At 40.6% G+C, this 61,155-nt stretch overlaps 2 protein-coding genes across 3 annotated transcripts; both read left to right on the top strand.

Moving 5' to 3' along the window:
• Positions 1–3,509: 3,509 nt before the first annotated feature.
• On the top strand, positions 3,510–23,226 carry UBXN2A (UBX domain protein 2A). Its single transcript, XM_075750517.1, has 7 exons — positions 3,510–3,647; positions 7,236–7,289; positions 8,697–8,832; positions 10,623–10,732; positions 12,336–12,476; positions 17,297–17,461; positions 20,256–23,226. Exons 2-7 carry the CDS (start codon positions 7,249–7,251, stop codon positions 20,542–20,544), a joined length of 882 nt encoding a protein of 293 aa, XP_075606632.1. The 5' UTR covers positions 3,510–3,647; positions 7,236–7,248; the 3' UTR covers positions 20,545–23,226.
• Positions 23,227–24,221: 995 nt separating this feature from the next.
• On the top strand, positions 24,222–59,847 carry MFSD2B (MFSD2 lysolipid transporter B, sphingolipid). 2 transcript variants are annotated; one of them, XM_075750516.1, is made up of 15 exons: positions 24,394–24,527; positions 27,147–28,828; positions 29,294–29,410; positions 33,295–33,419; positions 37,208–37,331; positions 39,367–39,445; positions 43,516–43,685; positions 45,778–45,868; positions 45,963–46,084; positions 48,402–48,485; positions 50,147–50,227; positions 54,021–54,130; positions 55,361–55,504; positions 57,093–57,269; positions 58,273–59,847. In XM_075750516.1, exons 2-15 carry the CDS (start codon positions 28,823–28,825, stop codon positions 58,328–58,330), a joined length of 1,488 nt encoding a protein of 495 aa, XP_075606631.1. In that variant the 5' UTR covers positions 24,394–24,527; positions 27,147–28,822; the 3' UTR covers positions 58,331–59,847. The 2 variants fall into 2 exon arrangements, with proteins under 2 accessions (XP_075606630.1, XP_075606631.1); XM_075750515.1 differs by lacking the exon at positions 27,147–28,828 and having other exon boundaries at positions 24,222–24,527.
• Positions 59,848–61,155: the final 1,308 nt, after the last annotated feature.

Genomic DNA, 61,155 nt, shown 5'->3' with positions numbered 1-61,155 from the left:
ATAGACACTGCCCTAAAATGCTTACAATAAAAATAAACATTTATTAACACATTTGTAGATAAGCTTTAGGTGCATACAAATATGTAATGGCTTGATTAAAGTCACATGGGAAGTCCATTGGAAACATTATTTGATCATAAATCTTCCTGGTCGTCACAGAAAACCTTAGCTTTAGAAGTACGTTTTCTTGTTACACATCCAAGAACGATTCACATAAACTACACTACACTATATCATCGTTGTCATTTAAAAGCGTCTTTGTTTTGAGAATTCACATCATATGTTATTTCCAAATGTGTGTTATCTGGTACAAACAGTTGCTCAGGCTGTCTTGAATTTTACATGGTTTTACACATTCTACGCTACTTTTAAAATTGAAGCTATATTCACTTTTCTTGTGGATTTATAGTCCAAGAGTCCAGCAGCATGTGTGGATACTCCTTTCATTGTATGGGGTAACACCCTCTTCATGAATGCTGATTCACCCAACATCTCCCATAAAACAATGACTCACTTTTCCATTGCAGAGCTGACTTTCCAGAAACATCGGTTCCTTAAGCTATTTCTCCCGTGTGGCAGCCTACAAGGTTTAACATTCCTGCAAGGAGCATGTGGGAAAAGGAGACTGTGCAGAGGAACGTGCGGTCTTTGTCAATGGAATTACCAAGTACAGAATAACCAGATGCTGTTCGGTTTATTTTACAGTCCCATTTCCCTCCCATTCTGTCCCAGCTCTGTGTGCATACACTTCAAAAAGGCTTCAGGCAACAACTGCTATCTCAAGTTAAGGTCAATCAATACAGCTGATGTGCTGATGTTTAATTATAGGTAGCTGATGGCTTCCTCTGGCACGGGTTAACCTTGTTAAATGCATGCTTTAAAAATATCCCTTCAAAATTAATTTTCTGCTTGTTTTTAGATACACTATATGTGCTGGTTCTTCTATGACCTTGACGGAATAGCTGGTGACAGCTGGAAACACTGCTTTACTTTGTCAACACTGAGATTCACTCCTACATTATAAAACAAGTTCAGGGGTTGTTACCATCTTCCACACCAGTGCATCTGATCGCTTTTGACAAAGGGGGCATGAGATGGTTGTATTCATCTCATGAATACCCTGTTAGAGTGTTTTTTTCAGTGAACTCAGTCTGGGCTGTTTGCTTCTATTCAATACACAGTAAGAAAAGGACCATTTGCGTCTGTTCATCTTGTGTACTATTTCTTGCCAGAGAATAAGCTGTACAAAATGCAGAGATTCTAAAAGGATTTTAGTGACGTCTTGATTGTAACAACACTCTGACTTGAAAATTTCCAGCTTTTAAGAAAAACTGATTTTTTACGTTATATTGGAGTTGAAGACACAGTAATATCTTCCTTAAGATTTTTCTTACTCCTATGCTTTGTCAATAGTTTCAGTCCTGAGGGAGAACACCTGTACTTAGAAGAGCTTTTAAGAAACCACTAAATTCACTAGGACACCGATTCCTATTGTAGGAGGTCAGCATGTCTCCAACTGTACTCTGATTTCCAGTAATAGACCTAATCTTCTAAATCAATATGTGATTGCAGTTGGGAAGCCTGCATCGTTACACCAGCTAAGTCCAATCTTCCCTCCTTCTGCACTTACCTTTTGGTCTATAAAATTTCTGCAGAAAAGGCCACCGAGCAAGGGTTGAGCATATTCCGAACTTCTGTGTTTAATGAAATTGAGCCAATGTACTTAAAATATTGAAAGAAAATACGAAACAGTCCAGCACTGCAGAACAACCTTCTGAAGTTTTACCTAGAGCTTTGTAAATTTCTTAAACTTTTCAACAAGGGTATGATATTCTTGTGAAAAGTTATGAGTGTGTATATAGATATAGATATATTTAAAAGAAACCCCTCAATAGAATCTATCCAAAAAATTCAGAGTTATTTAAAACATTAAACAAAATCAGGCAGAATAGAATCTCAGAAATCTGTCTTTTCAAATATAAGACTGCAGGTATTTTACACCAAAACGAAAGGCAGGTTTCTTACTATTTTCCCTGAAGATTCACAGGCAGGAGCTGTAATTAGATCTCATCCAGTTAAAACTTAACGATCAATCCAAACTGCCTTCAAAAGGTTTAGTGCATTGTGATGTACATTACAAAGAGGAAGAAATTGTAACTGTCAAGGGCCAGATTTTCCTTCTTTTATTCACCTGCACTGAACTCTGAGACTAAGCATCTTATTTCAATGTTTTTGAAGAACGTGATTTTAATTGTTACGATTAAGGGATTGCAGAAACAGGTCCCACATGAAGATGATGCTCAATGAAGTATTATTACCTTTGCTTTTAGAATTATCTTTGATCACACTTTTAAATTTGCAGTGGATTTCCCATTAATTAGTGTGAATTAGCTAGTTGTGGCTGTTCAATTTAGGTTAATTCTAAATGTTTTACAGTGCATCGCTAATTATTGAAAAAACCCAACAACCCTTATTAAAAAAGCATGCAGGTGCGAGCCGTGAATTGCAGGGAATCCCTGCTTTCACTCGGCTCTGCGTGTTTCCAGGCGCTGGCTGCTCTGCCGGGGTGTTTGCTTTGGATAGCTCCTAGCACCGCCACCCTGCAGAGCGTGACCTCCGCAAGGGCCCAACGCGGCGAAGTCACGGCTCCGCGTGAAGCAGGGAGATGCCGTCAAATGGTTCTTGCCTCCCCAAGGATCTCACCCCATTTTCTTCTTTCTAATGTACCCTGGGGAACACGGGGCTCTGCTTTCCAACCACTACGCCACTCTTTTGTCCTCGGTGCGAGGCCTCGGCAGAGCTCCTTTTCAAATATGTCAACACTCGCCCTTAATTAGTCCTTGCAGCATAATGAGGCATTCCTCATCTCCAAAGGGTTCAGTGTGCGGCTGTTCCTGCCATCTACGCGGGGTTGGAAACACAAAGAACAGGGGGCAGCTCCATGTTGGTGGTTCAAGAGCAGCCTGGCTGGGCTGGAGCGGAGGTGTGGGCACAGCTGTCTGGCCAAGACACTGGGCCCATTCTCCGCTATTGTGGACGGTCACTGAATACTGCTTTTTGTCCTTTGCCCGTGCACATACAGACATATAAACTCTATCTTTTGTTCTTCAGTCAGGAGGAGAAGTCCGGCTTTGCAGTAAAACGCGTTGGCTTGGCAGACACAGGTTTATCCGCCCCTCAAAGGGCGGCAGCAGCCCCCTCCGCAGTGACACAGCCGGGGCTGCGCGGCTGCACCCGCCCCCCCCGCCCTCAGAGGACGAGTCGCTGCGGTGCGAGGGGGACCCGGCGCGCTCGGGCGGGAAGCACAGGCCGTAATCCCCGCCAGCCCTGGCCTCTCCCGGCAGAGCAGGGCCGTGCAGCCTCTGAGGAAGATGAGTTTTCTCCCCCGCACGCGCGGGTGCGGATCCCCACGGAACCCCACTCGCAACACAGCTGCCCCCCCCGCGCTCCCCCCAACATGGCAGCCGAAGCCCCGCCCCGCTGCCGGGGGGGGCGGAGTTCTGCGCCCCGCCTCGTCCGGTCCGGGCGGGGGCAGCAGCTGTCCCGGCCGTTGGCGGCCGCGCGTGCGCAGCGGGGCGTGGGACACTGGCGAGTTGGCGCGGCGGGGAGGCCGGTACCGGGCTGCGCGCTGCCGGCGCTGCGGCCGGGTGAGTTGCTGTGGGGAGAGGCTGGGCCGGGGGACCCCGTTCCGCGGAGCTGGAGCTCCCTCGGTTCCGTCTGGGGCTTGAACTTTGCCTGCGGCTGTCCCTGAGGGTGTTTTGAGGGGGAGGGCGGGCTGAGCCTTCCCGCTGCCTCTGCCCCGCCGCTTCGCCCCGCTCCGCCCGCGGCCTTCGGTCCCGTCCCGCGTGCAGCGGGGCGTCAGCGTGAGGCGCCCCACGGCGCGGGCGGGGGGGGGTCGTTACCCGGCCCGGCCCCTTTCTCGGGTACCGTGGGCCGTTACTCCTCCGCGCTGCTGTCACGTTATTGTCTCATCGTCTCTAGAAATACCTCCCTGGCTACCCACGCGTCGAGGTGCTGGCGTGGGCTGCCGCTCAGGCAGGGCGTGTTTTGGGCAACGGTTTTGGCAGGAGGCGTGGAGCGCTCGGCGGGCAGAGCCCAGCTTGTGTGTCGGCCGTGCTGAGAAGTTCAGGAGCTGGCAGCCTGCGGGAGGGGGGCAGGCTTCTTTCCGAAATGCACAGCCCTTCTAGCCAGCTGGAGAGGAAACGCTCATGCTGTGATTTTTACCTGAGCATATCAGTCACGGTCAGGCCATTAGGTTTGATGCTCCTCTTGCTTTTAGTTTGCGCTTGCCGTTTCTCCGTAGCTGCTTGTTTCTTTGTCATGCAGTACGGTGCAGTTTTCAGTTATAATTCCCATGGGGTGTAGTGATAGACTGCATTCTCCTGTAAACAGTTTTCAACTTGAGAAGTTTACTTTCTGCCAAAGTTAGTAAGACAGGCTTTCGTGGGGGGAGAATATTTCTGCCCTTCAGAGCAAGGGAAGCATCAAAGGTAGTTTCTGTTTTGTTTTTCTTGCATTATAATAACTGGATGTGTGGGCTCGACAATGTTGAGCATAAAAACAATATCTGCTGGAACTAGTGTGTCTGTAGCTGTGTAGGTGAGAGCTGCTTGTTTCAAAGACCTGATGGTGAAGGGCCACGGGTCCCCATTGAGCTCGTCGCAGGGTTGGAGCCTTGAGGGATGGAGAGCTCTTGGGGTGGGAGAAGCTGATCTGTGCTGGAGGAGGCCAGGAGCATCCTGCCACAGCAGATTACAGATTCACAGACTGAATAGGGGCAGGGGTTGGAAGGGACCTCTGGAGATCATCTAGTCCAACCCCCCCTGCTAGAGCAGGATCACCTAGAGCAGGTTGCACAGGATGGCATCCAGGCGGGTTTTGATTATCTCCGGAGAAGGAGACTCCACAGCCTCTCTGGGCAGCCTGTCCCAGTGCTCGGTCACCCTCAAAGTGAAGAAGTTTTTCCTCATGTTGAGATGGAACTTCCTGTGTTCCAGTTTGTGCCTGTTGCCCCTTGTCCTGTCACTGGGCACCACTGAGGAGAGTCTGGCCCCATCCTCCTGACATGCACCCTTCAGATGTAGCTGTGATGGGCTGCTGGCAGCTTCGGCTTCTTCCTCTGTTTTAAATTTCATTTCCAGAGGTGGAAGTTCAGTTCCGTGGTAACTTTTTATCGCAGATACAAAAAATATCTACTAAAACTCTTAATATTTTAAGTGGCATCTAGGGATGTCTTGTCAGAATTTGACAGGAGAGGTTGTTTGTGCTAGTTGGGTTGGCTTGCTGAGCTAGTGCTTTCAGTGCAGTCTGATTGCTATCTCCTAATGACTTTTCAGTCATAATAAACATGAATATGCTGTATAGGCTGATCTCTTTACCTTGATATATTAACGCAAATATTTCTTCTAAGTGTAATTGCTCTTGTACTTTAGAAGGAACAGCAACTTTCACAGCTGACCAGTTTTGAATACTATTTGTGCACATTTGAGGCCAGCCTAATGTAGCAAAAGAATTAATTTGAAGAGCTGCTTCATTGTGTCTGTCTTTTTAACAGCTCTGATGACAAGTCACAGAGCATCAACAAAAGCAGATGGCTGGAGGTGGCTCTTGTTGCTTTGGGGAGTAGTCTCTTGAATAGTCAAAGATTAGAAGATAAGCACATTAACACAAAACACAAAAAATTACTTTATGCTAAACTGTTTTAAAACTTGATTTGGGAGAAGTTTGAAAAATCCTATTTTTTAAGCACTCTTAAATTCACTATATTTACGTGATACTGAAAGTTCATTTTTTCCAAGTACGAAGTTCCAAGTACAGCGATCAGATACGCTTATAAGGTCATGACATACCAGCACAGGCTTGCCTGACGTATATATAATGCTCTGACAGAACATTTTGGGGGGAGAAGACTGCACTGTGTCTTGTGTGACATGTCAAAGTATAACATTTTGAGCGAATGCATAACAGCATTGGTTAAACTGAAGGCTGCCTAAACTTTAAAACCTGTTACAGACATATTGACTGAATCTTTTTGGTTGTTATGGGGGGTTTTCTGAAGGCTTATGTACATTTCTACATAAGTGTCTCACGAGGATTTAACTTTCAGGGTGAAAGAATACCGATACCAACCTTCTGAGGAACATGAATTAGTACTGAATAACTGAATGGGGTTTTTTTGTTAGTGCTGCAATGGATGTTGTTTTCACTTAACCTCTCCATCTTGTTAAATTATATGTCAAGACCACTTAAAATTTGTTTTAGTCTTGCTGTGCGTACTGTTTTTTCAGGAGTATGATGGCTGTCACTGCTTAGTTTGACGCTCTCTAAAAGCCACGCACAGTATCATGACTTAGTCCCAAACCTGCCAGGAGCAGAATGTCATCTGTGTAACCTGTACCCAGCGGTCTTCAAGAATAATTCTTTAAACACAGTTGCATCTTAAAATTTCTGTTCTCCTGGGGATTTATCTAATTTTAGAGTGATTTTAAATTTTTAAGGGTGTTTTTGGGAGTCTCTGGCTTTTTGTGACTTTCTATAACTTTTTTTCAGAGGGCCTAGAAGTGAGTGTAATGAGTTCAGTATGACATTCTTAATTTATTTTGACCTGACAGACTAATCCTGCAGTATATTTAGTACTTGCAAATCAAGGATTTTCTTTCCAGCTAAATGATACACCAGAAATGATAATTCACAGTTTCTGGGATGCTGCACCAATATGTTGAGGTACGGTAGGAAGAGGAACCTGTATAAATCTTGCATCTTTCAATAATACACACTATTAAGGTGAAGGTCATTAGAATGCCTGCAGTGGCAGTGCAGTTTTTCTGCAACTGTCTCAGTGTTGTGAAAAATCAGGGGAGTTTAAATCATGTTGCTCAGAAAAGGAATGTGATTTTTTTTTTTCCTCACTTAGCATAAGTATGGGCACATATTTTCAATCCACATTATTGTGGAATTTGTTTTGTACACTTATGAAAAAATAATCTTCCTTTTGAATGTCTGAAACCCATGCATGGTTCGTGTGTCATTAAATTAGAAACTGCAGGAAAACAAAGAACCATCTGGAGACTTAGTGGGGGGGAGGTTGAGGTTTCTGGTTAAATGTACTATCAACACAGGAAAAACTATAGAGTGTTTCAGCTACTAAAGGAAGCAAAGTGTGCTGGGCATTTTGTCTAATACTTTTGTTGTGTGGTTTGTTTTTTTATTTTCAACCATCTTCTTTTCCTAATTAGGCAAAGCACCAGAATGAAAGACATGGACAATATCAAAACTGTGAAGAAAGAATGGTAAGTGCCAGTTCCCCTCTCCCCCTTTTCCCTTTCCTTTCCTTTCCGTGTGTCCTGTTGTGACTTTTCAAACTTTGTTAAATTTTAAGATTTTATTTTTTTATCTACCTGCTCCACATATACTGAAGTTTTCAAAAAATGTTGTTTTGCTAAAAGATTTTTCACATACCTGAATGTTTCTTAGATGCAAGAAACTGTGTAAATATTTTTGTTTAAAGGCAGCCTTACAAATTGCTAACTCACTCTGCACCTCTACGTTTGATATGGAGGTGTTTGGTTTTCCAGTTATGTTTCCAGGGTAAAGCATACTGAATACCTAGATTAACGCTTCAAGTTTCTTTTCTTCTAATAGAAAACTAAAATGAGGACAGCATACTTTCGAAATTTCTTCTTTAATATTGTTGAGGTTTTTTCTTTTGTTTAAAGATGTTAATCTGTAGAGATTCTTAGTGTTGCATAGATGTACTGCAAACAATTCCTTTTTATGCAAATGTACCTAATTACCATTCAAGTAAGCATTGCTGCTCTTGAATTCAATGCAGAGTTTTATGTAAAACTGGATGTTTTTTGAGAGCTGGGATTTTTTTTGGTCTGAATTGCTTAAAGTAGACTTTTCTGAATTTCCAGTAGGAATAACTCCTGCAATGTTTACCAAAAGCTGCATAATCCTCTTACTATACAAAGAACCTAAACTGAAAGATAATCATTCAGGTTGCATATTTCCACATTTTGATTGCTGTAAATCTAACAGAAACAGCTGTCACATGTGCAATGTTCTGTAAAAAGATGTGGTTGATGCACCTTTTTTTAATACTCTGGCAGTCTCCACAGTACTGAAGTCTTCTATTGTATTTCTTCAGTGTGCTCAAGTGGTGTTGAGTCACTTTTCTTGAGTTTCTCTAATGTACTTTCAAAGACAGTAATGGTGGTTCTGTGATGGTGCTGGGAATGGGGAGGTTCACGTCCAGGAGTAAATCCTAGGGCAGTGTTCTTGTATTTGTTTTTAAAACTTACGGCAAAGAAAGTCACCCAAGCCTGTATCATGGAAATGCATTAAGGAAGGCGTTTAACTGGAGCGCAGTTAAATATTTGATGGTCTGGAATAGAAGTATGAATCCTCTAACTTGCATTCCTTGTTCTGATACCAAGTTTAGAAGCTTCTGCATAGATGAAGTCACCTTTTCTATTGTTGTTGTTTAACTTATGCTTCTGAACTGCAAATAGTAGCAGTTAGAGGTTCGTAAGAAGTTTCTAGAAAAGGCAGAACGGAAAGCTGGTGTGACATTTTGTAACTACCAAGTAAGCTGGGTGCAGGGGAGCATGCCTTTTACACCTCTGCGTACTGAACTTCTAGGGTAACTGCTTGTCTTCTGAGGCATTGTTTTTACTTACGTCTTTTGTCTGCAGGATGTGTAAATCGGGAACCAATGATCAAGTTTTGAATGGTACAGAACAAAACTGTGACTACTTTGTAGATAACCTTTTTGAAGAAGCTCAGAAGGTTGGTGCTATATGTATGCCCCCAACTACAGTCAAGAACCAGGTAGGTCATGAAGAAAAAATACTTGTGTTTAACATAATAGCGCTTGAGGAGTACTCTGGAAAACAAATGCAAGAAGTCCAGCAGTCCTGTCCAGCACATCTGTAAATAAACGCACACAGAATTCAGACAGCAGTAGGAACAGTCTCCCATCTCTTTGTCAACCACGCTTATGCTCTTGTGCTTCTGGCTCTATTTTATAGTGGGTTCAGTGTTATTCTAGGACTTACGCTGGCATTGGCTAATGCACTTCTGCTCTACTAGTAAGGAGAGCAAGCTGATCGTAAGGTGCAAGGAATGACAACTACTCTTACATAAGAAGTTGTTTAAAGAGTTGCAGCCTTTCTATGCAGAGGCATAGCCCAAATTTTTTTCATTTGCTCTCTTTTGTATAGTTGTGGTAGGAGTGGCATGTTTAGTATGGGTTCGTCTCTTAGTGATTCTGTCCTTTTCATATTTTTCTGTTGCTCCCCAAAGAATGGGAAGGGTCTGGAGAAAAGGCCATGTAGAACAAAAATGTCAAGGAGAAATTTGGAGTGGGCATTGCTGGAAATTACATTCGTGGATCCCTAACTGAGCCTGAGAGAAAAGGAGTGTCAGGACCAGTACCTTAAATTGCAGTTCTGAAATAGTGTTTCATGGCAGTATTTCTGTTAACGTCTAAATGGGAAGTTGGTGTGGAATAATTAGTCCATGTTTAACTTGCATACTTGTTCACTGTAACCTTCCCATGGTGAGAACTCCTTCCACTGGTGCCTTGACACACAAGGATTTTAAGGGAATCTAATCTTGCTGAGTAATATGTACCTTTCTGACAGATTACCCAAGCAAGAGTGGGAATTTTATTCAGCAGTTTGCACTGCTGTGCTGCTGTGTATTTATGTAGCAATCATCTAAAAACTCAAACTGTGGAAAAAAAGAGAAAATTGTTAAGGACTCTGAAGCCTAGTTCAAACTAATTTCCAGCTGAGATGAATTGTGCATTTGTACGTGCTTCATATACCTCACGTGGCCAAGTATATCTGTCGAGACGACATTATTTCAGGGATCGAACTTGGATGACCAAATGCTTCCTTAAATGGCATGATGCATAAATATGACAATGCAATCCCAAATATATCCATGTTAGAGTTGGAGAAATTTCAGTGAACAGTGTGAAGGCTACAGGTTGAAGTAGTGGATGTTCTTTGGCAAAGTTAATAAATTACTGATCATTTGGGGTTTTTTTCATTCCCCTAACACCAAGGTTTTGAATATACCCAGGAATTCCAGAGTAATATAAATGTACGACTGTCTGAAAGTAAATTTTCTGATACTTGCTGCATTTCCTGAGTGAAAGGCTTCTGCGTGCATTATCTTGATGCCTTACTGTCAGAAAATCCTCCTGAATGATCAGAACAAGGCTTTGGTCTAATAAATCCCCAGCTGGACTATTGTGGTAGTTGGTGTTCCAACACCAGGCATGTGTGATCTCAAATTGGCTCTTCAAGAGAGCTGTAGCTGGCTGGGATCTTCCAGCTCTTTTTTTTTTTTTTTTTTTCTCCTGTTGAATTGAAGGAGTGTTCTTGACCTTGGAAAGCAAAATGATTGGGCGAAGGTTTATTTCTAACCCTGACTGACGCAAGATACTTAGAAATGTCACTTACCCCTTGCAGTTGCTCTGCCTGTTGGCACAGGGCCTTCTCTCAGTATTTTTAGTCCATGCAGTGGATGATTTACAATCATAGGGTACTGTGGGTATACCAAGCTGGTTTTACATCAGCGTTATAATGAGAATTGTTCTTTCTTTATAGGTTGATGTAATCATTAAACTTTGGAAAAATGGGTTTACAGTAAATGATGGTGAACTTAGAAGCTACACTGATGTTGCAAACCAGCAGTTCTTGGACTCCATTAAAAAAGGGTGAGTGAGTTTTGTGTTCTTAATCAACCTGAGTTGATGTGCTTTGGATAGCACTTGGCTTATGTTCTAAATTTTTACATAGCTGCTTGACTTTATTGCACTGCTGTGTTCCTGTAGGAGTGTAGCCCACTGCCTGTCTCAGTTCCTGCAGTGCTAATGGCTGTTTTAACATCAACAGGTTTAATATAGCTTTCAATTGCAGTAGTCGTACAGTTGCTGATCAAACAGATAAAAGCAAGTGTTGGTGGGGGGGCACGGCAGGTGCAGAATGAAATAAAGAATAAATCAGAGTGCCCAGTAAGAGCTACTGATCAAATGATACTCTGACTAATGAACTCAATGTGCAAGTGTTTGAGAGCATTTCTGGTTTTATGGTCTTTGTTTTTTATTGATGAAAAGCCTTAAATGGGCACAGTTGCTCATCACAACTTAGTTACAAACTCTCAGTCTTAAATTTCAGACATTTTTCATAGTACAAACTTGCTATTTCAATCATTTGTGTTATAGCAATCTTACTTTTATCCCCCTGTTAAAAATTAGCATGCTATCCTGATTTCTGCTAGTGTTTGTAGTGTTGCTTTAAAAAAGCAAATTGACCATACAGACCAATACAATTTTGAACCTTTAATTTGTAGTCTGTTTCCTCACCCCATGCAAATGGAGAGGAAACTCTAATGTTATGGACAATACAATTTAATAACTCCTTTTCAAGTATGTGAAATTACTAAGCCATTGTATAGCTTAGTAATTGTCTTTTCCATACTTTCCTAGCCCATCAAAAATACTAATTTTACACTATATTTCTCCTCTCTGTCACCTGTGTTAATTGTAATAGCAATTAACTGCAGTGTTTAAAGCCCTTTGCCTTCTTTGTGTGCATGCATCAAAAGTTTGCCACCCTTCTACCACTGTTTGTTTGTAAAGATGCTAATTACAAGATGGTTCCTGCGTAATCGTTGATGGTAGAGAAGTACTTAGTACAGCCCCTGTGCCAGCTGAGCCCCACCACCCGAAAATGTAGTATCTGCATCAGAGCTTATAGACAAAGGCATTGTTATGTTCTGCTTAATGCAAATAAAGCATTACCAAGGTGATGTTACTGCACTAAAGAGTGTAGCTATTAGTGATGATCTAATTTTTAAAAACTGAGATTTGTGTTTATTTGTAATTAAACACATTGTGTCTGAACTCAATTCTTTCTCTTTAAAAGCCAATTGTCCCTTTTTCTCCTTGTTTTACTATGGGGATAAAATAATTGAACCTTTATCAGCAATGTGTGGCAATACTGAACTTCCTACACATCGTTTGTGCTTTGGAGTCATAACTGCTGAGTAAATTTGAACATCATTCAATAAATTGCATGATGATGATGTCTTTTATTGTTCACTTTCTAGTTAATTTACAGTTCAGGAACTTGAAGTTGTTTGTATGTCATGCACTTAACATAATTCTTAGTAAATACTTGTGAAGTTTGTTTGGTTTTTTAAACATCATCCTTGAGAAGATAAACATAGAACAGGTACTAATCATTGATCTATTTTGTATACTGAAAGCAGTATAGTAGTTCTTTTTCTGACATGTTTTGGTTTTTTTTTCTCTGAAGGGAGCTGCCTTTTGAGCTACGAAAAGTTTTTGATAAGGAGGAGGTAGATGTGAAAGTGGAAGATAAAAAAGATAAGGTGTATTTGTCATCAAAAAAGCCAATGTTTCATCCCTTTTCTGGACATGGTTACAGATTAGGAAGGTGAGTAGTCTGACATGATCTGTGATTGAGTAGCTGAAGGGAACTATACCTATGGTAAAGGCTCTCATAATTCAGGTTGGAAGTGATCTCTGGAGTTCTCTAATCTGTGCTCCTGCTCAAAGCAGGGTCAGATGTGGGGACAGATGAGATTGCTCAGGCTTTTATCCAGTTGGGCCTTGAAATCCTGCAAGTGTGGAAGCCGCTCAGCCTGCTTCAGTGCTGGACTGTCCTCGTGGGAAAGAAAATTTTCCTTATATCCAGTCTGCTTGTCTCTTGTTTCAATTTATGTCCATCATGAAAAGTCTGTTAGGTGTCCCCGCCAACACCATCTCTTCCGCAGGCCGAACAAGCCCCTCTCCTCACAGGGTGAATGCTCCAGTCTGCGGCCATCTTGGTGGCCCTCTGTGGAACTTGCTCCATTTTATCGACATCTTTTATTTTGATTACCAAATCTGAATGCAGTATTTAGGTGTGTCTGAGTGCTGCATGGCAGATAATCGACTCCCACAATCTACTGTGTTCCTGTTAATACAGCCAGGATGCTGTTGGCTTTCTTTGTTCAAGGTCTCAATATTAGCAGAACTGTTTCCAGCTGAAAGGCTGTCACTCTTCTATGGTTTAATAGAAAAGAATCTCTTTTAAAGCTATACGTGCAATACTTTGTGTGAGAAGAGAGGAGTATGACAATCCTATAAAGTGAACTGAAGAGGAGGTTATTTTGCATTCTCTTAAAATTCTTCAGTATTTAACCATGCATTTATTGCAGTAAGACATTTTAGCCTGTTACAGTGATCCTCTTTCCTTTACTCCATGACTTTCTTGTGGTTGGAGAGTGTTAGCCACTAATGCCAATGCTAAAACTGGACTTGATTTACAACCAAACAACGCTGTATTTTGGTACACTGTTGTAGAGAGGCAGGCAGGCCAGGAGTTCATGTATTTGATCCTTGTGACTTTTGCTTACTCCAGCCAAATCAATCTGCTTCACGTATCCCTGTTGTGTAAGACTTACGTGCCCATAAAAGCAGAGTTCAGCCTTGGGAAAAGAACACACTCAGTGACCAGGAGCCTACAGGAAGCCTTCACAGGTGTGACTGCATAGCGACCTGCTGACTGGGCTGTGGTGAAACCTTAGGTGAACAGCTTGTTTCAATGAAGTGGAAAGGGCTTGCTGCTGAGGCCCAGTGCTTGTGCTGGGGGAAGGCATGACCTGGGTAGGAATGGATGAGGCAGGGGAAGAAGATAATGATGTGCGGAGTAAGAGACTGATAACTGTAAAGGATGAGTGGTTCCAGGCTGCCTCAGAGAAGCAAGTATTGTTTTATCAGTTTCATCTGTTTCTGTAGCACGGTCCATTCAGTTGCTACATGCTTGAGTAGATACGGTCAATAGGGAAAATCTTCCCTTGAGAGATGGATGAGATGCTGCAAGACTTGCTTTTGGTAGCACTGAAATCCTGAGCAAATGAGGGTCAAGAACTTAACCTTATTTTACCTACAAGTAGACCTATATAAAGCAAAAAGATCTTCAGTGTGCCGGGTTTCTGCTAGCCAGTGCTAAATGGTAGGTTGTTCAGTTGCTGCTTGTGCTCTGTCATGCCTACAGCAAGTAATGATCTTGCTTCCCAATAGGCGTTAGGTTCTGGAAGCATGCTACTCTGTGAATTTCGGTCTTGTACACTGAGACATCCTACTTGCTCAGCATTTTTTTTCTTTAAGGACTGGATAAAATGCTTTTTGTGGGTGGGTTTTTTTTTTCCTACTCTTGTCTGTTCAGTGAGTGCTGTGCTATCAGAACCTTTTCTTTGAAGACGAGTAAATATTTTTGCTGATGTTTGAAACATGAGCTGTAAGTGCTCTTACTCCATAAACTAGTGCTCACTTCATGATGTTAATAAATGTCCATATACTACTCTTTCAGCAGAAAAGCTTTGTGGTGGAATAGTAGTGCTGTCTGAGACCTGTAGCAAGTTTTAAGCTATAGATCTCTATTTCCACAGTTGCATTTGTGTGCTTAATCAGAAATGAGAGAGGCAAATTACTGAACAGTTTACTTCAGCTTATCACCTAGCTAAACTTCTGCTTATCAAATAACCATTTTTTTTAATAGTATATAGATTTTCTGCCAGTGTTCCCAGATGGATGGATGATGTGGCAGATGAACCATTATGAATCAGTCTGGCTCACTGAAACTTTTGTTGGCGGAAAAATGGAGGAACTAGAAGTGATATGTTTGATATAACTCAGATGAGCTTGATCCTCTCCCTTTTTGTTGTACAGGAGAAACAAATGAGACTTACGAGACTTTTCCAATATACCTTATGAACCTACATAACTAATGGGTATATTCTGTTTTATCTACCACTGTTCAGCTGCATTTAATAGTTTGGGACTATAACAAGATTTGCAACCGCACTTTTCTGTTAAGCTTATCAATGCATTTTAAAGACTGCCTCAGAAGCATGTTAATTAAACTATTGACTGAAATCCATCATAGCAAAGTGGGCTTGCTCTATAACCTCATTAGGGTAAAACATTGTGTGTCAAGCTTCTTAACCATTAGTCAGAGTAAGGCATGATACCTAACTCTTGGGCTTTCTTTTCAGAAAATTGACAGGAGGCTCTTACATCTCTTCGATCTTTAGTTTGCATCTTCTTTTGATAATCTTATAAAAGGAATAAGACTTTAAAAGGGGTGATAATGCTTTGATCTCAGGCTAATAAGAGTCTTAGATTCTTGGTTTGTGGCTTTAGTCAAAGCTCCCACCACTAGATGGCTTTATCTGTCAGTTCTACAGGAACAAAGTTATTACGTATAGAAATGCTTTAAACCTTGGTGAATATAAATCTTCTAACTTTCTCTTGCAGCTTAGCTTAACATGTTGGCTTTGGTTTCACACATGCTTGCTATTGAAAGAATCATCTCCAATGCCTACCACAAATTCTGAGATGTGACTGTGAGGGAAGTTGTTTTGAGAATGACACCAGAATCTGTATCCGTTTAAGACAGTTGTCTGAGCTACAGCTGTAACTGATGGACTAAAATGTAGTTCAGCCCAGGCTAAACCAGATGCCTGGCAGCTGCATGGTTGACTACATCTCCAGCCTCCACTGTACAGGAGACAGCTAGCTTGCACAGGAGCGCTTATACTTCAGCGTCTGAACCTGGAGCTGAACGTCACTGATCAAGTAGACAGTGAAAGGTGATCATGGCAGGACTGAAGTATGACGTGAATTTTTTTTTTTTACTCTGTTTCTGAGACTGTTTAACACTGTCTTGCTGGTGCTCAAGCTTTTTTTCCAGATCTGGAGAGCAATTAGGGTTTATTTTGTATTGAGTTTGAGCATGAACAGAAGCTGGGTGGGAGATAAGTAAATCAGTAGAGGCAGGTGGGTGATAGTAAGTCACCTGTACTTGGAGTACCATAATGTTTTACAGATGTCCCTCTTGGAATCTGCTGGTGCCAAGTTCTTGTGCCCCAGCTGATTTCTGTGTAATGCAAAACAGTCCTGTGCCTCATCTGTCTCCAGCTGCAGTGAACATCTCTTATCACTTGGGAATGAGATTCCTTGATTCTTATTCTTTTTGCAGAGTTTCAATGGAAGAAAGGCTGATAGCCTAGAAGTTAGGGCACTTAACTAGGCAGTGGGTGATAAGAGTTTTTGAAATACCTCAGACTGAGATGGGCTTGAGCCCAAGACTCTAACTTTATTAGCCTGAATATATTAAGTCATAAGCCATCTTTTTTTTAATAATAAATTGGCTGTGACTCTTCTGCTTTATGATTAAGCTAAAACAGGTGCAAGAACATAAGGATGCTAAGGACCATTATGGCATTTTTGGTTACGGACTTCTCTCTCAAGAAACAATAACTCATCAGTTTTCTGTGCAAAGAGAAAGCTTTTCCAGAAACCACCATGAAGTGTTCCTGTAGTCAGTGACCACAGCTGAGCTCAGAGAAGAAATGTAACTCCTTAAATCACTGCTATTGTTTTGCAAGCAAACATCTGGTTATACTCACATGAGGATGTGTCCATTGGATCAGGCCTTACGATGACTTAAACAGTACATGCTGAACAAGCTTAGTCCTGAAAGAAGCACTAAGCTCTAGACATTTCTTCAGAATAAAATTTTTTGCCAGAAATTTTATTTTTTTTCAGACCACACACTTGGACTGAGGTTTCTGTATTCTGTCAAGTCATTTTATGGATCTTTGCCCTTGTGGTAGGGTCAGCTGTTGAAAGTGCCTTAGAAAAAAACAAAATCCAAGTGCTGTGTGCATCAGCCTAGATTTTCACGTTAAGTCAATTTCTCTGATAGATGAGTAATGCTTCTAAGCTGAAATAAATGATTCTGGGGTCTAAATCAAGGCTAACAACGTTCAGTTAAATTAAATTACTGTAATCACATTACAGTTAAAATTAACATTGAGTATGCAAATTCAATACCCAAACCCCTTAAAGTTTCACCTGTGTGATTAGAGTACAAAAAACTGCACGAAGAATCTTCAGACTGTTTCATCTCTTGGGTATTCATATTTAATCCTTTGATATTTAAGTTCCCTTCTGTCTTGTAAAAATGTTTAACATAAGCAAACTGAAATTCTTTAGGATGTTGAAGTCTTCGAGAGAAAGTATTGACATACAGTTTAAAAAAAAAAAAAAGCTGACATTTATGTCAGTATTCCTGTATTTGTTAAAAAAGTCATCATCAGTGCACCCTGATGCAGGACAGAAAGCTCCAGAAGCAAAGGTCTGGAGGAAGGTTCAAGCTTACATGTGTACACAGAAGGTGTAACCTCGTATGGCTTTTCTTTTCAGTGCTACTCCAAGGATAATCTCTAAAGTAAGAGATGATCATCAAGAACCTGACAACAAAAGACACTTGCCTTTAGTACCATTAAATGATTTGGAGCCTATCACTAACATCCAGATCTGGTTAGCTGATGGGGAAAGGATAATTCAGAAATTCAATGTTTCTCACAGGTAAGATTTATTTTAGCACTGTCTTATGTATTTGCATTTGAACTATTTGTCCTATGCCTGTACGCATCATAAGTCTCTAATTTCTGTGAATAATCTACCTCCTCAGTTCACTTAACACTGGACTTCGGTTCAACTGTATCTAGAAATCCTCCTTTCAAATTTTGAGAAAATTTTTAGCTGACAAGAGAGGAGCGTAAGAGGAATGTGATGATAGTAGTCAGCACATAACTGAGCATAAATGAGAATCTAAGGAGACTGTAGGAGTTCTCTGTAGGTTAATGGAAGTTAAGGTGTATGTATTGCTCATTACTAGAGGAAACAGTTTTTAAGATGACAGATCTCTCACAAAATGACTACATCTGGAGCAAATTGCTTAGTAAAAAAACCTGCTAGCCATTGGGCATTGACAGCACCACAGCTGGGAGCTGGAGGATGTGACTTAACACTTGAGCCGGAGGAGCCTCTAGGGCGGGCCAGAGTCAGTGCGCTAGGCAGGGCAGGTTCATCACCTGCATGTCAACAGGACAGAACAGAATGCATCCAATGTGTTTAATTCTTACTTAGTAAAATTTCTGGTTCCGAAAGAGGCTTATAGATGGAGATAATGTCAGAAGGTGTCAGCACAGCATAATTATGCAGGAGCTTTGAGAAAGTAGGATTAACCATTTAAATGGTAGAACTACTGTCTTTAGAGACCTTTCTCAAATTTGTAATTTGAGAAATTACTCCAGGACTATACAGTCACATCGTATGGAAAGGATATGGTGCCTGTGCTTCTGTGAACCGATTGAAAGTCATCATAAATTTAACATGGCCCAGGCTGCTGTCAAGACAAACTGTGTATGTCTTTGGGGCTGGTCAGAAGAAAAGCTCAGCAGTTAAAGGTTAATGACTGTAACTTTTTCTTTAACTTGTACTAATTTATTACTGTTAGTGGCCTGAGGTATGAACTAAAACACTGCTGCGATGTACTGCTGAAGGGTCAATTGCTATTTTAATTATAAATACTTCATTGGAGGGCTTAATATCTTAATTATTCCAGGTTTTACACATTTAAGTGTATTTAAAAGCTTTTTGTCGTCATGGTAAATAGCAGTTTGAACAGCTGCTAAGTGCTTTTGGAGGAAAAAAAATAAAAGTCTGAGATAAGCAGAACAGCCTTACTGATGCAATGTTCTTTTTGAAGTAGTTTGCAATAAATATTCCCTAATAACATATCCTCTTGCCACAAGGCCAGCAGATTGTCTTTGGGTATGACCTAATGAGAAGTAGGGGGAACTCCTTTGAGAGTACATATCCTTAAGCATTATGGTTGCATGTATAGCACTCCGAAGCAGAAACCAGTCAACTATTTGTTAATTAAACTATAGGTAAATAACCTGTAGCATATATATTGCAGTGTCTGGGTAAACTGATTACTCTTACCCTTTTGCAGACAGAATGTGTATGTGCCACAGCGACTAATACTTTAGGTATGACTTGATTACTGATGAAAGATAGAAGTTACAAAGTGCAGGTAGCGTAATACTGCAGTATGGGGCATCAAGGAGTCATGAGAGATGCAACTAGCAGAGCAGTGCTGTAGGAATGCCACATGTAGCTATGTCTTGAATTGAGTTGTGTCCCTTCTTAAGCAGATGCTAAGTTAGTGTGACCCTGGAGCATCAGATATGGAGCCTGCAAAGGAACTTGTTCACCCTAAAGCAGATAGCTGGTGGCTAATTGCTCTTGGGACCCAATGAACTTTGATATAATACGTGTAGACACCTGTAAATGTGCAGCCAAAAATGTATTCCTGCTTGAGGTTTTCCAGGCTCTAGGCTTACAACATCAAGCACTGCCTCTTAATTGAGGCTTGTGTGCACAGGAATTAGATGCTGGCTGTATCTGTCCTAGTAAGTATGGCTAAGGCATGAAAATTTGGTTGTCTGTACTGCCAAACTGTTCAGATGGCTTTCTCCCAAGCCAGCGAGGACTTTCTCAAACAATATCTGGGCTCGGTTCAGATGTTAGCTCAGGTCACAGACCATTCCGAGGGAGCAGTAAACCCCACGGGCTACCCTGCAGATGGGGGAGAGGAAGGATGAGTTTAATAATTTGCTAGGAGCCAGAGTCTACCAGTTGGCTTCAGGATCACAGAATGGGCATTGACACTGTTTATTTTACTGGTATAGATATATCCCGTCATCTTCATTTTCTAATTAAATTGGTCAATCCTGATTCTTCCACAGCAAAACCTGTCTTGCTCACTTGTTACAAGGTTCTTCACACCTTAACAGGCAGCTTGAATCTGTAATGAATTCACTGCTGCACATGCTTTGGTAGGAGACTATGTTTAGACCTAGATAACTCATAAGCTATCCAGACAATTTTTGCAAAACCTTTTTCTTTATTATTATTGTGGTTCTGCTACATGTACCACACACTGGCGGCATCTTTATTCTAGCGCTTGGCTACAGAAACCTCAGGTAAGAGCTCCACCAGCTGGTTAAGAAATGGTAGGCTTGTGTAACCACCATCTGAGCCATGGTGAAGCATTTGAGTGCTCAGAATAAGATGCTCATCCTTTTTTCCCTTGGGACTCATCTCAGAGCATGCAAACCCTGATCCTTGCCTCCCAAGTGGATCAGGCACTTCAGGATACCACCCCATCTATATTCCTCCATTTTTGTGCCATCAGCTATTACATGAAGTGGGTGTCTCATTCTCTTCTTGTGGTGATTGTGTGTTGTGCATATGGTCTGTGTTGGGATTGGAATGTTCTAATACTGAGTTTTCTTTTTTTTCTTCTCAGAATAAGCCATGTCAGAGACTTCATAACAAAGTATCAAGGATCAGAGGGAAGTGTTCCCTTCATGCTGACTACTTCGCTGCCATTTCAGGAGCTGCGAGACGAGACACTCACATTAGAGGAAGCAAAATTGCAAAATGCTGTTGTTGTACAGAGACTTCAGAAAACAACTGAACCTTTCAGACTCTTAGTGATAAAAGCACCTGACAATGACTATAAAACTGCTGCTACACCTAATGGACAGCTCAACAATGAGCAAAAAATAGCTATCAAAAGTACAAGATCAAATTAGCTTTTAACTGGCCAAAAACTACATACAGGTGGAACTAGACAAAACCAAAAATGTAACCAGCAATATCTGGATGCACTCTCATCCTCATGTACTGTGCTCTTAGAGAGCAAAATTTGTGCTGTGCTATCATCTGCTATAATAGAAGTGTTTTCAACTAAATTGGGTGGTCAGAGCCTGGCTACATAACGTAGCAGAGGTACAACAGGCCATCCTTAGAATTTCCTTAGGTAGAATGCTTCTTAGTTCTTTAATGAGCATATTTAGGTGGAACAGTTTCTCTAAGACTTAATTACTACTGATAGCACCTTTTAAGGAAAAATAGTATTTATTTTTGCACTTTGGACTAAAGTGAAACTGAACTGATTGGTTTCACTCATTTCAGTGTAAGCTGCTGCAGTTTGCATTCTTCTCTCAGTAACTTTTAGGCAATGGATGCTGCAGGGAAGCTCATATTTGAACTCGTAACTAACTTCAGAATCTTCAATATCAGTATCTTCAGGATTTAACTTTTATCACAAGATTTGCAGTGTAATGTTCTATCAAGTCTTCACATGGTGGTAGGTGCATGTGTGAGAAGATAGAAATGAGGTAGTCTGGTGCATACTGCATATGAAGTGCCTCAAAGTAAGCTCTGAAGGAATTGTTATTGCCAGTTGTTGAAGTGGCTTCTGCCTCTCTTTTGCTGCTACGGGTGTCTTATAGATAGGGTGATGTTAAACTACCTAGCTTGTTAGGGTAGAGATCCACTTTTAGCCTTGTCATACACAAACTTCAGCTTTTCTGGAAATTACCATACAGGAATAGTGGCTTAGAGGGACACAGCTGGTTTTGTACTACATATCTGCCTCTCCCAAACTGGCCAGCTGATTGAGATGCTAATTGCATGTGGCCAAGTTTCAAAGATGTTGGAAACCCTTATTTGAAAACTGAGGTTTCTTCCCCCCCCCCCCGCCTCGTTTCCATCCAAATCTTTTATTTCACTATTTATGTACTGAAGGCATACAATTTGTAGCTGACTATTCCATGTATTGCTAAAGGAGAAATCAACATACAGACTAAATATTTTGTACTGTGTTTGCTAAGTAGCATGTGGGTTTGTGAACGGAACTAGAGTCTCTAAGTAAGACTTAATCCTGGGGCCTTCAATGAGTGCTGACTAGTTTGTGTTACCTGCGCAAATGGATGATTGATGGGGTTGTACTACTTCGGCATTGTTAAGCGAAAGATGGGTTTAGGATTTCCTGGTTTTGTTCTAAATAGAAAATTACTCAATTGGAGTGACTTGAATTCTGTCTAAAAGTCATGTTATTCAAACTAGGGATGCGCTTCGTTCCCAGGGATGTAAACCTGTTTAGCTTCATCTCTCCTGGTATGTTTGAGGGCAATGAAATGAAAGTCAACTGCACAAATATCTACTCAGTGTATTCAGAAAGCAAATCTCTGAAAACTATGCAGTTAACTGTTTTCAGTGCTATAAACTTGATGTGCTACTATGCCATTCAGGTTTATGTAGCAAATAATACAACTACATTTTCTCTGCTCTTGCACTGGCTCTTCCACTGGCTCTTCCACTATATGAAAAGCCTCTTGTAGTAGGAAGAACTGTGTAGACAAATCCACTTGTAAAATTGAAGAGACAAGTCACCTACAGGCACGGGTCCAACCCTCAGTTTGCAGAGCTTCCTGAACAGGGAATTCTATTAATCTGCTTTTGAATTTGTCTTAACATAAAACTAAGCCTTAGAAAACCATACCTTTGATTGTATGCTCAATTGTTCTTATCTAAAAGGTGCATCAAATGTCAGAGTAGCAGTATGCTATTCCTGCATTTGCAACATAGAAATACAAAGAAATAATTAGTGTAAAATTTGATTGAAATTGAAGGGGCGGGGGGGATCAAATTTTAAGGTAGGTAAATCCATTTTGCGTGTTATCAAAATACCATGTTTTTGGAAAGGAGCAGTAAGTACTTAGTATTTCAATGTCGATTCACGTCTGCTACCAGTATTTTAAGAGACTGGATAGCTTGATTCTGTCTGGCTATATGTTGTGCTTACTGAAATCAACTGTTTCTGGCTACAGCTTTGGTGTATTTGAGTGTGTATTTGCAGTTGAAAAGTGTCATGATCTTAATTACAAAATGAGAGCAAATCTTTTAAAAGTCAAGAGTGATGCTGATGGCATTAATCCCACACTAGAAAGTGCCTTTAAAAAAAGGCAATGAACTGTGATTGGATAACATATTTCCTAATTTGGAGAAAATCTCTGGAATGAATACAGGGCTCTCCTAAATCTAATTGGTTTCGGTCAATTTGTAAAGACTGATTAGCTACCTGTAGTGTCTGGACAGCCTAATCTCTTGCTCAGTGCCGTAGACAGCTATTGTGCATTGGTCAAACAACAGTAAAACTAGCTTGATCAATGCTTGAGTTTGTGAAACACACAAATACTATCAGTTACTCATTGTTTCTTCACAAACCCTCAGTGTTTTGAGTAAAGCCTGTGTATTAACATAATTTACAGCAAAATTGAGGTAGCCTAGAAAAGAACAAAGAAAGGAAGTGTTTTCAGTAGCACTCACCTTTGTGAAGAAATATGCAAATGCAGGTAACAGATTTAATGTGTTACGAGGATGTTGTGTGAACAGAAAATGAAGAACCTACATGTTGGATTTGGATGTTACATGCATACCTTGTATCTAGCTTGGTGTTTTAGAACAAATTATGTATTGAGGCTAAAGGGCTGAGCAGTCCACCTCTGTTTTGAAGCCCATCTGGCCTCAGCCTTTAGGGACCCCGTGGAGCCTAAAAGCTTCAGAGTTTTCAACAAAGCCTATGAAGACCACAGTTTCGGGTTTGCATTGAAGGCCTGGTTTTATGAATTTTAGTGCCTTGTTGTTTCAGAATTTTGCAATTTTTCAATAATTATTCTTGCTAAATGGGGTTGCGCAGGATTTGCATATCAGTACTTCACATAGTGGCTGTTCAATACCCACCAAGTGACCCTGTTGGCAGAACTCTCAAATTTGAATCAGTCGAGCCAGGAAGCCCCATGTGTGTAGATCAGTCATTGTCTTCCCAAGACGAGTGGATCACTGAGTCCTCGTGTGCTTGTTGGTTTGTTTAAACCCTCTTCTCTCAGGCTGTCTCGCTGTTGAAAACATTCATACTTCAAAATGCAGTTATTTTATTTCTCTCTGATGCGGAGCATGCTTGCAAGACCATTTTCCCATGGGCAGAGTGGTGGCGGTGAACTTGTACTGCTTAAATAATGGTGTTGGCTCCAGGGCCGTGGAGGGCGGCAGCAGCTCTCCCCCTCAGCGTGTTTCCTGCGTCAGGGGCAGCTTTTGTGTGATCCCATGTCCACTTGACAGGAGACAGGGTTGCTGGCACGTGGTTATAAATTCATATAAATCCGAAAACAGTGCATCTCTTCAAAAGGTTAGAGCTGGTATTTTTAGACTTTGAATGCAAACAGCCCCAGAAACCCTCACAGTCTTACATCCCATCATTAAGCACTTCACAGCGCTTAATGAGGTGAGGCGGGAGCAGCGGCCGTCGGGGACGGGCAGGGCGGGCGGTGTGGCGGCCGTTCTCGGGACGTTTCCAGTACACCACAGCTGGGTTTACCTCACGGACGGCTCCCGCGGCAGTCCCCGCAGGAGAGAGCGAGCCGGGAGCTGCCCCGCTCCTTCTCGGCAGTGGAAACGGCATGGAGGCACGGAGGGCGCGGGGGTGTTCAAGCCGCCCGCAGGCCGTGCAGCCCTCGCCCGAGGCGGGGAGAGGGCTCCTCTCGCGGGGAATACTCTCTCCCGAGCCTGTGGGGCAGCGATAGCGTGAGGGTGGGGGAGGATGCCACCCGCTCTCCCTCTCCTTCCCTCCGCCGCCCCGGGCGCGCAGGTGTTGGACGGGGCTGGGGGTGCTGTCCGCTTTGCCATGGCGGAGGCTGCAAAGGACGCCCCGGAGCGCTCGGCGGAGGAGGAGGTAAGGGGCTGGGGAGGGGGAAAGGCGGCCGTCGTGGGGCTGGAGGAGCCCTCGCCCACAGTCCCGGGCTGAGAGCGGGGTTGGGTGCCGGCGTGCGGAGTGGTCCCTCCCGCGCTGGATTTTTATTTATGGAAGGCGGGTTGGGGCAGCCTGAACTTGCCGCTGCCGTGTTTTGTGTGGTGCTTCTTGCGCGGCACAGCCTAAATCAGCGAGGTACCTGAAATACCTCTTAAACCCTTACCACCCCCCACGCACACTTCTCTCCCACCAAGCAGCTGCGCGCAACTCTAGTATTTTCCCTTTCTAGTATATATATTGCACTATACGATATTTACTGTCCACTACTTCGCTTTCTGCTCGCTCTTCCCTCCGGGGCTGTCTCCCATCAGGACAGGTGGGTATCGGTAGCAGGAGAGAGGTGGGGGGGGGGTGTCTCTCTCCTCATGAAGTTTCATCAGCTCCTAACTTCCAGATGAGCGTTGCAAGTGAGAGAGTACCTAAATGCTCTGTCTTTAGACTCGATGCTTGCCAAGATAGGAGTGGAGAGGCGGGTAAGAGGTGAGTGAGGACCCCCTCACTCCATGGGGGGGTTCAAGCTGTGGGGCTCATCGGATGCTGTGGGCACATACTGCTCTGGCTTGAAACTTTGTGTTCAGAAAGCATCTGAGTGAATTTATGGCAGAAGTCTGAAGATTTTAAACAGCAATATGCTCTCTTTGGCTCACAGAACTCCTTAGCTATTCGTTACTGGCAGCTGGAAGAATACCAGGGGAAATCACTGCTGTGTCCTGCCCTGTTCGTGTGCCCTTTGTAGGTGTCTGCACCCAAGCCCTGCTCCTGGTATTTCTTCCACTCAAGGGTGGGCTGATATTGCTAAGAAACCTGAAAATGGTCCTCAGTATGAGGGACCTGGGATGCCACCTGTGACTGTCACACTCATGCTTTTAAGAGGCAGTTGTATGGTCACTTACAGAACAGAAACATTACCAGTATTAATTCTATGTTGAGAGAAAAGCTGACTCAAAAGCTGCTCCTCATTAGCTACATTTTCATTGTTTCTTGGATAAACCCTGACTAGAGTTTATCTTTCAGTCACAGCTTTTGCTCTCTCATCTTACTGCTTTTAAATTACTTGTTTGTTCAGTTCTGGACTTGACTGATAAAGAATAGCTTAGGACAAAATGTGGCTGCTCCCTGCACCCATAATGTTCATGCAATATCTTCACACAGATGCAAAGAGTTGTTTTCAATGTGCTTAAATACTTTCTTTAGAAATAAGGTGATCTGTTATAAACATTGTATTCAATTTCTGTTCTGTTGGGGAAGGGAAAATTTACAGGCAATGAGAAGTATGGTTTTAACTTACAAGAGAATTAAAAATAAAAGAACTAGAGTGTATGAGATGCATTAATTTTCTCTAAAAATGTTTAAACTTACTCTTCTATTTAAGGAGCAAAATAAAATCTCTCAGCTATTATGCTCTCTTGGTTTATCTTGAAACACAGTTAACATTGCTATGATGAGGGCATGTATAAGTACAAAATTGTCAAGTTAATCTGAGAACAAAAAAAAAAAGATTATAACTTCATTTGCTCTTCCTTTCTCTTACCTCTCACCCTGTCCTCTTACATTCCTCCTAAAGCTTGTAGAAGCGGTTTGATGTTGACATTCAACTACACCACAGGGGTCTTGAAACAAAATTTTCATTGTAAATGCTTTGTATTTTGTTCCTTATTTGACCACTGCCTATACATTCAGATCTCTAGTGAATTTTTGGAGTACTTTAAGCTTGCTGACAGACTTACACAGGTGAAAAAGGTTCCACTGGATTTCAGAGAAATCAAGCAGCTTCTGTTGCTTGAGGTGGCAATGCAGCAAGGAAATTCAGCCTTAAAAGAAAAACGTTAGTTGCTCATAGTCAATGTACTGCCGTTGATCACGCACAAGTGTCATGTCATCCTTCTCAAGACAGTTTCTGGTGTCATTTATTGGCGATATCATGTACACCCAGCCAAGGCTGGGGACTTACTCCTTGCGATCCTGTAACAGGCAGCTGCCACGTGTATCTTTTCTACTCTTAGCCGTGAGCCCAGGAAGTTAGAAAGAAGGAAATGTTTCAGTGTTACTGGTGCAGAGACCAGTTCATTTTTACCACTGACTCATATGATACTGAGGTAGAAAACATAGTGGTTACCATATAATTTCAATACAGAGAGTCAAAACAGATTATGGGCTGCTTCTTTTGGAAAGAGACACCAGAATGTAGGGTCTGAATGATTATTTTTCAGCAGATAGAAACTCAGGGGCACTCAATGAAATTACCAGGCAGGTCTACAATGACCGCAGTGGCATTTCCTTTCACAGTAAGTGTCGTTCACATGTAGCTCTACTGTGGTGTATTATGACTTAAAGTATGAATGAGTTCCAAAGGAATTAGGCAAAATAAAGGGAGAACAGGTATTAAACAGTGATCAGGATGTAACTTCCATTTCTGGAAGTTCATGAGCTGCTGATTGCTTGCAGATTTGAGGTTGGCTGAACAGGACACCATTTTATGCTGTGTCTCTGACAGCTTGTTTTATTCTGAAAATAATGTTTATAAACAAAATTTAATCATAGGTGAAAACTTTACTGCTGTGACCAAAGTATTAACTTTGCTTCAAGGTGATTTGGAAGCGTGGTTCAGAAAGTAGTTGAAGAGCATCCTGGGTATGTGTGGAATTTTAAAAAAATATAAATGTATTAAGATGGTGAATCTTCTAACTATGAAGGTGATGTAAGGTGCCTACAGCCTGTAAGTTTAGATCTTGGTTGACTGTTTCCTGTACCACAACTTTAATACAACTAATTCTTAAGGACTTAACATTCTTTGTGTTATAAAAATATTTATGAATCATATATATTATATGGAGGCATTTGCCTTTTCTGTATTATCATGGCCCTAGCTATTGAAAGGACGAGGGGTGTAAGTCAAGTGAGCAAGATTCTATAGACCCCACGAGTCTAGTAAAGCTCACATTTAATAGGACTTAAGTATGAAAAATGGAGTGTTATTTTGTACAGCAAGGATGTATATATAGTCTGTTTGTTATGTTTAAAGTCTCTTATCAAATTAAATAGTATATTGTTCTGATGAAGTCTGTCTTGTGACTGTTTACCATTCTCTTTTTTTTCCTGGAAAGACGAAAATTGGCAATATTGAGTACCGGTGAGGCCTGCTGTGGCAATACCATTTTGCAGCTCATGTCCTGACACTGTTGACTTTACTTGGGCATGGTAATGGGATGACACCCCATCTTTCTCGGTGGAAGCACAAAAAGGAAAGAGTCCTGAGAGTCGCGCTTGCTTGTTCACACCCACTCAGATAAAACAGTTCATAGAAAAATGATTAGATGATGAAAGATTCTGTCTAGATGTCTGAAACTTACAAAACTCTGCTAGTTAGTAAAGATGATGGTACTTAGTACATTTAAATATGTTCAGAAATTAGGTAACGTATGAGAATATTATCACTGTGGTGGATCTCATTACCATCTCTCTATTTTTATATCCTGATCTAATGTGAGAATTAAGGGCTTGTGTATTCAGTTCAGAGAGAAGGCAGATCCAGGATTAATATTGCTGCTCCTCTTTTCTTTTTCCTACAGTTTCCTGGTTCCTGCTGACAGCAGTCTTTAAAGAAAGATTGAAAGTCTAAAAGTCTGAATTTGGATTGGATATGTTGTCCCTTTAAAAGGAATACGAGATTAATACAGAGTCATTTTTGTCATTTTGAATTTTATGGCAAGAAATTAAGTCTCAAGATTTTTTTTCATGGCTGTCCAGTATTCTGGAACTTCTACTACTGGAAAACACAGTGTTCTTCATTAGAATTTCTGTTAGACTCTGCGTTTTTTGTCTTTTAAATATTGTTATGAAACCTTATTTTCAGCTTTTATCTTACACTTACTTGGCAATTCTATTAGAGAATATTCTTGGATGCTTATAGTACTTTTCAAACATCAAAAGACAAATGAGAGAACAGTTTTGCAAAATTTTTGAAGCATGTCTCGAGTGACTTAGAGTCCTTCCTAAACAGGATTTGAGCCCCAAAATCACTTTGCCTATTACGCCAATTTTCACAAAACATATAGAAAAGTCAAGTCAAAAGGAAGATGTGCAAAGTCAAGTGATTTGCCAGGGTCACACCAGCATTTTGTGTCAAACTAAGGAAGGATCAGAGCACAAATGTTTGGGACCTATTCAGTCTGCATTTGACTGTGGAACTTTCCTGCTATGAATATTGTCCAATTACTATGAAAGTATATACCCATTATTATGGTCTGAAAGATAAATACAAGAAATTATTTTTTAAAAAAGTTTTCAACCTTTAAAAAAATCTGAATTAAACATTCAAAGACAAAACTAAGTTCAGAAAATAGTGTAACAGTATGTACATTTCTTTGATGCTTCTTTCTTGTTAGTAGACTTGTTCCTTTTTAATAGTTGGTGAGAAGCAGGTAGGTAAGCCTAGATTCCTTTGTAGGAACACTGTAATCTGTCTTTAGGGGCTGAATTAAGGAACAAACCCATTAAAAATCAAAGCAATGAGCATCCAAATGCCTGTTGATGATAGGGATTGAGGGCATATGAATTTGTTAGTGGAATACCTGTGAAGTGAATAACTGAATTTGGTGTTAACCTTAGATTTTAACCTCATGGCTTCTGTAGCTTTTAACTTGTGTACCTTGTTTTTCTCATCATTTCTTCTGCTTCATCTTGAACAGGAATACAGGCTCTCGATTTGCAGCAAATTATGCTATGCGATAGGAGGTGCCCCAAATCAAGTGGCAGGGAGTGCTGCTGCTTTCTTCCTACAGATTTACCTGCTAGATATAGCCCATGTAAGTAGCACAAGAAACCTTTACAGACTGTAGACTTACGTCAACTCTGATGTTGTCAACAATGTCCCTGGAATGATAAAAATGAAATAGCTAATAAAGCTTTTAAATTGTATTGTTATCATTGCCTCTAGCTTTTCAGCATCCTGGAAACTGCATAAACTTGTCTGGAAATAATTTTTTCTTTTTTTAACTAGTTTCCTTTCTGTCTTGAAGTGGCCATTGCTTGCTTTTACTTTGGGATTATTAGTAGAGCTTTAGGCACTGTAGAGCTCACATGCTTGCAGACACAAGGAAAAGCAGTTCTCTGTGTCAAGAGTCAGAGAGTGTGAGAGATGAGACATCTGAAACATTAATAGCACCATACTGAGGTTGTGAAGTTTTGTTCGTTTGGTTTAGTTAAAAATCACTGCAGTTGCAACCAGTAGTCAATGTAATTTTATTTGGTTTGTCTAGGATAATCTCTTTGCAAAGAAAGCTGAGTTATCCTTCCTGAAGGTTCTTTGCTTCCAGTCTGTGGCTTTCTGGTGCAGAAGCAGACCTGGTAAAACAAAGCGGTAGGAGTCATCCCATTCATTGGATTTTCAGCTGCTCCAGCTAGATTTCAGGACAGCGGAGAAACAAAGAAAATAAATCCATAAGCATTTTTTACTGTTTTGGATTGTCTTGTATATCTGCGTGGTAACTAGGTGGGACAGATAAAGTATTACAGGATAGAAAAAAGGATTTTAGGGAGATGAGGACAAATTGCAGGGACTGTGAGAACAGCTGTAGCTGAAATCATGAGTGGCTTTCAGCACTGATGATTATTTATTTGCTGGAAAGAACAGGAGGTTCTGGATCAGATGTTGTTATTTGTTTGCTGTTAAGATGTAGAAAGACAGGTTATCATGACTTGGGGAGTGGAGGTGTCCAAAAGATTTGGTTTATGGTTTTCCTTTAAAAGTCTGATACCAGAAACTGAAGCAGCAACACAGTAAGACTGGCATGTAAAATTGAGATCTTGAATGCCTTGTGGAGATCCAAGTCACAAGATCTAGAAGAGAGGCCAGTTTTGGACAGCAGAGTCAAAGATGGCAAGTGGATGGTGTGGAGTCTGAGTTGGAGGTGGAACGGGTAACTCAGAGATGCAGCAGGGAGATGGATGCGGCTCTGACGACAGCTGTTTCACGCTTACATCAAGGATGGCAATACAAACCATTGGAGATGATGAAGCATGAACTGAATGAGAAAGACACTAATGCAATTTTCCCAGGGTGCTTATAAATATGGCAATTTCCTCGCTCTCTGCTTATCACAGAAATTGAAAATTCTTGAAGCTAGGGACTGTTTATTTCTTTATGTGTTTGTGTACAGTGTCCAGAAAGCTACGGTCCCATTCTTGCATCTTTGGGCACTACCTAAATAAATGACATAATTATAATTATTTTGTTAACAAGCTCCTACTGAAACCCAATAATTTTGCTTAATGTTTGTAATGATATGCTTACTACTTCATTAAGGGGCTTAATTATTTGTTCCTTGATAGTTTAGTTTGTTCTCTGAAGTAATCCTGCAGGGACAGAATTTATTTCAAGGCCTGATAAACAGCTCTGAAATCCTGTGGGTTTTTCCCTATATTTTCAGGAGAAAGCATGTAATTTTATAGTCACTACCTGGATTTAATTCTTGCCCACTTAGAGGGCAGAACTGTTTTAGCTGAGAGATTGTGAAACTCGCTTTCTGTAATCTTTCAAGCATAATCAGGAGCCTTTCTAAGGAAATTACATTTGCATTCACTTTCTGTAGCTTACAGTTTTTTCCGTATGAATTCCATGTTCCACCTAAATTACCTGTACAAACTACAGACATATAAATGTAACTCCAAACCACACAGGATCCTTGAGTCAAATTGCTACAAAACACCAAAACCTCTGATAATAGGATCCTGATCTTTATTCCTTTTGAGATGGGTAAACTTAGCATATTTTATCTTGTATTTTATTAATACTGAGAAGTTTCTGGCATTGGTGCTGACATACAGATTTAGGGGCTAAGAAAATGCAGCCAGGGGATGTATAAGCCCATACTGATGATGAAGACAGGGTGACTATACAGACTCCACTTCTAGCATAAGAGAGGTTCTCATTTTCTTCAAGGCTTTCTTCCACCTCTTTTTGTCTAATATCCACTTCCTTTCTGTCTATTCAAGTTATCTGAACAAAATACCAATGAGAAACCCACACAATTTGAATGTTTCTGTCCCTGTCCTCCTCATAACTGCAATATTTCAACCCCTGTATCTTTCTGACTATTATTTTGTTCTTGTTTTGGCTGACCTGTCTCTTCAGAAGCAGTAGTGACTTCTGAGCAGTTCCAGTGCAGCCCCCATGGCAAGTCTGCCTCAAGGTTGGTGGGCTACTTGCCACACTGGCTGTGGGAAGGCACAAGTCCGCAAAGGTGGATGAGGTGAACGTCAGCAAACTGCTGTGGGACACAGCCCAGTGCTCATTCCAGCCTTGTCCTACATTGTAGCAATAGGATGCTTGGAGAGCCACCATCATTACCTGCTGGAGACTACTGTTCCCAATCCTTCCCTGTTTGTAAGCTTTCTAAGGTGGAGTATGTGTCTTGGAGCTAACGGTGTCAGGAAGATTGGCTGCCCTTGCAATTTCACCTAATTTGGGCTAAAATTTAACAGGTGCGATGACAAAAGTGCATAGCATCTGCCTTTAACTAAGGTCACCCAGGACATTCAGAGATTCTTGCTTCTTTCTTTCACCTCTGAGGGAATACCTACAGCAAATTCTGTGAGCAAGGGACCTGCACCCGCTGGAAGCTGTGCGCTGCTGCCGAGGAGGCGATAAGCTCTGCAGAAAAGTAGGGGATACCCGCTCAAGCTTGGTGCTTTATCAGCTGCATTTGCCAGGCTTCCTGCTGTGTTGGAGCACTGATAGCATGAAGCAGCATGTACGTGAAGGGGGTTGGTTTGTTGTCGCTGTTTAAGCTGCATAGGCTGTTTCAGCAGTCTCTCTCTCTTGATAATTGATTTGAGGAACATTCATGTTTATATAATTTTCAATGACTTTTCAGGCCTATAACTTCAGTGGCATGAACTAAGCACTTGCCTAACCACTCTGTATTACAAATTCCTAAACTCTCTACAGATATATGTGAAAAATAACTACGCTGCCTGGGATATAGTGTATTTCTATATAGATACTTGAGTATGGTCCTCCTGGATTAACTTCAAAGGTTTTTCTACTTGGCCTTTTTATTCTACTGTAGTCCATGAACATTTTTCAAGTGAGATTTGTTGGACATAGTGCTGGCAACTTTGATTTGAACAAATGTGCCTTGCACAGTTCAGGTGTCACAAGTTTAGTTCTGAGTGGATAAAGTCTGCTGTGCTACCTCTCCCACAGCCACATGCCACCAGTTGGCAGCCTTGGTAATCTCAGGAGATGAAAAAACATGGATGCATGTAAACAGCTCACTCTACTTTTTTCTAGATCAGGTCAAGATAAAGATATGGGGAAATGGGGCTGTGTGGAAAACAAAGTGAGTGGATAATTACAAAGGGACTCCATCAGGTTTTATGGCTAAAACAAGGACTTCAGTCTACTATTTGACTACCTGACTCATTTTCCTAGTTCTAAACACATCCATAATCTCTCCTTCCTTGCACTTTCCCCCTCTAATCTCTTCTTGCATGATGCCTCTCTCAAGGTCTCATTTTTTTACTACAGGTAACCAATAGTAATTTCTATGACAATTTACAAAACATGTCTGCTGCCATCATTGTTCTTTAAAACACTGAGGGTTTTTTTCTGGAAAGTTGCTTTATTCTGTTTCATTGTATTGTGAAACAATGGCTCTTGTTTACCGTATTGTGTCTGTACTTTCAGATTACTCCATTTCACGCCTCTTTGGTGCTGTTCATTGGCAAAGCCTCAGGTGCAGTTACTGATCCTATTGCTGGCTTTTTTATTAGCAAAAGTAGATGGACAAAAATTGGCCGTCTCATGCCTTGGTAAGCAGAAATGTGTACGTATATTTGCATATGCCTTTCAGTACCTAAAGGGGACCTACAAGAAACCTGGAGAGGGACTTTTTACAAGGGCATGTAGTGATAGGACAAGGGATAATGGCTTTAAACTAAAAGAGGGTAAATTTAGATTGGATATTAGGAAGAAATTCTTCCATGATGAGGGTGGTGAGGCAGTGGCACAGGTTGCCCAGAGAAGCTGTGGATGCCCCCTCCCTGGCAGTGTTCAAGGCCACGTTGGATGAGGCTTTGGGCAATGTGGTCTAGTGGAGGGTGTCCCTGCCCATGGCAGGGGGGTCGGAACTAGATGATCTTTAAGGTCCCTTGAACCCAAACTGTTCTATGAGATATATATATATATGAGTATTGTGTGTGTTGTGATTATACAGTCATCTGATTGAATTACACTAGTCTTTCTTTTCCTGTTTCCCAGACAACAGTGGTTGTATTCATTCTACATATATAAAATAAAAAAGAAAAATTGTCATCTGTTTCACTTGTTCACCCCTTGAAAACATGGAAGAGATTTTGTACCACTGGAAACACAAAAAAATAAAGCCAAGACACTGGGCTGTTAACAAAACTGGAAGCTCAGATCTAAAACTTTCTTGAATCATGGTTGAATTTTCACCTTTGTCTAGATTCCTTTAGTTTGGCTCCACTCCTCCACAAAGTTGGAACTTGTTTCTACTTATGTCCTAGTGTGCCTTCACTTCTCACATCACCCTTCCAGGAGCTCCATTAACTTTAATTCCCTAGGCCTTTCAATTCCATAAAGGATGTGTGTATACATGTGGAACAGATGTGACATCATGGCACTGAAGGGCTCAGTAACCAGCACCTCCCTGACATCGTTACGTTCTTCCTTACAGCAGTCATTCTGGTCCTGCTTCTCTTACCTCCCCACAATCAAAATACTTAATTTAAAAATCACCATGACTTTTATAATGGAATGAGATGCTGTAAGATTTTGATCAGCACTTCTAAAGGGACAGAGTGATGTTTCACTGTGACATACTTATCCCTTGTGGGCACTCTAGCTAGTAGACTTTTACATGTGCAGTCCACGTGCTGTAAGGAGGGGTTAGAAGAATGAATGTTACTCATATAGGAAGGAGATTGACAGGTGTGAAGCAAGAAAATTGGAAAGGAGTGGTCCATGTTAGAGGAACCCAAGCTCATCTATGCCATAGGACACTTATTTGCTGGGTCTTTTATATTTTGGAAGTCAAGGGAAGATCGAGCAGTTTATGAAATGGAGAGTCTTTCATCGCTGCTCTATCTCATGTATTATAAGGATGTATTGGAAGATATTTTGAATTAATTAAACACCCAAATATTAACAAAAATCTAGGAGTAAATATGGTATCCTGAGCAAAGAAAATGCATTTTCATGGAAAATAAGCCCAGTTTTTTAGCTAGTAGTTCTCTTGCTGTCATGTGGTTTTAGGGCTACAGAAACGTGCCCGTGGGCAGCTTATATCTGACAAAGACTAGAAGGCAAGTACACGTTGGAAGAAGGCTGAGATCAATTGCTCTTGGCCCCAGCAGGAACAGGGCCTTCAGGTCAAAGTTAAGCTTTTTGTCAGGAGCCCCATGGGAAAAGAGGATTTGGTTTGTGGCCAGGTAAATAGAGTCCTTTTTAATGAGCACTGAATTAACCAAGTAACAAAGTTATTGAAAAAGAAAATAATGAGATTTTAATACAAATGCCATTAGATGTATTCTGATGCCTTTTTTTTTTTTTTCAGTTCTCTGAAAATACTGTAAATACATGTGTTTAGTGTTAGCGTTAAATTGATGTTAGGATAACTCCCATTCTAACACAAGCATGAACTTATCATCCCTTTGCACTGCAAACCAACGACTGTACAACTTACACTGCATTTCTTACAGGAAAAGTGCTTATCTAACCCAGCCTTTAATATGCATTCATCAAATAGCTGCTTTTTTTCCAGAAGGATTTTGTCTGGTTTTTGGTAATGATAACTTTTTTCCACGGGAATTGTGTTCCTACACTTTGGAGGTCAGACCGTATTTATACAAAGCAAAAAAATGGGTCTTCCATTAGCTTAAAAATACTTTAGTGTTTTGGAATTATTCTGACTTCTTAAGTACCTAGAGTGAAGCAATGGAATTGGCTCAGTCATTAAAGCTTGTCAGCAAAGCAAGAACATTAGTAAAGAAGGTGAACATTTACTGGTCTCAATATAATAAGCAGTCATCAATCACTATTGATCTATTTTATGTGACGTGTTTAAAAAGGCATAAGCAGCCATTGACTTGAAATACACAAACCTGGTCAAATATTTTGTCAAAGGAGATAATAGTAGAAAATCAGATATTCAGCAAATTCAGCAAGGCTCTGAAAATTCACTGACCATTAATGAGGAAAGGAAAATGTGGAAAGAGGAGGGAAGAATACTAAGAGGGTTATTGCTGAAAAGTTGCACAAAAAATTAACTATGACAATATTTTACTGTGGTGACTCTATCTGGACATCAGCTCATGCTTTTGGAGAGGAAGGTAGATTCCCCGAGAAGTGTTAGGATTTGAGTTTTATTTGTATTTTCCATTGCTGATCAGCTGTGGATGAACTGTGGCCTGGGGACTGGAGGGACAGAGAATGCCAGAACCTGGCACTTTCCTTGTAAACGTTCAGCTCCCAGTGATGCTGTCCATACCAAAGAGCAGTGTGGGAAAGCCATTGTTTTACTGAACTATTTACCCACATTACTCTTTTGTATTCCAGGTTTTCAGTTCACGATTGCAAAATAATCAGCTGACCCCCAAATTCAGTAGTGCTGCTGTGAAGGGATTAATCTGTTTTCTCTTTTACATGTTTGGATATTTTTTGTTGGGATCTTGGTCATCTAATTACATTGTTTAATGTCTGATTGACAAGAATACGGGAGAGCCCTGATGCTGCTGCAGCTCAAACCTTTAGGAAATAATAGCATCTGACCACTGCTTCCATATCGTGGACTTTGACAAGTGTTTGCTTGAAATACTTTTTAGACTAAAGTAATTAATTACTGGTTAATGGCAATGTCTGGATTTAGGTTTCTGTGGCCCTTTTTTTTTTAAGCAACCTTCCTCATCACAGGATGATCCCTTTATGTTTGAAGTGATTAGGAGTTTTGCTGTTGTGTTAAATGGAGTGAGTTATGATATACCCAAACAGATACAGACTGTAGGAACTTTTGCAATGGGCTGTCCATTATCTTTTATGCTGTTTCAAACATTTTTAAATGTATCAACGTATTTGCACTTGCTTGAAGTAGCAATGAAGAGGCTAAGTTGAGAGGAAAATTGAAGGCATTAAAATTGGAAGAGGGAATCTTTGGTAATAAGTAGACTCATGTAAAAATTGCTGAAGTATGTGAAGACGTGACAATAGGGCTTAGTTTTCAATGGCTCTTTCTAATAAAGGTGTAGTCTGAGACATGTACTAAGGAATGGCAATATAGGTATGCTGTTACAGTGCATGTGCAAGGCAATTGTGTCTGTTCTGAGTGGGATATTAACTTCAGTGTAGCTCTCTTCCTTCAGATTTGCTGGATTTTTTCCATTTTGTGGAAGTACTTGTATGCATTTTATATTAATCTGTGCATTTAATGCACACTAACATTTAGTACTTAAAATCATGGCATTACTGTAATTAGAAAAAACTTACATGAAATAAATTGCATTATATTGATTATTAGCAGGAAAATTTAATGTGCTTTGCTATCATTACATTGAGATTGCTGATGTGTTAATCTTCTTTGCAGGATGCTGGCATGTACACCCTTCACAGTAGTGTCCTATTTTTTTATGTGGTACCTGCCTCCTTTTGTATCAGGAAGAGTCGCATGGTACCTGACTTTCTACTGCCTTTTCCAAGCACTGACCACAGTAAGTAGATTGCAAGTCATGATGTTCTCAGCAGTAACTTGCTTATTTTCTATATTAATGAATTCAGATTTAGTAAACTGAGATTTACCAATACTTTACATTTGATTTCAACTTCTAGTGAGTTTATGGGATAGGCAGATATCCTTTTATCAAACTCTCTGCTGGCTGATGGTTTCTGCCAATGCTTTCTCTGGCAAATGACCTGCTAATTCAGACAGATTATGTTGAGTCACTTTCATTGGCAGTGCCCTTCATACTCGATTCATTCTTGTGTAGATCCACAAAGACATTCAGATTTCTAATTGTAGTTAGGCATCTAACTTCTTGTAACTTCTATTTTCAGGAGCAGATTAGGAGACCAAGTAGGTTTACGGTTCTAGCTCTGGACTCTAGTTCTGGACTGAAGCTAGAAGGCAGTGAAAAGTCAGGGTACCAGAGCTGAAGTAGTACCAACAGTAGTTGTCATGATATTTATGCCTGGATGGAAGAGTTTGAGCATATTATTTTTTTAATACAGCCCAGAACTTGCAGTATTTATGCAGAAGCCATCTTTTCAGTGGATCCCAAAGAACTTCTCTGACACATTCCATACTGTGCATGTAGGGGTTGCATCACCCCATTTTGCCTTGTAGCCAAGGTATCTTCCATGCAAAGCGGTATCACACAGCAGATTAGGACTGGAAGTGAGACAGCTACATTGCAATTTGTCAGGGTGTACCCTGACTGATTGAATTTCACTGGATCATGTTTTGAAAAAGTGGTTCCCAGACATTTAAAATGCTTGCATTTCTTGTTTGACTTTGAGTTTTCTCCTGTTTACAGATCTGTTGGACCTGGGAATTCTGTATTCCTGCGTTAAGCTGGAATGTTTCCCTAGGTCTTTTGTTTGCTTTGGAGAAAGGTGGTCTAGAAGACATTCATAATGGCTGAAAATAATTTTCTTCCCCCTCTCTTTTGAAGGAAAAGCATAGGTTTGCCATGGCAGACCTTTGAAAATGTATACACTTGTCATGTTTGGTGGAGGCGAACAGAAATGCATTTTGTATGAATAGAGTAGGATGTGGATTGCAAGACTTAGTTTGCCTGGCTACGGATATCCGTGGTGGTGGAAACACCACAGGCAACTTGATTATTTAAGCAGATTCATGTCCCACTTGCACTTCACAATAGTCTGAGAGTTTGGCCCGTATGTTGTTCCAAGATTTTACAAGTGATTTTTATTTTATTTAACACTGTGAGGACAAGGTCCCACTCACATCATGACCATCCAAAAGGTTAAGCTTTTAATGTTCAGTAGTTATTTTCAATGAAGTACTGCTGGAGATAAGGCCTCTCCTGCCGTAAAAGTGGGGCTTATTTACCCTGTATTGCAATAAATATTACCAGTGCATTGTTTCCACCGAGATTTCACACCAAGGTATCAATGGCATGCTAGATACAGTGCTGCAAAAACAAACAAGCAACACTCCTCATCTACCTTTTTTTTGCAAGTACATGGACATAGCAATTGGGGGTTTCTAACTACTCTTAAATTAAGGAGTGTGTGGCAAAATGATGCTGAAGATAAAGTGGTTCTCACAATTATCTCCTGGAATTACATAGAGACCGATATTTGAAATATTTTGTGGATTTATACAGTCTTTTGGCTTGAATAAAGTAGAAAATTGTATTGTCTTTATTATGGCTTTGCTTCCTATCAGTTAGCTCAAGCTAGGAACATGATAGTCTATCACTGCAAAGAAAACTAGATGCTTTATAGCCTAGCTATGAAGGATGTTTTCCCAAGGAAGCTGAAGGAGCACAGCATTAAGGTAAAGTGTCTTGGTAATTTACTGATTATTATTTCTATTATGAAAAATATTTTTTTTCCTCTTATATGCTTTACAAATCAGAAAGAAAAGATAGATCTTTGTGCTAAAAAATACAATGTTCTAAGTAAGTGAATTCCGAGGTCACGTTAAACCATTTTCCCAGATATCAAAGGAATACAGCATTTACCCTGACATTTCCTAAGTGATGTTCTTTCTTTGCATAGTTATTCCAAGTACCATATTCTGCCCTCACCATGTTTCTCAGCACAGACCAGAAGGAGAGAGATTCTGCAACAGCATACCGTGAGTGTGATCTGGGCTTTCTCATGTGGATTAGGGCTGAGTTTTATTTAAAAATCATTCTCTATCTATAGGAAGTTCCTAATGGTTTGTGTCCCTAACTGGACTTTTATATGAGATTTTTAATATCTGATTAAAAATATTTTGTCTTGTAAATGCTTCAATTTTTCTAGCTAAATAGGAGACATTAATGTTATATTGTCTTAAATTGTCTGGTTAGCTATAAACTCTTTTCAGTTTATTGCTAGCCAGACGAAACAATAAAAATCGCCCTTACCCAAGCAAGGATAGAGAATAATGATTTCATTTAAAGGTGATTTGTAGGGGGAAAAACGAAGTGCTGATCTTTGTTAACATTCAATTAAAGAAAGCCTGAAAGTAATTTTGAGTATGTTCTGTTTTGGTTTGTGTGTTTGTTTTGGGTTTTTTTCTTAGTTTGGATTTCCTTAAGTTTGTGTGGTTTGTGTTATAAATCCAAATCTTCAAGTTATTTTCTCTGAAAAAAATTCTAGTACTCATAGAACCAAGACAGTTAACCTCAACAAAAAAGAAGAGTAATTTTTGGTGCATGTTCACACCAACTGAAATATCTCTTTTTATTTCATCTGTGTTTGTTTAATTCTAACATATACTAGGTAGCTTAAGGACAGATCTTGCTGTAATACAACTAGCACTCTGACTTATTAGTTAAAAGAATGAGGACTTCCAAACCATATCTCTGGATCTTCAACAATCAAAACCAGACAAATTTTTTTTCTTTGAAGCAAATCGATCAGACAAAAAAAAAAAAAGTCCAATGAAAATCTTTTCAAGATTTCCTGTATAGATCATAAATTGAATGTAAGAACAGTTTCTTCCCTTCCTACTCTCTTCATCTCTGTTCTCACGCCGCCTTTATTTTGTATCTGCTACCTCTCATGGCCACCAGCAGTAAGCAAGGTAAAGAGAAAAGTGCTCAAATGTCACATGAAAGACTTTTGTGTCTTAACTTGTCCTTCAGTGTTGCTTTAGAATAACTTGTAATTTTTTTAGTAGTTGCATCTGTTTTCTCTTCCCAGCAAGAGCTTTTTTCTTTTGCATTAGTCCTTCTAACCCTTCAGATACTTGCTTGAGTGTATGTTGAAAACTAGACCATAGAGGCACAACAAAATGGCCAGAAGTGCTAAAAAATACATGTCAGGAGTTCTAGATACAATATCCCCTGAGCAACCCAATCCCTTTCCGGCCACATGGAGCAGTTGTAATTTGCACTATCATCAACTATCTCAAGAGAAAGTCTGGGCTAGCAGTCATAGAACCAGGACTAAACAGCAGGATATTCCAGTTGTATTATAATCTTTGGCACGGACTGTATTCTGAGTCATCTGGCCTAAATTCTAACTAAATCCATGTACCTAGTGTTTTCTATTGTCTGGTTTTATGTCTTCAGAGGCTGCGATCCAAATAAATGTGCTTTCCTATCTGCTAGTGCCATGCAAGGCTTCACAGGCATGTGAAATTTGTGCTCATAAAAGCTGTTGAACTCCATGGCTGAGAGGTGTTATGCATTTATAGTGTCATTTTATTGTTCAGGAAAGGGTTTAACTTTTGAGTATGCAGCTATTCTCCTAAGCCAAGTTAGGGTGGTGGAATGAACCATAGTTTTGACTTTTCAAATGTCAGTATTTTTGTATATTTTAAAATTCTATTTGTTTGGAGCCAAGTTTTCTTGTCATGGTTATGATTATGTGAGAATCTCTCTTCTTTTTTCTTCTTTTTTTTTTCTTTTTCTTTTTCTTTTTTTTCTTTTTTTTTTTTATTTTGTAAAAGGCCTTACTCAAACACTTTTTTTCTTGCCTCTCTTTGGGTTACATAGAGAATTCTTCTCGTTGATAGACTTTCTTGGATGCAGTTAGTTGTTCAGGCATTTTTTCAACTGTTTAAAGAAAAACAGCTGTGTAATATGAAGTGTGCTTTTAAAAAAAGGTTGAGAACAGAGAATCCATTACCCTCTACTGGAGACAAGCAGAACTGCTTATTATAAATTTTGACCTGCTCCTTACTATGAATGCAAGGTAAATACTGGATCCCAAAGTTGCTTTAACATAAATCCTACTTATGTTCTGGGCAAAATATAACCTACTTCAAGGTACGATCTGCTTTTTAAAAGATCAGCTTTCTCAGCTAAAGTGGAAAGTAATAGATTATAAATTCTGAGCCCACAAGTACTTTGAAATATGCCTGTTTCTCAGCCATTGCTACTTCTTAGAAAATAAGGTTTCATAATGGTTGTATTTCTGCTGCTTATAATAATGCTTCTGAGTTTTATTCTATGCAAGTGCTTGTTCAAATGCAGATGTAGAGCCCTCGATAAAGGTTATAAATGTGTAGGTGGTGGTTTGAATGAAAGCTGTGACTCAGGTGGTAGCTCTGCAGGGCCCATCTGAGACTAGTTTGTGTCCACACACTTCAGGTCAAGTTGAGGCTAGGATTTCCACTATCTGCCAGCATTTTTGTGTGTATGGACTGAACTGTAACATTGCTAGGAAGATTGGATGTGAAGTTTGGGGAAGAAGCTTTTTTCTTGCCTCCCATTGGTTTAAATGAATGTTACATGAAGCCTCAAGTTTTCCATTCAGAAGCATTCTCTGTTTGGGAACATACTAGCAATGGTTTAAATGATCCAAGTTCCCTAGGGAGCCTCTCTTTCCTTTTCCTTACCTGATCTTCCATACTACCTGCAGCCCTCATTACTACACTAAACACCTCGTAGTCTGTGTGCATTGCCCTCCCGTTAAGTGGAGAAGTTCTTTTATTCCTTTACAAGGATACACAAAAAGGCATGTGTCCGAGGTCACCTAGGAAGCCTGTTATAGAGCAGGGAACTTGAATAAACCTGAATCTAGGAGCTTTTGAAATGCCTGTCACTTCCCAGGAGATTATGATAACCACCAGGACACAACCCGCTTTGGCAGTGGCCCTTCAAAATCCCCCATAGTGCTTCTGAGAAAGGAACATGAGACTCCTGGGGCCACTGAGAGAGAATAAATAGAAAAAAGAAAAAAAAAAACCACTGATGTTTAGGTCAATGAGAAGAGCATTCCCTCATAAACAGGGAGTCTTGGTCTCTGTTCCTAACTGGTTCACATGTTGAAGCCTATGGATCTTTATGCAAAATGCATATATAGTCTCTGGAGCTAGGACAGGAATTCAGTTTATCTCCCTGGGGATGCTGGGTATGGCCATATTGGGTGGAAACAGGAGTGGTAGGCTTGAAATCCCTCAGGGCGAGAAGGGTCAAGAACCCAGATTACTCACCACTTGCCTGCAATGGGGCTGTAACAACTAGCCACCTTGTTGACAGATTTTGAGTACATTAAGTATGAGCTGGATGCTTATGGTTAGATATTTGCTATCTCAAATGGAAACTTCAGTTGTTTTTTTAGATGATCCCTTGTTCTGATGGTACTTGGACTGTTAGTGATCTGAATCATTCTCTGAGGCTGAGGTAGCTAGTTCTGCCTGACTGTGGTCTTGGGCAGTTAAGAACAGCATCTGCTGTTTCCAAGAGCTTTGCAGCTGTATTATTTCCAACATAAGCCTGAGGTAAGTATAATTTTATTTTACAGTTGGAGAACCTAGAGGTCTGATAAGTGGCTTGAAAAATGTTTCACAAGTTACTGTTAAGTTTGAGATGAAAAGTCTGATGTTATGGCTCCTAGTCCTGCTTTGGAAAAATGGCATTCAGCATTTAAACTGTAGTTCCGCTCTGGTCCTCAAGATGAAAGGTTTCTATGTTATCCCCTTGCAGCTCTTAACCTCAGCTGTATCTGTCATGCAGTTTGTATAAAAGAGGCTTTTCCATGGAGACTTCTAAAAGCTGATCAGAAAATAGATGACAACTCTCTTTCCTTGAAACTGTTCTATTACTGACCTTGCACTTCTGCTGTTCTTGGTATTGCTTTTTCTGCTTGTTCCTTGTAAAAGAAAATGGTTTGATGATGTTTCTCTTCAGTGAGACAGATGGGCAAGCTTGCAGACAGTGGACGAATCGAGTTCTCATCCTCAGTGTACATTTGTTCTTCCTTCTTTAGGAATGACCATGGAAGTGCTTGGGACCTTGATTGGAGCTGCACTTCAGGGGCAGATTGTGGCCAGTGCTCATGTCTCTCATCACTGCACCGTGACTCCCCCAGTAAACACAACTGACTCCTGGCATGACACTCCCAGCTTTCCAGATCCCTCAGATCCCCTGTCTCATCAAGTAAGTGTCTATGGAAGCACGTATGGGGGTTTCTGTAATACTATATCGTATCATCCAGCTGGATGAGCATGAATATGACTTCTTTGAAATGAATAATGCTGGAGCTGAGACAACTGTCTTGTTGCAAACAAGACTTCCCGTCTGTGGTCTTTGCAACCACTTCTCAGTGTGACAGCAGAATTACACTGAGGAGCTTTGCTGAAGATGCCAAACTGTAAAGTAGCTAGGAAGTATATGTCCATCCTTTGTTTTCTCTGGGCCTGATTTACAGTTTAAATTGGAAGCTTAGGAAAAAAAGCTTACTGTACCCCACCAGGAATATTGCATCCAGTTCTGGGGTTCCCAGCACAAGACACACATGGAGCTGTTAGAACGGGTCCAGAGGAAGGCCACAAAAATGATCAGAGGGTTGGAGTGCCTCTCCTGTAAAGAGCAGCTGAAAGACTTGGATTTGTTCCACCTGGAGAAGGCTCCAAGGAGATCATACTGTGGCCTTTCAATATATAAAGGGGGCTTATAAGAAAGATTGAAAAAAACTTTTTACCAGGGTCTGCAGTGACAGGACAAGGGACAATGGTTTTCAAATGAAAGAGGGTAGATTTAGATAGATATTGGGAAGAAATTCTTCCCTATGAGGGTGGTGAGGCACTGGCACAGGTTGCCCAGAGAAGCTGTGGGTGCCCCCTCCCTGGCAGTGTTCAAGGCCAGGTTGGATGGGGCTTTGGGCACCCTGGTCTAGTGGAGGGTGTCCCTGCCCATGGCAGGGGGGTTGGAACTAGATGATCTTTAAGGTCCCTTTCAACCCAAACCATTCTATGATTTTATAGCTGATTAAAGCACTTTTGAAGCTGCTTGTTAGGTAACTTCTAGTGTATACTTTAAAAAGACACAGAACGTCATCCTGTCTTCCTTGTTATAGCTTCTAGGACAATGGCTTGATGTAGAAAACTACTGTGCTATTACAGCTCTGTGAATTGTCAAGACGAGTAGCTTGAAAAGTTGAGGAGCAAGCTGAATTTCATAGTACAGCAGATTCCCTGTGTGAATCTGCTTTATGCCATAATCACCAACTTGTACTTTCAAATCTCTTAAATGGCTTTTAAGGAAAAAAAATATATGATCTTAATTTATTTCCTTTCTGTCTAACCACATGTGCTTTCCTGTCCTTATGAGGTAGGACGGAGATGGAGAAAGAAGCTTCACAATGAGTTGACTGTCAAGCAGGTTTTTATTTTGAAAAAAGTAGCAAAGATATATAGTGTAATGTAGCCAGCGTTTGTAGGTAGAAGTAATATCTTTCATTAAACTAGCTACTGACACTGGGAAACAATGGAAAAGCTTTTAGACACACAACATTTTTCAGATCTGAAGAAGTTGCAATGTGACTAGAAACTTGTCTTTTTTTTTTTTTTCCCAACTATATGAGTTGATTTAATTAAAGATATTACCTTTCTAATTTCACTTCCTTATTTACAGGCAGCCATGTGTTCATTTTTTGTGTGGATTTCCTGTTTATTTGCTTTGGTCTCTGGTTTTTTCCTTCTTCTGTGTGTCACCTTCTCAGGTTTGTAGATTAGTATCCCTTGGTTGAGAACAGTCTGGATTATGGTGTCCAACTGTTTTCCACAGGTAAGGTTCTGTTCACTCCTTGTTCTTTCCTGCCCTTTTCCTATCTGGCGTGAAGATACAGATTGCAGTCTGTGTAGCTAGATCAACTGGATTTACTAAAAATCAGAATCACTCTATGGATGCTGCATGTTTTTGATAGATGACTCTGTATGTCTCTAGCTAGTCTCAACATAAGCAAATTTTTAAAACATTCAGGTTGCCAACACAGTAGCCCTTTTGTTCACAGCTTCTTTTTTTTGCAAGAGATATATACTTATGTGCCCTGGATTTATCCTAAAATAGGTATTGTTTATAAATGAACTGCAGAAGTGAACATTTTTCAGAGAGGTAAAAGACAGAGTTGGCTGTGTGTCAACAGGCATTTCTTCATTTGCAGATGACTCACCAGAAAGAGACTGAAATTTTCATAATGACTTGTCATTCTTCTATCACAATTTCAAATATGTTTTTTTTCTTTCCAAAGGCAAAAGTTTATATGATTGCAGCAGGGGTCATAGGAGGTGTGTATCTTCTTGGAATTGTCATTCTGTTTCTTGGAGTAAAGGAAAAAGATGGTAAGATGTACTTAAGTATGCCTAGATTTAATAATCATTATTTCACATTCATCTCTGAAAAAGATTGTTATTTTATGTATTCTGCTCCTCTTAGATCCTTATGCCTTAAATTCAGACAGAGCAATTCCTTTTTGTAAGGGGCTTGGACTCACCATGAAGCATGGTCCATATGTGAAGTTTACAGCTTCATTTCTTCTCATCTCGACAGCAGTTCAGGTAACTTCAGACTCTCTAAGTCTGTGCATTGGCCTCATTCCAGTCCCAGCATGGGAGAGTCTGCGGCAGCTAAAATGCAAATAACCTTTGACTGGTGACTGGAGGTGGTGATCTAGGGGGTGGTGCCTTCCCCTAAAAATCAGTAGGGAACCAGAGCCCTTTTTTGGTGCCTGGGGTCTGGTGTGGCTGGAGATGATTCTGTCAAATGAGAAGCAAAACCAAAGCCCTGACCATTTAAAGATGGCTCTTTTTTTTTCCCCCCCTATAAAAAGTGAGAAACTAGTCCTAGTGACCCAGATTGGGTCGTTATATGTTATCCATCTACAGTCTCCTGTGGTTTCAGTTGCTTAGAGAATGCTTTTTGTCTTGTCTTCTCTCTGTTCTTCTCTATAGTATGTGCCACTTTAAACCATTCCCCTTTCCTTTGCATAGGTGACTGTTCTCAGATAGTGGCTGAACTGGTTCTTATGGAGTCTTTTGTGATGGAAGGCATTAGGTCAGAGTAAGATGATGTTCAGAGGCAGGAGGTCTTACCTGTCTCAGAGCTAGATAGAACTAATTTTCAAATGAGGACCTGCAGTTGAATGTGACTCTCACAAAAAGATGCAATATGTCCTCCCAAAGAGAGAAGCTGTAGAAAAACTTAAAGCCACTCAGAAAGAAACCCTTACTCCCCATAGTCCAGCAGCCTTTTTAAAGCTTGATTTTTGAGCTATGTTCAACTCAGTAAATATGTTATTTTAATGTGAACCTGTACATATCAGTTGAAGTTGGCTTAATTTTGAAAAGCAAATAGTATTCATATTTTTGTCCACAGACTCTTAGTCACATGAGCCATTGATCAAGTGAGTATCAGGACAGAGGGCAAGAATGGGGCATATGAGAGAGCAGTGCTGCATTCACCAGCAGTCCTGGTGAATTAGTAAGTTCCTTGAAGTGCTGCTTAAAAGTCTGTTTGCCAAAGAAGCACTGAAGTTTCCTGTTGGCCTGGATTTGGGCACAGTTAGCAGGCTGTCCTTTATAGCATCTATCAATCCTTGCTGGAAGGCCCAAGGATGAGAAACGATAGCAGAAGCATTTCTGCGTACATCTGGGAGCTGCGGAACTGTGAGCAACAGCAGAGACAGGGAGAAGATGAAAGGTCCCTTATGGTCCAGATCCTTCCAGCACCCATTCAGTCAGTCAGGATGCAGCGCACATCTGGTTGCTGGCAGCCAACTACAACAGCTGACAACACCTGGAGAGGAAAAGATCTTCTGTCAGTCTGTATCTCTTTATTTTTTCTATTTGTACAGGCTGAAGGGAAGGTGTGAAGGGAAGCAGAAGCCGGAAGCTGTATTCTTCCAGTTCAACCAGCATGAGCAAACCTTGCTACTGTTATTCAAGGGAGGGACACTGACTTTGTGGAATTTAGTGAGAGGATTACTGAGAGGATTACTGATGAGCAAAGAAATAGGCAGGTAGAGATGCATTGGCCATAATCCCAGAGTCTGATATTCTACATCTAAAATGAAAGCAGTGTAAACTGGGCCACAAGCTAGGGAAGGCTTTGGTGGCAATGGAAAAAGGATATAACTTTTATCCTAATTTGTATACAGCCCATTGGTCACTTACAATCTACAAGCTCTGTCATTCCATTTCTGCAGAACTGCTGGAGCTGAGCCTGTAGTCTGGTGTTCAGAACTCCCCTGAGTTCTGCAAAAGCATGGTGGCAGTGGCTTCACCTATCATTTTAACACAGTGCAGCTAGATCCTCCCATTGAATGAGTGCTCAGACTTACAAAGATATCTGACCCAAAGCTATGCTCCATAGCCAAAGTTGTATACAAAACCAGCAGTTAGCTGCTTTACTACAGGAAGTTGGCATGAGTGTAATTCCAGCTGGAGAGCAACCTGTTTTGGAGTCAGAGCTTCTGGTGAAAGATTTATGGCATTGGTATGGAAAAGGAAGGGCAATTTCTTGCAGTAGTCTGCAGCTGTATTTGTGAAAACAACACAAGCCAATTGCAACATAGGGAATGAAGCCTTTAGAATCCTCTCGTAAAGCAACTCCTGTTTTGGTCATTTTTATGCTGTCTTAGGTGCATGGTTTTACCACTTGCTTGCCCCAATATTATTGTCATGTTGCTCCAGTGATAGCAGGGGAGTTATTGCTTCTTTAAATTATTGCAAATGAGGGAAGAAGGAGACTCCCAAATCCTACATTTAACAAATCAGTCACCAGGTATGTTTGGCCAGTATGGAGCATTATGTCATCTTGATCTTTTTAAATTTTCCTTTCTTTTTTGGTGGTCACGAAATGTCCTCACTTCAACAGCTGGAGCAGAGCAACTTTGTCCTATTCTGCACTCATGCTGCTGATCTTCGCAATCACTTCCAGTATTTGGTGGTGACCATCTTGGTGAGTTGTACTTCTCACCCATCTTTTCATTTGATAGCAGGTTCTCACTGGTTTTTGGCACAAAATAATAGAAGACAAGATGAGTTTTGTGTTTAGACAGAGCTATTAAGAAGCTACGCTTTGAAATAAAGCTGGTGTTCCCTATCATACTTTAAAAAAATTAATGTTTTGGAGCTTTTAATTAATTCCATGTTGCTTTTACCTGTAAGTCACTTTCTGCTCCTATAAAAGGCAAAAGCTGCTGCCAGAAAGGAGGTCTGGAATTTTAGCTCCTTTTTCCCTTTCCCAGTCTGATATGCTGAAAATTAAACAACTTTAATTTGTGTATTCATACACATGAGCCTTCTGGGCTAGGCAGCTTGCAAGGATAAATATTTAAAATATCCAGAGACGTGAAGATTCCTCTCTAAAGTAATTGGCAGTGTGATAAAAAGATCCTTTTACAGAACCTTTTTTCTTGACATGCATAGGTAGAATTCTTCTTGCTTAGGTGATACTTATAACTCAGTTACACACTGGTCCTGTATTGCATGATTTACTTTATGATTACAAGTAGTATTAGTTGAAAACTGCCATTTTCATCCTTCTGACCAAAGTCCTTTAAACACAAGGAGAACATTTAATGTTGCATAATTGCTGGGATGTGCCTGTACTACACTTCTGAAATATTTTGTGGAGAATTTGTCTACCATATAGAATATTGCAGCAGTCATTTTCAGGGAAGCTGTTGCATGATTTCTGAACCATTTGGTACAGGGACTTTGTAGAACCATCTTAGGGAACTTCATTTCCACTTCTTGGTCCCAGCCTCCCACCCTTTCTACCCCTTTTTGATTCTTCCTTTCCCACATTATAAGACAAATCTTTTCCAATGATTAAAACCAAAATGTTGGAGATGAAGGCATGACTGTTGGGTATCTTAAGGCTCTACAAGTAATGGACACCAAGAAGAGAAATGAGACAGTGGGGTTCAAGTCAGTAAAGAGTGGAATATAACTGTAACAATGAGACAACATTTGAATTTAGGTCAATTGTAGTACTGTCATTAGTAGCAATACTTCAGTGCATTGGTACTATGTTGCCTGTAGTTGTTGCTGCTACCAGATGACTATTACAGTATATGAAATCATAATGTTGACTGCAAGCAACTATTTCTCTTACAGGTTGTTCCTAAGAATAAAGATGTAGTATGGGATATGTACTCTAAGTATATCTTAAGATAAGTGCATCTTGTGCTTCAGCTTTTTTCTGTTTTCCTGTGCGATGGAGTAGAGCTTAATTCACTTATTGTTTGTCAGGTTCAGATGAGGTAAAAGGCATTAGCACAAAGTATGACTATTGGCAATATGTGTGAACTTTACATGACACAGTCATGTATAGATTTAACTGCTGTGGCTTACATTAGGAAAAGGAAATTTTAAGATACTGCATTCTGTGGAAAACCCTCTCATGGACAGCTTTTATTTGTAATACATAATAGTGAATTTAAAAAAAAAATATAAAAAAAAAATCAGTCAAAGGATGAGGAGAAACAGGAATCTGCAAGTTCATCTTCCTTTCAGACCGTAAATGTACTAGACAAAAAGATGTCTGCGAGTTCTATAGCTGAAGAAGACAGTGGCAGCAAGCGCAGTACAGATATGTCTTTTTGTCAATTGTAGGTATCAGCAGCTGTGAGCATTCCTTTCTGGCAGAAGTTTCTGCAGCGATTTGGCAAGAAGTGTGCAGCATGTGGGATTTCGGTAAGCAAATCCTTTGAGAAAAATATCTGCTTGTGCTCACTTCATTTGACAACTAGAGCCACTTCAGGAGTTCTTTCAAGTGCTTATAACCTCAAGCTACACAAAATTTACTCAGTTTCAGGGGTTGTTTTAAATCATTATACCAAATTTCAGACAGATTCCAAGTTTCCAAGAGAAACTTTTGAAAAATGGATTGATGCTGAAGGGAGGTTCCAGCTTCTTTAAGAATCTGCACAATGTCTGCATTTCACTGCTCGCAGAAGTGAACCCCAGTGAATTTTTATCAATTAAGGTCTCTGTTGCCTCAGGTTGACAAGTTACCTGTTGTACAAGGCTTGCTTTGTCTTTGTATATGTTGCTGAGTTGACTGCATCTGTAATTCAGTCACAGAGGATAAAACAGAAGTCTGTTACACATCCTTCTTTAGAAACATAAGAAGGCAGGAGTGGCCACATCCCTCCGAACAGAGATGGACAGTTATTAGTGAAGTAAAGAAATAGGTGACCTACCTGAGAAAAGAAGCCTAGTTTAACTTTGACACAGCTCTGCAAAGCCAGCTCAGCAAGCCTGCCCTCATCTCTGATGGATTATTTTAAGTCCTTCACTTAGTGCAGACAGCAGCAATTTTCTGTCATCATCCTTGGTGAGTCATTGTATAAGCCTGTTCCTCCCCATTATCCCCCCTGTTTACCTTCAATTACTTATGAAAGAGGAAAGAAGGAAATTGTCTGCCTTGTGCACAACAAAGCGCGAGGACTTGGAAAATCAGCCTGAAGCTGTATGTCAAAATCTGAACAATGCTGAAAAGTTTAGGTCTGGTGACAACTGTTGAACGTAATTGAATAGTTATATTTTTTTTTTTTTTAATTAAAATGTGTGTGTTGGAATGACTTCCAAAGAATCAGAAGTAACTTAAAAACCCAAGTTCCAAATGTGCTGAATCGTTAATGTGTTTTGAAGTAGGCATCTGGAATCCAAGTCCCATCCTCATTTTCATTTTACCACTTGAGCAAAGAGAATTGCCAAAAGCAGTATTGGACCATTCACTGGACCAGGGAATGCAGATTTCCTCCTTGGGAAATCTCCTCCTCTGTCTACTTGGCTACAAAAAATGCTTTCTTCAACTAATTTGCCTCTATAAATTTAGTTTAACATGACTGGAAAGCCTGTCAGCACCTCAGTTTCTCCAAAACCTTACTCAGCTTTCAGGGTGAAAATGTAATTCGAACTTCAGTTTCCTGAAAAAAATGTCACACTGCTCCAGACTAATTTTTCCTGTTAAAGTGGTTCTATGTTGAAGAGACCCCTGAAAGCGTATAGAAGGCAGGACAGTTAGATAGGCAACAAGAATCTTGGCTTCTTTCCACTGATATTGCTCCCTTTTTACTCATTCCCCCACAAGAGATGACCAACAGTGTAAATACTGCGTAAGTATCTAAACTTCTACAGGTTTAAAGCCTAGGCTCCCTGGAAGTACAGGGTCATACCCAAGCATTCTTCCCATGATCAGATTGGTGCACAGGCTAGAAATTATTCTCTTCTGTTTATGTGCTTCTGTTCCCACATGCTGTGTTCATTTAGATTGTCTGCTCTGCCCTCACAGGGCAAATGTTGAACTTAAAATCAGTAAGTCTCTCAGCTGGGCAGTGGAGGTGAAGTTGTTACGAGAAATTTTAAGTGTGGCAGCTTCTTGGTTTGTGGTTTTGGCAAGATGTCTAAAAGTGGAAGACCATTCTCCCTCGCAACTCTAGCTTCCATCCTAGCCAATAATAGCTTTTGGTTGTGGCATTTGGAGTATTTAGTAAAAAACCAAACAAACAAACAAATGCTCTGAATCTTTTCACGTCCCCACACGTACACAATTGTTTATTTGCCATCTATCAGCACTGCGTAGCATGGAGACATGCCCTTGGATGAATCCTGGCTATGCAGCCCCTTTTCCACTCTCCCATCCCCATTTCCACTCACATGCTACCTGCACCTTTTTCTGATTTTCCCTTCATAATGTGCTGCTGCACAGGTCAGTACCACCCTTAGCATCCCAACAGGGTCGCCTTCCGTAGTGCTGCCAGGGAGTGGATGGAAGACATGTGGTAACTGTAGGATATCGTTTATGACTCAGAGGGCAGCAGCCCCGTGACTAGAGAGCGGGGTGCCAATAACAGAATATTTGCTTTACAAGTAGGAAAGAAGGAGATGCATTAGCTGTTTATTGCTGCAGGAACACTGGCCCCATGATTGCACTACCATTGCATGAGTGAGACTTTAGGGCATTGTAGCCTCAGTCTTGCGGGTCGTGCTTCTCTTTCAGTAGAAAATTACAGTTACAATGATTAGTATTATCGATCTAGAATTTTGTTTAAGTGCTTTGGTTTCTGAGTGGGTGCCCCATGTGGAGCATAAGGCAGTCATAAAATTGCTTATAGGCAACATAAAATCTTGTATTGCTGGAGTGCTCTCTTGTGGTGAAATAACGATTTTGCCACAATATTGGGCTAATGCAAGGATTATCTGTTTGTGCAGGGAACTTGCAGTCAGGGAAGGTTATTTTCTGCCTCCTTAGGTTAGGAGCAAATGCTTTAGATGGGAAATGCATTTAAAACATAAACATAATGGATTAGGCTCTAGGACTCCCAGAATCACTTATCATACAGAACTGTAAATAGCAGTGCTTAGGGGAATCGCTCTCTGTGAAAGCTCTTCTCATGCCCTCAACTCCCAAGCTGCAAGTATAGAGGATTGAAACACTTAATGTTAAACTAATCCCCCATCATTAAAAAGCCCTGTAGATAAGCCTCTGGTTCTGGATTCTGCATGTGCTATGCCCATGGTTCACAGGCGTGGGAGATGGAGCATGTGATGGGTCCAGGACAGCTGGACTGAATGCATTCAATCAGCATGTAAAATAGTGGATTTTTAATCCTGTAAGCCCATTGCCTCAAGTTGAAGTTCAGGCAATCTGGTGGGTTTAAGTGCTGCCAGAAAACAAATCCTGAGCATCCCAAATTAGTTTGGTTTTGAGGGTAGCCTTAGTGACTTGTGCAGTGTCATGAGCATATCTGGCTGTGTGGAGTGGGAGAAAACCACATTGCCTTCCTGATTTTCGTTGTTGCTGAGTACCTAGATTGCTTTAAAGTGGTCATTGGAAATAAAAGCGTAAGCAAACTCTTCTTCATTCAAGATGATCTGTGAAATGGGATATTTACAGTTTAAAATGACCATTGAACCCCTGCCCCTCCCCTTGAAATGTTATTTCGAGGCTTTGTCTCTACTAGTTAATTAAATAGTTCCACTGGCCTAGAATAGAAACTGGTCTTTGGTCATCTCTGTTACTAAATTGGCAGAAAAAATTTAGCACAAGCTGATTAGCAATCTCCCAAGAAGTATCTGGGCACAGTCTGGGAACTAGCCCACTTCAGGGCTCTTCAGAAAAAGTACTTATATGGCCACGCTTCTTTTGGAGACCATGAATGTTTAGGAGTGTGAATGTGGCCAGCGGCTGCCAGTTGGCTCTTGGGACCGTTTACTTTTCTAGTGCAGTTATAGCCCTAATGCTGCTAACAGAGAAGGCACTAACATTGCTTATCCTGTTTTTCTCTGATTCTTCTGGATGGGTCAATACAGATTGGCTCAGGGCTCTTTGGAAATGCCATTTCACCAAAATACTGAAGTGTTAGGCGTTGCTGTGCGTGAACTGCTTCGTAACACAATCTTGTACTTTGAAGGGAACGATCTATATACCATTGAGCAGTGCGTACTGTAAGTTAGATATGCTGTTTTTCTTCTTCCTCAGTGGATGATTCCTTTTGCAGTCATGTTAGTGACCATTCCAAACCTGATCCTCGCTTACTTCGTGGCCTTCGTCTCTGGTCTGAGCATTGCAGCATCTCTTCTGTTGCCATGGTAGGAGAATTTTACATTTGAGATGGGGAAGGGGTATATGTCTACATTACGTGTATGTACTACTGCATGGAATTTGCCTCTGAAAGAGGCTGAATTTGACAAGAGTCACTTCTTCCAAGAATCTTTTTCTGCTTTTATAATAGAGGCTATTTGCAACGACGTGACTTTGGTTGCCCTGTTGTTAACAGATTACGTCTACTGTAACTGTAGCTGCTCTTTGTCCATAATAGTATGTAGATGAATCAATAATCTAAGTATCTATAGAACTTGTGATAACAGTAAATCAGTTGCTTTGGTTTCTAACAGAACTACAGGAATGACGAAGTTAGATAAATCAATTAATGCTGAGCAATTAAGACCATGGCAGATGAAACGTAAACCAAGCTATGTATCCCTGCTTGAGCAGTCCTCTGTTCTAGATCAAATAACACAAGGATATGATTAAAAGAAACTGAGAATAAAATGTCCTTTGCTCTTAAGGACTGAAAATATGTGGGGGAAAAACTACTCAAGGATGAGCAGGATGGGATGTTTCCTCTCCAGAGGGAATAATTATTATTCAGGTCAAATTGACCAGAAAGCAAGACCGTTGCTGAGAGAGCTGTTTTGCATTACTCATCTGTACAATGCCCTGAAAACTCCAAGAGATCATGGGAACATAGTTTGAAATAAGCTGTCAGACTACATAAGCTTTTCTGGACAGAGAGTGAGAAGCCCTTTTTTCCAACAGTAAATCATGACATATATTGGAAATAAAATGTCAATTCTTTGTGATTCACCATTACCAAATTCCATCTCTTTAAAGTAGAGAGAGAATAGGCCTCATTGGTTTCTGAAAATTTTTTTAGCTTATCAAAAGAGTTATTTCAGAGTGGAACTATTCAGAGATTCAGAGTCTCTTGAAATCTTAAGAAATGTGGGGTTTTGTTGTTCTTTTTTTAATATCATAACTTCTGATTGGAATGACAGGTGGTCTAAAGAATTCTGTCACCTCCCAGCAAGTGTTTGATAGTTTTTCAGCTGGTTTTCTACTTTGTAATATGTGGCTGTGCATTTCTTACACAGATTTTTGCCCTCCTGTCCAACAGTAGGACTTTTTGAACTGAATCCTTTCATGTGCATGACTACATCAATCAGATCTTAAAAAGGGAGGAGTGTACTCTTTCAGTAAGTTTGGACTTTGAGAAGAGATTTTGGCTTGAGATTTTCTTTTATCTTGCTCATCTCTAGGTCAATGCTGCCCGATGTTGTTGATAACTTTCGCCTGCAAAATCCTCACGGAAAAGGACATGAAACCATTTTCTATTCTTCTTATGTTTTCTTTACCAAGATGTCAGCAGGAATTGGCTTAGGAATTTCTGCAGCAGGCCTGGAGTAAGTAACACTGTGTTTCCACTTAGTGGATCTACTCTGAAAGCATTCTAAGGTTACTCTGCCTTTACCCAGTGCAGTTAATTGCCTTTTTGCCCTGAGCCTGAAAGTGCCAGCAGCACCAGACAGCCGACCACAGAAAACAGGATTCTTATCATCTAGGCCAGACCACTGAGCATTGTCACCTGCCCTAACATGTTTCAGTTCAGAAAGACCTGACTTCCCTTTAGATTTTCCTCTTTCCCAATTACTCATGTAAGTTTTAGTGGCTTATATGTATAAAGAACTAAAGAACTAAAGCTCAGCAGATGAAGGTCCACCACAAGTGATGCAGCTGCTTTGCGCGTTCCCTGTCGCATCTAGGTTGGACTATGTGTACGAGCTTGTAAGTCTTTACATGGATCGGAGTGCTTTCAGTGGTGCATAGTGGCCTGTTGAGCACAAAAGGACCGCCGATTCCTGCATGGTTTTAGGGAACTGGACACTGATCAGGGTCATGAACAATCTTTCTCACAGCTCTGCCCATCACCTAGACCGTGTCAGCTTGGAAGATCCCTTGTATTCTCCTTCCACTTCTGCCTTGTCTGTTCTGACTAGACAGTCAGATTGGGAAAGTGGTCAGCTGTCTCCTGCCCTGCTTTTGTGCATGACCTAGCAGAAAGGGCCTTTGCCTGCAGCTGCTGGGTTTCAGGATGTGTATAGCGCAGAAACACGCAATCAACACTTAGAAGGGAACTTGTCTGAAATACTGTCTAGCCCTTGGCTCCAAGTTAGGTTTTGGTAACCGGAATGTTTTGCTTCGGGGCCTTCAGCCGAGATTGCTAAATAACAGGCAGTGCTTGGCTGAACATTTTGGGCTTAGGAATTTTAGATGCTTACTGCTAACACCCTCAAACAAATCACTGTCCACCAATTAGCCCTTTTCAATTGCATTCCAGTTAGCTCCCAGCAATTTGCCAAGGCAGATGTTTGTGGGAGGACACAGAAGACAGAGTGATGCCAAATGAGCGGTAGCTTTCATAGGTGAATGTTCAGAGGAAAATAAATTCATTCCACAAATTGGGAATGGGAATTTGAGTATACCAGCAGTTGTGGGACTGCATGGAAGCCCTGAATCAATGAACTGTAAGTGTGTACCTAACTCGAAGCACTTGAGTAAATTTGTCTATCTTGAGAACAGTGCTTAAGTGTGTGTTTAAATTAAATTATTGCTGTTGAAATTGGTCAGATTACTTGCATACTTTTAAAGTGGAGCCTAAATACTTTGCTGAATATTAACAGGAAACACATAACAGATCAATTTCTTTACATGGGATTCCATGCTCCTCTTGGTAGTTAAATGTTACATAATAATAATAATGAGAAAATACAGAGGTGATGCAGTTACCTGAAATTAAGCACAAAGATGAGATTTGAAAACAAGATTTGAAACATGTAATGAGGGGAAGGAAAAAGTGAGGTGTAGGGAAAAAATGGAAGGAAAATCTTAGAGTTTTGGGGGAAAGGAGTGACCCGAGAAGGCGGCCTTCAGGTGAACAACTGACTGTTAGCTTTGGATATACACACACCACTGTTATTTCCATTTGTTTAGATTTACTGGATACAAGCCAGGGATATGCAGACAATCCAACGATGTGATCCTCACACTGAAAATCCTCATTGGAGCAGTCCCTGCTATCCTCATCCTTGTAGGTTTATTTATACTCCTTTTCTACCCAATCACTGAAGAAAGTCGGAAAGAAACAAACCTTGCACTTGAAGTGTTAAGGTAGGTTTGAACTGGCAGCAAACAGCAGTAATGTCACCACAGCAGCTCTTAGTTATATTGTAAAAATAATTATTATCTACTAACATACACCTCTATATTCCTTACAACAAAACAAAACAACATTCTATTAGTTGAATTATTAACTGAACAGTACCATTACATGCTCCAGTATCTTATTTTTGTAATGCACCTGCTTAGAGGACCATTTATCAGATATATTGGCTGCTATACTTTGCTTTTTCTCTGGGGTAGTGCACAAAATGCTACCATGATACAGTGTTTCAAGCCAGAAATTAAGAATATTCTGTGTAGATTAGATTTCTGGAGAAAATGTGAATAGTTACAATTTACTTATACATAGAAGAAAATGGGATTCTTGACTGCATTCTTGGTGTTTATGGCATATAGGAAACATCCAAACCATTTAGAGGCATAGGCAGAAAAGATTGTGGGAGAAAAAGTAAGGACAGCTTTGAGCTGTTCTTTGCCTTTTTACACTATCGCTCTCCCTTCCTCCCCTTTCTTCTGTCTCCAGAGAAAATCTTGCCTAGCTGAAAATCATCCACCTCTGTCAAATGAAGCCCAGGTACACTGAGGACATACATAAGAACAGTCTGTCTTAGCAGATGGACGGCTTATTATCCCAAGTTACTGGAGTTGGGAACTGATTTCCATGCTAAGGGATGAAATCCAGAGCCTAAGCATGGGTGTCTGGGACCACTCCATTGCCTTAAGGTATCTGAGATGCCTGCATGGGGTTAGCAGATACGGCACAGGCCTCTTGGCACCAGCTGCTTTCTCCAGTGGCAGCTGCAGACCCAAGGGGACAGGCTAAGCAATCGAAAACGGGACTGGTCCCTCTCTTTAGGTCCTTTAGTCACTGTCCATAGCAACCACACCTTGCTGGTGGTTCTCATTGTTTGAGATTGCCAAACTGTAGCTTGATTAGTTAGCAATAAAAGCCAGAAGTCTGTTCACGTATCACTTGTTCTGCTTTTAACAGAAAGAGCCATCATAGCACAGAGAACCTGGATGACCACAAAGAGAACACCTCGGTCTGAAAGCTCTGAATACAACAACTTTCCAAATACAGTCTCACATCTCACGCACAAACTCTGTGAGAGTCTTCCGGGTCATTTCTCTGCTCACATTTTGTAAGAAAGAATAAAGGATGATTCTGATACGGTCAGTAATGAAATCAAGAGAGGACACCGCTATGCAAAATAGATGTCTAACTCCATGCACTGTGCTAAAAAAGATACTACAAATATTCAGGAATGTGAGCTATTGAAGGCTTGGGGGTATTTTGTTGTTTTTCAATGATTAACTGAAAGCTGTGATCTCATTGCAACAGGAGATGCCATGGACTTGTAGGTCAAAGGAAAAAAAGTGCAAATGTGATGCATAACCCAAGTTTTAACTCGTGACACATTTCACCCTTAGAGGCTGGGGTGGATTTTGAACATAATCTCTACCTACAAATTGCACACTGTTTTGTTTAGAAAGCACTTGGGAATCCTGAAGTATACTATAAAAGTTAAGATTGATTTTGTTTTGAAATGAGGCAGGTCACTGATGCAGACATGTTTTGAGGATTTTCTCACAAAGAGCTTTTCTGAAAGAGATTTTGATGCAATTTAACTTCATAGATTTTATACGAAACAGAACCTTACATTTCCCATTACTGGAGTTCCTTGCATCTGACACCTGTAAGCTGATCTCTGTCAGAGACTGAGTACTTAGCATTTTCAAAAACAACATCTCCAGACAGGATACCCAAAATCGGTAGTGTCTTCCAAGAATTAGATTATGCCATTCAAATTTCTGTAAATTTTGGCCTTTACGTAATCATCATACTCACCTGTTTTTCATGTGGTGTAGGCTCTCCATCTCACAAAACACCACGGCATGGCTGTTCATCTCAGCCTGCACACAGTGTTTTATAATAATGAGGCTACACCTGACTTTTAAATGATTTTTTTTCCGTCAGGGATGTCATCATGCTTTAGATACATTAACTGAAACCTCATTTCTACTATAGATTCACACTGCTGAACACATTTTGTAGATGAAAGCCACACCTAACCTCAGGCACTTTCTGGAGCACTGAAGTTCAGACCTGGTCATTCTGGGCTGCTTCTGTGGTCAGTGGAGATGCAAGAGACCTCCAGAGGCTGACACCAAGCTTACGCTAAAATGACTGGACTCTGAAGATGTATCTAAATCTGGAGGAGGGAGTGATGAATCCAAGAGTTGAAGGCTTGTTCACCTTGAAGAAATTAGCACAATGCAAGACAAGACAGGAATTTACAGCCCAAGTTTGGAGTCTAAGACCTGATGAACTGTCCTAATTCAGCAAAACACTTAATCATGAGTGAGCTTTTAAGGATCTATTTTGAGTGTGCGTGGGTAAAAGTTAAGTATGTTTAAGCCTTCTCTTGAATCGACATCTAAGGCTGGGGGGTTTTTGTTTGTTTTGATTCTTGGACAAATGAAGATTTGTATGCTTGGGGCATATGTGTTTACAACAATAAAACCCATAAGCCTGTTTACAATTTTGAGTCTGATGGAATTTGAAATAGCGGATATAATACACTTTGAAGTAGGTAAGTTATGTAGTAATATCACATAGCTCCAAAATATCATAGAAAACAGTTTTTGGGGGTTGATTTATTCTGTAATATTTCTTTATTTCTGAATAGTCGTCTTTGAAAACATCCAGAAGTCCCAGAAAAGGCTGTTAATGTTTTTTAATGGGTTATGTTTTCAGCTGCTATAAATCTGTAGCTACAAGGCAGTGGATCTGTGTGGGTTTACACAAGCTGAACACTTAGCCCAGTGGTAAAAGGGTTGCAGAACCTGCTGGCTGTCTTGATTGGAGTAATTTGAATGTGGCTTAAGATACTGTTTCTAGATCAGTTGCCTCTAAATTGCACAACACCCAATCTGAATTCAGTCTCTTGCAAGGTAAACTTCGTTGATTTTAAACTGTTTTCCTCTTCTGCAGTGATATTTAACTAACAGAGATGTACACACTCCTCGCTTTGCATATGATAGCGATAATGGGAACTGCCAAAATAAAATAGAAAGCTTCCATAGCTGAAATGTAGCAGAGTATTTTTATATTTTAAAAATCTCATTATTTTGTTTGATTATCAGAGTTGCACTTTTGTTAAAAAAATGAATGTATTTTTCTAAGTAAAAAAGAATGGAAGAATAACTGCAGGGTAAGATTTTTTTTCCCAATTTTCTTTTTGTAGGGCTCAGTGTTGGTGCTGTAAAATGAATTAACTTTGTATGTCTCCTTGCCTGTTTTAAATGATGCATATGCCTTATGCATGTTCAGAACATCTGACTGAAACAGATTCTTATATTGACAACCATTCAGATGAAACACTAATCTGATATAAACCTCCTGCCTCACACTGGCTAGCAGTAACAAGGGCCAGGTTCAGTCCCCAGGGGTTCTCAATCAAGGAATACCCAAATACAGACATAAGAACGTGGGAGATTGGATTAAACCAGCTGGGGGCCTAATGGACAGCACTCCCCCACCTGCACTCAAGCAGATCCAGCAAATGGATTTACACAAACAGAGGAAGAAAAGGAGAACAGAGTTACGGCAGTCCTTGTAAGGCAAACTATGCCTGTTCCTTGCCCTTGATGAAGCGTAATGAGGGCAGCCCAAATCTTCTGTACCGGGCTGATTGCTGGTACAGTCGGTAGCTGAGCTGGTCACTAGGCTTCTCTTCCAGTTTCATCCCCCTTGTAGTTTCTGCCTAAAAATAATGTTGAAACCTTCCAAGGTTATACGGCCGTCCTGCATGTCACTGCTGGTGATCAGCCCCAGTGCAGGTCACGGCTAACCGTGCAGGCGAGCTGCCCT

The sequence above is a fragment of the Balearica regulorum genome, chromosome 3, assembly GCF_011004875.1.
Source record: "Balearica regulorum gibbericeps isolate bBalReg1 chromosome 3, bBalReg1.pri, whole genome shotgun sequence".
NCBI classification, from domain to species: Eukaryota; Metazoa; Chordata; class Aves; order Gruiformes; family Gruidae; genus Balearica; species Balearica regulorum.
Note: the sequence above shows the minus strand (reverse complement) of the source record. Positions and strands in the feature narration are given on the sequence as shown.

Bases quoted from the DNA above. Each gene is read 5' to 3' on its own strand.
- UBXN2A (XM_075750517.1), top strand. From the start codon at position 7,249: ATGAAAGACATGGACAATATCAAAACTGTGAAGAAAGAATG. The intron at 8,833-10,622 runs GTAGGTCATGAA...CTTTCTTTATAG, and splicing joins CAACTACAGTCAAGAACCAG to GTTGATGTAATCATTAAACT. The intron at 12,477-17,296 runs GTGAGTAGTCTG...TTTTCTTTTCAG, and splicing joins CATGGTTACAGATTAGGAAG to TGCTACTCCAAGGATAATCT.
- MFSD2B (XM_075750515.1), top strand. From the start codon at position 24,396: ATGCCACCCGCTCTCCCTCTCCTTCCCTCCGCCGCCCCGGGCGCGCAG. The intron at 33,420-37,207 runs GTAAGCAGAAAT...TCTTCTTTGCAG, and splicing joins ATTGGCCGTCTCATGCCTTG to GATGCTGGCATGTACACCCT. The intron at 54,131-55,360 runs GTAGGAGAATTT...GCTCATCTCTAG, and splicing joins GCATCTCTTCTGTTGCCATG to GTCAATGCTGCCCGATGTTG.